This window comes from Rhinopithecus roxellana, chromosome 1, assembly GCF_007565055.1.
Source record: "Rhinopithecus roxellana isolate Shanxi Qingling chromosome 1, ASM756505v1, whole genome shotgun sequence".
Lineage (NCBI taxonomy): Eukaryota > Metazoa > Chordata > Mammalia > Primates > Cercopithecidae > Rhinopithecus > Rhinopithecus roxellana.
Window position 1 is genome coordinate 33,697,569 of NC_044549.1, and position 72,089 is coordinate 33,769,657.

The 72,089-nt window shown below is 38.7% G+C and overlaps 1 protein-coding gene and 1 long non-coding RNA gene across 3 annotated transcripts; one reads left to right on the forward strand and one right to left on the reverse strand.

Annotated features, from left to right (window-relative positions):
• Window positions 1-2,727: 2,727 nt before the first annotated feature.
• LOC115900402 lies at window positions 2,728-20,922 on the forward strand. The gene is made up of 3 exons (XR_004060084.1): window positions 2,728-2,898; window positions 15,386-15,450; window positions 20,461-20,922. It is a non-coding gene; the product is annotated as an uncharacterized LOC115900402 (long non-coding RNA).
• On the reverse strand, window positions 15,506-45,673 carry CD200R1L (CD200 receptor 1 like). 2 transcript variants are annotated; one of them, XM_030941061.1, is made up of 5 exons: window positions 45,480-45,670; window positions 26,949-27,266; window positions 26,576-26,824; window positions 20,475-20,598; window positions 15,506-16,616 (listed from the first exon to the last, which is right to left on the reverse strand). In XM_030941061.1, the coding sequence occupies exons 1-5, from the start codon at window positions 45,541-45,543 to the stop codon at window positions 16,601-16,603; spliced, it is 771 nt and encodes a 256-aa protein (XP_030796921.1). In that variant the 5' UTR covers window positions 45,544-45,670; the 3' UTR covers window positions 15,506-16,600. The 2 variants fall into 2 exon arrangements, with proteins under 2 accessions (XP_030796921.1, XP_030796927.1); XM_030941067.1 differs by lacking the exon at window positions 15,506-16,616 and having other exon boundaries at window positions 20,471-20,598; window positions 45,480-45,673.
• Window positions 45,674-72,089: the final 26,416 nt, after the last annotated feature.

The following is a 72,089-nucleotide window of genomic DNA, read 5'->3' on the forward strand; positions in this document are numbered from 1 at the left end:
ACAAATTACTCTGGGTCAGTATAAGGAGAGCCTTAACACTCATTCCAGTAGAGGAGGTTAGGAGGCCCCCTGAGAAGAAGTGAAAGAATGGACCTCTTGTTGGCTCACACATGACATTATTTAGAAATGGTTTGTTTTTCTAATATGACCAGATGGCTCCTAGCCACATACAAAAACACTCCAAACTACAGTGATTTGCTTGACAAGTGTCCTACAACATGCAGTTAACCTAGACTGAAGGGCATGTGTCTATCTGGGGGTAAACCTTATTCAAGGTTTGTATTGTCTGCTGATGAGAGCTCTTCCTTGAGAGTATTAAAATACCAATGTTAGAAGGAAAAGCACTTCGTTGAGCCAGAAGTTGTATTTTCAGTCCACTACTTCCTGGTGAGGGGGCATGAGTAAACTGTTTTCGTTTCTAGGCCTCCATTTCTTCATTTGTGAAGCAGAGATTATAATACTGTAACTCACAGAGTTCTGATAAGATTTAAGGGAATATTATGAAAGACTCTGGAATGGAGCCAGATGCCTAGTAAGCACTCAACAGATACTAGGTAAAGTATCAGCTGACAGTAGGTCAACTTGGACATGTGTCTTCAAATTTTATATCCAAATTTCAAGATGGAACATAATGGAATAGAAAAAAATTTTAGACTTGCTGCCAAGGAAAAAACTAAATTGAACTTGCTACTGGCTGGGTGGCTCTGAACAAATTTCTCACCTTTTCTGAGTCCTATTTTTTTTTTTAATCTTTGTAGGTACATAGTAACTGTATATATTTATGGGATACATGAGATGTTTTGATACAATCTTGCAATGTGACATGAGTCTTATTTTCCTAATGTACAAAATGGGGTGTCATAGTATCTTCTCTCTCTACTTTCTAGGGTTGTTGAAGGGAACAAAGTTTATCTTTGTGTGTCCCCAGCCTTCACACTCTGCATGCCTTCTGTCTCTAAAAGTAATTACCGTTGTTAAGCATGTATTTGTATTTTCTCAAATTACTAACTTCTGAATGGAATAGATAGTCTTTTAAAATTTCGATGGAAGAATTCTAGCTGGGCTTTGGAATTCCAGTCTTCTCTCAGGGAGCACTTTATATGTAAAGGCAAACAGCAACTCCACAACAGAACACTAGTAACAGTAGTGATTAGGATAATTATTTATCTCTGGAGAAATGCCACCATCTTCTGTGACCTTATGCTTGCAAGTTCAATCAAACGAAATAATTCCATAATAGTTTAAATCCCAGAACTGCCTTTACTCAGAATCTGAGAAATAGTTTCTGAATACTCTAGAAATCAAATGGTATAGCCATTTGGCTGCATTGTTGGGTAAATCAAAAGATAAGGCCTGTAATAGCCTGAGTTCTTGAAGGGTTCAGACTCAGTGAGTTGGATGGTATTCTAGCACATGGCGTATGCATGGAAATTTACATAATGTGACTTGGAGGAAAATAATTGTTAGATTTTAGTTTGGCTGAATGGGAAATATTCAACTTTATTGTCTTATCTCCCTTTAAAAAACAAACAAACAAAAACTTTCTTTAATGTTTACATTATACATGAACACAATCTTACTAAAAAAAAATTCTATGGATAAACTTTATGTCTCCTTAATCACTGCTCCCCTTCTTAAAGGTGACTACTATTACCAGTTCATTGTACATCCTTCCAGAACTCTTTTCTCTGAATTTCTTAGCACATGTATGTGCTATAGAAATACATAGTTTCATGAGTGTGTATTTGTACATAAATAATATAAATTATTCTATGACTAGCTTTTTACTCTACAGTGTGTATTGAGGGAATTCCATGTCAGATTGCAGATAGCCACCTCATTCTTTTTAACTGTTGTATAGTACTCTGTAGCATGAATGTGTTACTTTTTTTTTTTTTTTTTTTTTTAAGACAGAGTCTCCTTCTGTCACCCAGGCTGGAGTGCAGTGGCACGACCTCAGCTCACTGCAACCTCCACCTCCTGAGTTCAAGCAATTGTCCTGCCTCAGCCTCCCAAGTAGCTGGGATTACATGCACCATGCCACCACAACCTGGCTAAGTTTTGTATTTTTAGTAGAGATGTGGTTTCATCATGTTGGTCAGGCTGGAATGTGCTACTTTTTGTTTAACCACCTTCCTATTGAGTTACAAGTGAGTCATTTCAAATATTTTGCTCTTATAGATACTGTTGCAATGAATATATTTGTTCACTCCTTCTTAGGTACATGTATAGATATGAAAAAAAGTAATTACTGATCTTAGGATATACACATTAAAAGCTATAACCCTGACAAATTACCTTTCCACATGCCTGTCCCAGTTTATATCCTCATCAGCAGTGCATTATGGAACCCATTTCCCTGTACTTCCACCAAGATTTGATAGCAAATATTTCATTTTTGCTTAATGAGAAGAAAATGTTATCTTATTATGGCTTTTATTTGTATTTATTAGATTAGTAGAAATATTTATTACCTTTTCACGAGTGTATTGCTTATGTGCATTTTTCTTCAATAAACTACCTGTCAATATATACATAAGTCTTCTCTGGACTTCATTCTTTGAATCTGTTTGCATTTTCCTGCATAGATGCCACATTTGCTTAATTAATCTAGCTTTTTAATATGCTTTAATATTTTGGGGAAGGGAACCTTTTTCCATTTGTATCGACCATTTTACTTGCAAATTACTTACACAAGAAAATATCTAATCTCACATTACACTTGTCACCAAATGATAGATACTATTCTCCATTTCTTAGAAATGATGAAATAAAACCACAAAATTTACAAAGCCAGATCTAAAACCCATACCTTTGGGTCCAGACTTTTCTTCTAAAGTTCTGCAGTTACACCCAGATGCTGCAGAAACATAGGATCTTAGAGGGGAAATAACTTAGGTAAGAATTATCTAATCTAAACTCCTCCTTCTACAGATGAGTAAATTAAGGTGTGGGAAAGCTAAGTACTTAAAACCTAGTACTAGAACACAGAGCTTTGGTTTTTGGTCGGTTAGGTTTCTATAATGGCAGTATTTCACAAACAAATTCTAGTGGGTTTTTTTCCCTATCACTGTCCTGAAAGAGGAACAAATCTAGAACCATTGTCAGACCTTCAGTTTTTTTCAGTTTTTAAATTATGAAATAAAGGGAAATAAATGGCTACAGTTGAGACTGGGCACATACGAGTTCAAACTCAGGAGTCTTTTATATGTTTATACTAACTCTGGGGGAGAGACAGGGAGAATAAAAGCATTCTCAGTTGTAATAATGAATATATTCTGTTCATCTACTGCCCACCTCCTGGATATCTCAAACATTTCATGGATGGTGCTGCCTCTGTAAGCAAGGATGGGCAAATGTGTCCAGAACAAGCAATTGTAACTATTGTGAGGCCCCATCTGGAACAGAAGGTGATTCAAGCTCTTCCTTTCATTGGAATCTTTTGTACCTTGGTTTTCAGCATTCTGAGCTAGGACACATGTGAATACTGAATTTCAACAGCGATCTCATTTCACCTGACAGTACTTTTCTTTGCCTGGGCAAAGGAAAAGAACAGTTTAACCTGCATCACAAACTTGAAAAGAGTTGTAACTACTCCTGGAAAGAGAGAGATAGGAGGCTGCTCATGCTTCAACATCCTCTGGATTTTGAGCCAGAATTAAAAAAAAGAGGCAAACAACACTTTGTTAGAATAAGTTCTAACAAAGTCTGGCCCCACAGTCTCAGATCCTCTGAGTTACACAGCAGGAAGGAAAGAGTCCCCTATGGGGTCATGAACCACATCGCCTGATTGAATAATTGGTGCTTATTTCTGGGTCCTCAGGTTGGCCATCGAACAGCTTGCATGTGCTCTATTTACAGTCCTCAGACAAAGTCTTTAAGCTTTTGGGTTGCATTTTTCATTTCTCTTGGTTATAAATAATAAGTCAGGACACATGTCTTCAATAGCCTAAGATCTAAAACATATGTTTGTGCAATGAGACCACAGAGGTAGAACTATAGAACTTGAAGCCAATTTTATTTTTAGAAGAGACTTTAGTTGTCTGTTCAACATATTTATTTTAAAAGTAATTTTTGTTCATCCAATATGCCATGCTATTAAGAAACATACCAGATAAGAAGGCCAACTTCCTGCCCTCCAGGAGTACATAATCTCATTCCTCACTGCCCCTTCTTTATGCTCAAAGAGTACCAGCTTAAAGAACTGGAGGTCCCAAAAAAGGTAATAGGAGTAAGGTGAAGTTGAAGTGGAGCACACTTTCCCTTCAGTCAGTCTCAAGCCAGTGAAAAATCCCTACCAATTTTCTTCAGGCCCTTCAGCAGGAATGTAGAATAGCTGTACGGACCTCTCAGCTATACATGATAGCTTTGGTCTAATTTATAAAAATGTTCCTTTGTTCCCTCTGAGACTGCAGTTCTCCTATCTGCACACACACTTTCCTGACTCTGCAGCAGAAACTTAGTTACAAGACCCATTTCTTAGGTCACTCTGTCTTCCTCTTTGGGTGAAGAAGTTTCCTTCTCAGATATTCCTCCAGTGAACTTTATGTCTTTCTTCACTAATTTTGCAGACACTTTCCTGATCCTTCTGGAGATTTCTGGTCCTAGAACAATTCCACTACTACTACTAATTCTTCTTCTTCCTCCTCCTCCTCCTCCTCTTCCTCCTCCTCTTCCTCCTCCTCCCCTCCTCATCCTCCTCCTCCTCCTCCTCCTCCTCCTCCTCCTCCTCCTCCTCCTCCTCCTCCTCCTTCTTCTTCTTCTTCTTCTTCTTCTTCTTCTTCTTCTTCTTCTTCTTCTTCTTCTTCTCCCTTCTTCTTCTTGTTCTTCTGCTTCTCCTCCTCCTTCTCCTTCTCTTTCTTCTTTCTTCTTTCTTCTTCTTCCTTCTCTTTCTTCCTCTTTCTTCCTCTTGTTCTTTCTTCCTCTTGTTCTTTCTTCCCCTTTTCCACTTTCTAGAAAAATAAGATCTAAGAGGTAATGATGTTGTGGAACAATCCTGAGTTACGATCCTGACTCCACCACTTAATAACTGGAGCTTCAATGTTTTTGACTGTAAAATAAATGAAAACATTAACACCTACCTGCCTCAGCAGATTGATGAAATGATTAAGGTATATGAAGCAGATGCCTCTATAAGTATTGGCTCCATTCTCCTTTTTAAATCCCAAATTGCTCTTTTAGGCTATATACCATGCAATTCCAGTATGTAGTCATCTTTCCTACTTTTTAAAACAGTGTTCTTGGCTTTAATCCCTGAATTTCTCCCTGGACCAATTTTCTTTGTCCTGTGAGCATAGCCTTCAGTTGGCCGAGCCAGCTTTGTCTCCAGTGACATTCAGCTTCCCCCACCACTACTCCCACCACTAGGTTGTTGTAAACTGTAGATCATAGGACCATCTTCTAAGACATCCCCATCATATACGTCCTACAGGTCTTGTGATATGTCGATTAGTTGCCTCTTTATTGAGATGGGTGAAAAGGGAACCCTGATTTGCAGTGTGGTGTAAGTATTCTTACTATGTCCTACTTCCAGCTACCAATGGTTTAATGATCAGCTTACAAATATCCTGAATATTTAATAATAAATCTTTCAACCTATCAAGAGCTGGCTCTAGCATACAGCTGACACAGGTTCCAGCTAAATGTTCCTTTTGGTTCAAAGGGATCTCCTTATAACTCTGTAACGATCAGATTTCACAGGACCTTCTACTATGTCTTGCCTCCACCATTAGTTTGTAGCCCATTTGCAGTGCTGAAATGATTGACATACCATTGAACTCAGCAAATTCCCCAGCTTTTCCTGGACTAGAATGCCTGTCACCTCAGATGGTAAACCATTGTCTCTGCCCTGAAGAATGTAGTCATTGGGATGTATTTTCTTTCTTTTCTTCTTTTCATCTTAAATGTGATGTTATTTATTTAAACCCAAAGAGACACATGCTGTAGGCTATTTGTGTCCCCGTAAAATTCATGTGTAGAAATCCTAACCTCCATTGTGATAGGATTAAGAGGTAGGGCCTTTGGGAGATGACTAGGTTGTGACTCTTTTTTTTTTTTTTTTTTTTTTTAAGACGGAGTCTCACTCTGTCGCCCAGGCTGGAGTGCAGTGGCCGGATCTCAGCTCACTGCAAGCTCCGCCTCCCGGGTTCACGCCATTCTCCTGCCTCAGCCTCCCGAGTAGCTGGGACTACAGGCGCCCGCCACCACGCCCGACTAATTTTTTGTATTTTTTTTTAGTAGAGACGGGGTTTCACCATGTTAGCCAGGATGGTCTCGATCTCCTGACCTCGTGATCCGCCCGTCTAGGCCTCCCAAAGTGCTGGGATTACAGGCTTGAGCCACCGCACCCGGCCGGTTGTGACTCTTTTATAAGAGACACTGTAGAGCCCCATTGCCCTTTCTCCTGGAGAGGACACAGCAAGAAGATGGCTTCTCATGAACCAGGAAGCACGCCCTCAGACACTGAACCTGCTGGATTATTGCTCTTGGGCTTCCCAGCCCCCAGAACTGTGAGAAATAAGTTTCTGTTGTTTATAGCCACACAGTTTATGGTATTCTCTTATAGCAGTTATAGCAGCCCAAACAGACTAAGACAGACATATATACAAATAATTTTACTTAGAGCCAAGAAGGAGAACCCTGTCAGAATTCTCCCCATTTCTCAGTTGATCTTGTGAGAGCAGCAGCAGAATGAGAAGAAACTGAGTTAAACTCATGAGAGTTAAACAAGAAAAAGACTAAGACTTGTCCTAAAGCTTGTAAAACAATCTTTATCTTTTAAGCATCACTGTCTGAAACTGCATGATGAAATACAGTTCTAGATGAAAAGAATCTAATACTTTAAAAACTTTCCAAACAGCCAAATGATGCTCAAAAAGAGCACTTCTTCTTATTTTTCTAATTTCTCATTTTATTCTGACAATTTTTGGAAGAGGACCAGGAAGTATCTTTCAATAAAGAATTTCCAAATTGGCTTTAGTTGAAAAAAATTCTTGACTCTTTTTGTGACACATTTGAATTTCTGGGTTTTGTTTAATCATTATAATTTAATGGATTCAACAAAGCTTTTGGGATTCAAATCAAGTCAAATCAAGGATTATGATAACCTCCTTTGTGTCTGTATACCCAGAGTCACATGGGTAGTGGATCCATTTGAATCCACTACCTTTGTGAAATGAACCAGATAATTCACAAATTTCTATTTTGCTTTGGCTTAAGTCTGCCAGCTTCCAGTGATCCTCTCCTCCTGGTGTTCATGCCCCAGTGTAATTCTTTTCTACACTGATTAGGAATGACTTGTGTTACCAGTAGAATACTGCACAGAAATAGAAATGTCTTTTTTTTTTTTTTTTTTTAGATAGAGTCTCACTTTGTCACCCAGGCTGGAGTGCGGTGGCACAATGTCGGCCCTCTGCAACCTCTGCCCCCTGGGCTCCAGCGATCTTCCCACCTCAGCCTCCTGAGTAGCCAGGCCTATAGGTATGCACTATTATGGCCTGATAATTCTTTTTTTAAAAATTTTTATAGGTTGAGGTCTCACTATACTGCCCAGGCTGGTCTCAAACTCTCGGGCTCAAGCAGTCCTCCTGGCTCGGCCTCCCAAAGTGCTGGGATTATAGGCGTAAGCCACTGCGCCTGGTTGAAATGTCAGTTAAAAAAAAAACACTGCAGCTTCTACTTTCCTCTCTCTGGGATCACTGACAGCTTCCACATTATGAGAGCCCCATGAGAGCATTCAAACAGCCCTATGGAGAGGTCTATGTTGTGAGGAACAGAAGTCTCCTGCCAACCCTAGGCATCAACTGTCAGCATGTGAATAAGCCGTCTTTGAAGTGAATCCTGAAGCCCAAATCGAGCTTTCAGATGACTGCGCCCGGCTGACATTTTGACTGCCATGTCATGAGAGCTCTCGAGCCAGAACCATACAGCTAAGCTGTCACTGAATTCCTGACCCATAGAAACAGTGTGACATAATGCTTACTTTTATTTTAAGCTGCTAAATTTTTAGTTAATTTGTTATGCAGCAATAGAAAACTAATACATTTAGGTAGAAATTTAAAACCCAATATTAAGTGGGCCAGTGTTTTATAAGCCTCTCAGGGTCAGTAGGTGCAAAAAGATTCCACTTTAATCTTTGTGATAGACAATACTGAGTTTTTAAGACCCTCTTGGCCTTTGAACTCCCCTTCACTGTTTATGAATTCTCTACCTTCTGGGTCTTGGTGAGAGGCTGAGCGTTTTCTTTCATCCTGGACCCAAAAGAGGCAAGATGTGCACTTGCCAACCTAGGATCTTGAATCAAGCAAGAGCTAGTGATGCAAATAGGTAGACAATGAGAGGTGGAGCAGTGTCCAATGCCCAGTGGCCACAGTGACAGTAGACTAAGCTACAACCACGGAGATTCCATGAGCTACCTTATATTTCTTAATACATGTGTTTTGTGCTTAAATCAGCATCTTCTGTGTGCATACTACATCATGATAGGTGCAATTGAAGTCACAATAGAAGAATCAAACACATCAAATGACTGTTGTCAACAGTAACTACCTAAGAGAGAGGATGACCTCATTCTGGCCAATTGAATCTGTCTTCAAAAGCACAAGTTAATTGACAGGAAGAAGCTGAGTCACAATATGGAAAAATAAAGGTTAAAAGGCACTGTCTCTAACAGAGACCATTAAAGATAAGCATCAGTGCACCTGGAGTCTGAGATCCTCACGCATTGGTGATTTAAAAATGAAATGTTTTACAAAATCTAAGTTCTTGTCCTTCAGTAGCTTTATATTTAAATTTGTATTAACTTACTAAAAACAATTTCAAATCTTTTATAAACTTCAAGAAACAGAAGGCATCAAAATATGAAAAACAAAATTAATTTTAAGTGAATACTAGCTAGAGCAATGACACTTAGAAAATAAAATTTAACTTGCACACAATTTAACATGCTTGGAATTGAAACCAGCTATAAAAGTCTGAGATGGTCATAAATATCAGATTTTTATATTGTTTTCCCAAATAATTAAGAAGAAATAGCCACGAGAGAACTTGAATTTAATGTTTTATCTTTCTCCTCATATGCCTTTGATTAATTTTTGAGTTACAAATTCTCATAAATTTTGATATTTAGGCTCCCAAACAGATCTGTAGGCAGGCCAGAAAAATACTACAGGAAAAAGAAACAAAAGTGCAGAATCACAGCTTTTTGCAAACAGTATTTGGCCAGCTGCATCCCAGCTTCATTTGGATCTACTCTTAGTAGCCTGTCAGCTCTAACCTCAGTCCCTCTCCGTGGCCTCAGCAACCCCTACAACTCTTGCTCTACCTTTTGGCAAGAAAGTATGTTGGATTGTTTTACTTTTTATTTTTTGGAAATACTTACTCTTAATAACACAAAATACATGAATACATTCTTGGTACAAAATTCAAACATTACAGAGCAAGTCCCTCTTCACCACCAACCACTGTCAATGCTTGCAACCTTCCAGACATTTTTCCATGTACATATTAAACTATATTCATACAGGTGTAAAAGCCTAGCCTCAACTCTGATTTGTAAGAGAAACTATTAATATTTAGAGGATGTATTAAGTATTATGAAGCTAGCTTCATGAAAAAATTACTCCCAGTCCATCAATCCCTTCTATTCTTCCTTCCATCATGGTTGCATCTAAATTTGGTAACGGTTAGAAAAGTATCTGGTCCTCCAAATCATCTGTGCCATAGGCATTTCGGAGGAAAACTCTTGTTCCCATCTTTTTAGCTCTTTAGAACTGGAGACTGCCTTTGCCTCATTAAGGTCGGAAGAGCAAGAATCAGTCTTTTATCTGCAGTGCCATTATAGCAAGAGAATTCCTGCAATGCCATCCAGGTTCTTTTCTGCTAAAACTCCCTTTGGGGTCTTTCACTTTCTGCGTACTGCCTGGGACAGATAGCTTCTCTCAAAGGAATCCACAGTCCCATTGCTTGCTCCATTTGTCCTACTCCTCTCAGTTCAAGGAATTTTTGTTTTGTTTTGCTTTTTAGGCTCGGGGGTAGGAGGGGAGAGAAAACTCAGAATTCCCTCTGTTCCCCTAAAACTTGGATGCTTTTAAAAAGCAGAGGTAGGAAGAGACATATAGGTGATATTTCCACCTTTTGTCCACTTACATCTTTCTGCTGAGGTAATGCATCTAGAATAACCACGTTAGAAACAGGAGGGAACGAGGAGACAGTGAAATTATTAGAATAATATTACAAAAAGAAATCATTTTGTACTTATTCTACGTGAATTATATCATCCTATATGAATTGTTCTGTAAATTTATTTTTCTTCTTATCAATATGCCTTCGTGAGTTTTCTATGTTGTTATACATAGTTCAACATTATTCATTCAATAACAATTTATTGAGTCCCTATGGTACACCAGGCAATATCTGCTGGGGGCTCCCTATGTGACACTGGAGAAACAGGCTACATCTCTATTCTCATCAGTCTTACATTTTAGAGAGGGAGAAAGATAATAGCTAAATAAGCATGTGCATAACTAATATAATAACATGAAGTGATAGGTGCTATGAAGACAAAGAAAGTGGGTAAAAGGAGATTGGCAGGAGTGGTATTTCAGTTAGAGAAGGCCACTCTGCCGAGGCAAACTAGCTGTTGCATAGCATTACATTTCCCTAAAAAAGGATAGTGAGGTTTATTTCCCATTTTTTTGGCTATTACAAGTCATGTTGTAATATTTACCTCCTTGCGCACACAAACAGTAGTACTTTGAGTAGACACTGAAAAGTGGAATTACTAGGTCATATTTGTAAACTGCTCTCTGAAATGGATATGTTAACTTGCACTCCCATCAGAAACTGCACGTTCCCTACACCTCTCTTAATAGTTAATACTATCAACATTAGTAATTTTACCAATGTGATATATGAAAAAATGATATCGCAGGTATTTTTAATTGGCACTTCTCTTATTACTCTTTAGTTTGAATATCATTTCATATGTTTATTAAACATTTATTTTTCCTATCTTGTAAAATGACATTTTATTTCCTTTGCCCATGTTTTTATGGGATTTTCTGTCTTTTTCTTTGGATTTGTTGGCATTCATGTATTCAACTTGTCTTACACATGTTGCAAATATTTTATCTAATTCTTTGTCATATAGAACTTTATTTATTCATGTCACTGAACGTATCCATGTATCCCTTTAGTGGTCATATATTTCTCTGTCGCTGAATTTTTAAATTCAAATTCAGGGTATGTTTGTTAAGTATTCCCTATATATAAGACATTGTGCTAGGCAGTTTGAAAGACATCAAAGTAAATGAGATGTGGTGTCTGCCCTCATGAGTCTCACAACTTAGTGGTGGAGACACATGAAAACAAACCCCTGTAAAGCCAAGGGCCTCGATCATCCAGAAAATACCATAAAAAGAATTGCTACGGTAGAGCAATGCCTCAGTCAGAACCAGGCACCTAGGAAGTTTTCACAGATGCAGTAGCTTTGAAGAGAAAACAGCCTTTCGTAAGACAGGGGTGAGAGTAAAGACCTTCATCTTAGGAGAAACAGCGCCAGCCAAGGCAGAAAATCCAGCAAGGAAGGGATAGAGAGAAATGTCTAAGAAAGCTGGACAGTGGATGTGTGGTTAGGAATAAAAGGAGTGTGGTAGAGAACAGATTGAAAAGGTAGGATGCAACTATTTAAACTTATACCCATTAATAAGAAATATTGATAAATTCCACACTTCCTAGTCTTTTTGAAAAGCAGTCATTAAAGAAAAGACAACTAACTGTGAGAAGTTAAGCACAAATCTGGAGTGATTGGGTGAACACAGATAGCCTCGCTCTAGTGTTCGATGACAGCTGAAGATGGATTATCACACAGCCTATGTGTATGCATGTGCACTGCCGGCGGATCTGCTGGTTTCTACCTGGCCAGAGCCCTTGCCCAAGAACAGCTGCAATTTGCAAGTCTTCTTAAATCTGTTTTACCATCCTGCAGAGGTAAGAGTTGGATAATTTATGCACTATGACTTCATAGTCCTCTGGGGAGGCTGCCAAGGAAAGCATGTTTTGGATAGAAATCTGAAAAAAGGCAAAACAAAAAAAATGTAAAAACCTAAGCCTAGTTTGGCATAGGGCTAAAGTTTCACATCCAGCTCCTCCCTAGGATCTGCCATTTAATCATCCTCCAGGATGCAAGGGCTGCCATGGGTTACTGGGGATAGCGATTAGGCATCCTTGGGCCACATCAGCAAACACCCTTTCCTGATAGGCAGCTGGAAAGTAATGGGATTTGGGTTTTGGTTGTGAGAGAATGGTGGAAAATGTTACAAACAGCTGACCTCCTTTGCCCCTGCTGAAATAGCGGCCTTCCTCTGCACATTTTTATGTTGCTTTGGAGAGAGTGACAAAAGACAGATGCGTCTTGCTGGAATGCCAGTTGTTTAATCATTCTTTCTGGTCCCAAGACATTTACTGTAGCTTCTTGGAGTTGACATCTTGGGCCGCTCCTTGGTTTTCAATGTCTTGTAAATTGTGTTGCAATTTTCCATTACATAGAATATGGGAAAGTTTGTGGGAGAGTTTTTTTGTAGGTGTTATGTCGCAGATGGTGTCCTCAGGCAAAAAGCCTTAAAGTTGGGAGTGCAAGAATTGCAAATAAACTGTAAGCTCTGTAGTGAGACACACACAAAAAAGACCTCATCTGGCTCCTGTCTCCCACAGAGCTTCAGTCAGGTCCGCAGAAGTATTTATGTCCATGCCAAGGCTCACCAGTAACATCTGAGATTAATCTTCCCAGCAGCGTGACCTGACCATACAGTGCCCATGGCAGAGGAGACCTGCTTCTTTCTCCAGGTTCTGTGGCCCCACAGCACCCCAGGAAGCAGTGTGGTAGATAAAATGTCCTTCAGAAGTATAGTAAACGCTCATCTTAGCCACAGACTGCCCTCCTCAGCAGGTCTCTTGCTGTTTTCAGAAAGATAACATTAAGTTTTGAGAAACTGAAAAGTTTTGAGGTAGTCAGGCATTTTTATTATGTTAACAAACAGGAGTAAATGATTAGTCTCATAATCACATACAACCTGTTTCCCAGGAGGATGGCATGTTTAGGAACAGGCAAATCATGACAGTGATTTGGAAAGATATCCATATTCTTTTCCCTTAAAAGTCATAACATTTGGTTGAACTTCACGATTCCTCTTGTTTTAGTGTATCTTGTTAAATTTACTTTTTCTGAATGTGAGCCTGTGAATGTTTTTTGTCACCCTCATGTCATATTTACAAATTCTCTTGATTAGCCCCATGACCTCCTTCTCCTGTGCAGAGATGCTTATTTCTTTCCTCCTTGGTGACTACTATACTCTGAAGAGCTCTCTCCTCAATGTGTGGGAACTTCAAACTGAAGAAGTCACAACTAAATATGTTGTATCTGTGTGTTGGCCCCCCATGTCTTAGGGAAAAGAGACATTCTAGGGAAGAACACACTCACATTCTGTTGATGTACCAATGTGCGCATGAGGAGCATTTGGAAACAGGTAGGATGGATAATAAGACTTTGTGTTTCTATGACACTTTTCACATGGACATTTATAAACATATAAAGATTATGCCCCAAACCCTCTCTTCAGCTGGGTTAAGAGCAAGAATAATTTTCGTATTTTATCAAGAAAAAACAGAATAAGGAGAAATGTCTCCACTCTGCCAGCTTTACCCCGTTCAGAAACCAAGTCCCACCCTTCTGAGAGTAGAGACATCGTCTGTCAGACTCACTGCCTCTCTCCAGCCTCTCTTTGGTTCTCTACTTTGTATAAACCAATGCTCTTGGCTCCTTATTTAATCTTAAAATCAGTGTTGGGTGAATCAGTCAGAATATTTGGACATTCTGTTCAGAAAACATTATAAATTGATCAAGATTTGCTTGTCCTGCAAAACTCTCTTGGCATTCTTAATAGCAGTCTTCTGTCCTCGGATGACTTTATGAAATGTAGAGTTTGTGTGAGGAGACGATATGGACAATTTCCCCATTGCCCTGAAAGAGATACACTCTGTTACACCTCTTTGCCTTCATCCATACTGTCCTCTTTTCCCAGCATGCCTTTCTTCCCTGCCCGCATCCACCTGCAATGTTCTTCTGTGCCTTCTAAAATTGTTTGACTATTATCATCCCCCTCATCAAGGCTTCACACACATTCTTCATTTCTCCTTCTTAACAAAGCCCTAGTTTTGTTCAAGTCCCACTCACTCCTCTCCCACTAGATGTGTGTCTGGTGAAAGGTGTTGATCTTAGTCCCATCTACATGAAAGGACTAATCAACATAAACACAATCTCAGTCCCTTTGGCCAGGATTGGCTAAAGAATTGTCATGTGGTCTTGGCCAATCAGATAGGAGGGAAAGCACTTGAAGCGCTCTCAGTCCTCATTAGTAAGATGGGGACCAAGAAAGAGATAGTCAGCCCTCTTCCCCTAGTTGTACCATGTCTGGCTGTGGCCTTAGGGTAGCTGCCTTCCTCTCAGCAGCAAGCCAAGTAGGCCAGCTGGCTTCTTAGTAACACTCCATGATCACTTAACTCTGAGAGTCTCAGTTTCCTCTTTTTCAAAATGAGGAAGTTGACCTCATTTATCTGTAGCTTCCTTTTAACTTTAGAATACCATACATGCCTCTAAAAGATGATGGGGGAGGAGATATGGAGGAGGATCTAGGAAGTGAAGAAGGCCAGTTAATTTTATTTGTAGCTCTAACCATCTGCTGCCATTAACATGAGCAAGCAGTTATTTGCATTTTATGATTGAGTGATCTCAACTTTCCAGTTTAAGAAACAGGTACTAATCTTGGTTTAACCACTAAGATAAACTCACATTTCCCATTCCCTGAAGTGAATCTATTAATATCTTTTTATCTTGTATGGTAAACAAAATGTTTTTACTAACATTAAATGAAAAGGGTAGTACAATTCAAGTTTAGGAACTAAAATGATTTTTCCCCTTAATTTCAAGTTAAACCATTTTATCATCCTCCCTTTATCTTCCTTCTGTAATTGTTCCAAAACCACCCAAGAAGACCTAAAGAATTTGTAAATGGAGAAGAAGTATGGAAAAAAAATTTTTTAATGCAGGATTACATTGCTTAAGGTTAGTAGATCTTAGCTTGCTTCAAAATGTTAAGAGACTTAAGTTGAAGCACCATCTAGTGGCTCTCAGTTGTGTTCTGCTAAAAGTTGCTCCCAGTCTCCCTGTATTTAGGACCACAGTTAATTTGTTGGGCATGTATATCATTGACCCTTGAACAGCAAGTTGAAAATGCACAAATCTATTTAAATCTATTTATATGCGTATTTCTTCCACTTCTGTGGTCCCAAGACAGCAAAACTAACTTCTTTACTTCCTCCTCCTCTTCAGTCTACTCAATGTGAAGGCAACAAGGATGAAGACCTTTATGATGATTTACTTCCACTTAATGAATAGTACATATATTTTCTCTTCCTTGTGATTTTCTTAATATTTTCTTTTCTCTAGCTTTCTTTATTATATATATAACATACAAAATATGTGTTAATCACTGTTTATGTTATCAGTAAGGCTTCTGGTCAACAGTAGGCTATTAGTAGTTACGTCGTTTTGGGAAAGTCAAAAGTTATATGCAAGTTTTCCACTGCATGGAGGGTTAGCATGCATGTTAACCCCATGTTGTTCAAAGGTCAGCTCTATATGAACACGTATGAGTGTTCAGAAAAAAAATGTGGAGTTTTTTTAATCTTTATATAGGAGTGGGAGGATGGGGGTAGTAGCTGTAGCTTTTTACTCTTTCAATCTAATCATGGCAGTGACAATGGGATAAAGAAATAACATGAATTCCCATAAATCTCTTCTAGAAACAGTAAAGTCCATCCAGTGGAAAAAAGAATTAATACAAATTTAATACAAAGAAAATTTCATAGATTTCAGTTCTCCTGTTTCTCCTACTCACATTCTCTCTAAAAGCCCGTAACAGTTTCTTTATCTTCCTTCTGAATCCCATAATGTTGACATGTTCTCACACATCTAGGGATTGGCCATTAGATCATTTTTACGTATTTCCAAGTTCTCAAGCACAAGCCCAGAGCATCCCTTGCATTTATATAACCAACAATTTCTCTTGAACTGTCATAGAGATAATACTCATACCTATGATTCCTATCTTCTGAAGTTACCTCTTTTCATTACCTCTATGGGCAGAATGAAAATAGACCATAACAATTAGACATGAGTAGGAATATCTGTTTCATTGTCACTAGGGGAAGAACAGAAATTGGACATGAAAATGGATATGAGTAGAAAATAATTTGTAGCAAGATTGACACAAGCCTTCAGATTAACAAACTAGGTATTTGTATCAGTTAGGATTAAGTTTAGCTACATGTGGAGTAAAACCTAAAGTAACACTGGCATGAACAAAATTTTATTCACTCTCACACAAAAGAAGTCAATGAATAGGTGGTTGCGAGTTTATAGGGAAACTTCATGGTCATCAAGCCCAGGATCCTTCTTCCATCTTTCTTTTCTTCTATCCTACTGAGTGGCTTCTATCCTCAACATCATCCATGGCCCAAGTTGACTGCTGGACCATCACTCACGTTACCACTGTTGCAGTCTAGGAGACAAGGAGAAGAAGCAAAAGAAGACCCTTCTTTCCTCTTTAAAGAGATTTTCTGAAAATATTACACAAGATTTGTATTTACATCTCATTTTCCAGAACTTATGCAAGTGGGCATACTCAGCAAAGGAAACTGAGAAATGCCTTTTAGCTAAGTACATTCCAACAATAAATTAAATTGGAGTTATGCTATTAATCAATGTGTCAATTACCTAAGATACCAAGAATGCTGTATAACAAACAACCATAAAACTTCTGCGGCAACAATTGCTTATACACCTGGGATCAAGTGGAGGTCAGGTCTTCCCATCTTGACTGAGCTTCCTTATATATTTAGGGAATGGCTGACTATTGCATCTTCTAGGTTGTCCTCAACAGAGAGTTAGGGATGGTACTGAGGGGACACAGCTCTGCTCTACATGGTTCCCATCCTCCATCTGACCGGGCCAAGCATGTTCTCATGGAGTAACAAGTAGAACAGAAGTTCTTGAGACCTGTGCTCAAAACAGGTACACCAACACTTCCACCTCATTTCATTGGCCAAAGCAAACTGCATAGGGTGGATAAATATGTACTCTCTGTATGGAAAGAACTCTACAGTCAACTGAAAAATTATATGGATAGAGGGAGAGGTGAAGATTCAGAGTCATGGATATACTCATCTGCCACAAGGAGAAAGGGGAGGATGGGCATTGGACCAGTGATATGGCTTGGCTGTGTCCCCAGCCAAATCTCATCTTGAATTGCAGCTCCCATAATTCCCATGTGTTATGGAAATCAATTCCATATTGTAGCTCCCATAATCAATTCCATAATCAATGGAAATCAATTCTAACTGTAGCTCCCATAATTCACATGTGTTATGAGAGGGATCTGGTGAGAGGTAACTGAATCATGGGAGCAGGTCTTTCCCATGCTGTTCTCATGGTAGTGAATAAGTGTCATGAGATCTGATGGTTTTATAAATGGGAGTTCCCTTGTACACACTGTCTCTTTGCCTGTCACCATGTAAGATGTAGCTTTACTCCTCCTTGCCTTCCACCATGATTATGAGACCTCCCCAGCCATGTGAAACTGTGAGTCAATTAAACTTTTTCCTTTATAAATCACCCAGTCTTGGATATGACTTTATTAGCAGCATGAGAACAGACTAATACAACCAGGTAACAAGCAATCCCTGCCACAGTACTTTTTTAGTCTGTTATAAAATTGTATTAATGGACTGCTTCCCATTCTATGCCCTGTCTTAAACATAAGGGAATTATAATAAAAAAGAAAGGCACACAAGAGCTTACATCATATTACATATATGTATATATATAATTTCCTAATTTAGTTATTTTTTACTCATGTTCAATTACAAAAAGGGTAAGTGTTAATGTTAGTATTTGTTCTATTCTTTATTATGGGCAGAGACTGGGCTAGATGTTGCAGTGAACCTGATTCCTTTTCTTCCAAGTCAGCTAGACTACATTTTCCAGCCTCTGTGGATGTTAATAGAGCTATGCTACTAAGGACTAACCAATGGAATGTGAGCAGAAGTGATTACTACTCCAGGCCTGGCCCATAAACACCTCCCACATAACATCCTCCATTCTCTCTCCCTGTTTCCTATTCACCAGCTGAACTAGATAATATTCTGAGAAGGGCAGAGGCATAGGATAAAATGATAGCTTAAAGCAACACTTCTCTTCCCTGCCCTGCCTCAGCCCCACCAACTGCAAAGAGCGTGATGTGAGCAAGAATTAAATTTTTGTGGTGTGAATACACTGAGATGTAGGGCCTGTTTGTTTCAGCAATTAAATAACCATATGCATATAATATCATCCAATTTATGCATTCATTTTTTCCTTTAGGGCTTTGCTAAAAATAAAAGTAATAGACCACATCATCAGTTTGTTTTCATGCTGCTGATAAAGACATACCCAAAACTTGGAACAAAAAGAGGTTTAATTGGACTTAGAGTTCCACATGGCTGGGGAGGCCTCAGAATCATGGGGGTAGGTGAAAGGCACTTCTTACATAGTGGCAGCAAGATAAAATGAGGAAGAAGCAAAAGCAGAAACCCCTGATAAACCCATCAGACCTTGTGAGACTTACTCACTATCACGAGAATAGCACAGGAACCGACCCCCAGGATTCAATTACCTTCGTCTTGTTCCCTCCCACAACAAGTGAGAATTCTGGGAGATACAATTCAAGTTGAGATTTTGGTGGGGACACAGCCAAACCATATCAACCTGCTACTTTAAATAAGAAATGTCTTCTTTTAAATAAAAATCACTTTTTAGTACAGGATTACCATCTGTATCAAGTGAATATAGGATCTCAGTTTACAGTGGCCCTAGAAGATATAAGGATTTCACCAATGTCTTACTCTTACCATCATTAATCCATCCAACTACTACAACCTAGAGTGTAAACAAGAAAGCGAACTGAGACATTAGAGCTCTAAAAGGTAAGGGGACCTTCAGTGTCATCTTCAATGACACTGACATTTCCTTAGTTGAGATCAACTTACAATTTCTGCTAAAATGCAAATACTGCTAAAAATGACTCAGCCATTTGCTCAATGATCAGTCCAAACATGCAATGCTACTGCCCCACTAATTGCTAGCAAGCAAGTAATGGATGGAAGGTCAGCTACTAGCTGACTCGTAGACAGTGTTTGCAGTGGCTTCTGACATTGCAGCATTGATTAGCAACTTGGGTGTGCAGAGGAGCCAAGAAGCTGTGAGGAAAGCAGCATTCAAAGAACCCAAAGGGTATAGAAAAACTGCCCAGCATCATTATTTGCCTTTTGCTGAGCCATCTTCTTCTTTATTTTGAAAAGTAGTTGTGTCACATTTGCAAATAGAAATTTACTAAGGAAAATGCAAAAGTAGATAAAGTATCCTAGGCATTTATGACGGCAGGCACGAAGCTTTTGCATGTGTACTTACACCGTATGCTGAGTCTGAAACAGGTCTTGGTAATCGTATTAGTCCATCTTCACATTGCTATAAAGAATTCCCCAAGACCGGGTAATTTATGAAGAAAAGAGTTTTAACTGCCTGTCAGTTCCACACAGCTTAGGAGGCCTCAAGAAACTTACAATCATGGCAGAAGGCGAAGGGGAAGCAAGGCATGTCTTACATAGCAGCAGACTGGAGAGTGAGCAGGGGAAATTGCCACTTACAAAACCATCAGCTCTTGTGAGAACTCCCTCGCTATCACAAGACCCTCATGGGGGAAACCGCCCCCATGATCCAATCACCTACACTAAGTCCCTCCCTTAACACATGGGGATTACAATTTGAGATGAAATTTGGGTGGGGACACAGCACCAAACCATATTAGTGACTATCACATGGAGTCCCAAAAGAAGTTAAGCTAGACTTTGAACCCGAAGGCTTATTGCAAATGACTGCTTTTTTTTTGCGATGTCTCATCAAATATAAATTGACATTCAGCTCTTTTGATTTTCATTCTTTAGGGAAAATACCCATAAAATATTTAATTAAGCAGGAATGAACCCAAGCCCTTTACAGAGAAATTTGAAAGTAAACACTTGAGAAGCCCCAGAAACTTTCCCCCACCAAATTCTCAAGACGTGGGCTAGGCCACTTCTCTCCTAGACTAAAACCACAATGAAGCACTTTCACAATGAAGTTCTTGCCCAGTGCTGCAGGCACAGCTGCCTGGGCTCTCAGTTGTTAATGATGCCTTCACATTAAAGAAGGGGCTGGAGGGAGAATACAACATAACCAAAAAAGTGTCAAGTTTTTCCCAGTACACTGTAAACTCAAAATGTTACAATGATTTTTTTTTTTTTTTTTCTTCTGTGTCTTATGCTTTTCAGTCTTCAGTTCCTACCTGACATGATTTATCCTCTGGAAGAAAACAAATCCTGTGATGACCAGAATGACCACAAAAAGAGAGAGTTTCACATAAAGAATGATCAGTAAGTCCAATGCTGGAGATCCTGAGCTTCTGAGACCTATAAATACAGACAGGGGTAAAAAAATCATTTCAAGGATTCTTCCAATTACAAATTAGAGTCAAACATTTTAAAGAACATTTTAAAATATTCTAAAGAGTTTACAGACTGTCATAATCATGAAACCTTCTAACTTACAACTCAAATGTTACTGATACATCATTCTTCCATGACAGAGTTTAGGAACCATGTTTGTGTTTTATACCTTGTAGGTTTCTGACAAATATTTTCTGAACAAATAAATGCACACTATGCATTGCTAATACTTTCCAATTTTATAAGAAAGGCAATATGTCAAGCTTTCCTCAGTATATTCCAACTTCCCATGCAGATACTAGCCTTTGAAAGAACATTCCTCTTGATATTTGGGGTTTGATCTGATAACACTTTCCACACATTGAAGTGATTTTCTTACTAAGTTGATGTAACCTCTTTAGCAAGATGTTTTATGTCTTCCTACTTTCATTTTATTTATCTGTGAAACGGCCCTAGGAATTATTGAAAAGATAAATCAAACTAATTAGGAACATCATTCTTTTTTTTTTTTTTTTTGAGATGGAGTCTTGAATTGTCTGTCAGGCTCTAGTGCAGTGGCACGATCTTGGCTCACTGCAACCTCTGCCTCCTGGGTTCAAGTGATTCTCCTACCTCAGCCTCCAGAGTAGCTGGGATTACAGGCATGCACCACCATGCCTGGCTAAGTTTTGTATTTTTAGTAGACACGGGGTTTCATCATGTTGGCCAGGCTGGTCTCAAACTCCTGACCTCAGGTGATCAACCCACCTCAGCCTCCCAAAGTGCTGGGATTACTGGCGTGAGCCACCATGCCCAGCCAGAAGCATAATTCTGAAGTCTCTTATCCTATGAAATTGACCACCTAGGCAGGGTGCGGTGGCTCACACCTGTTGGGAGGCCAAGGTGGGTGGATCACCTGAGGTCAGGAATTCGAGACCAGCCTGACCAACATGGTGAAACCACGTCTCTACTAAAATACAAAAATTAGCCAGGTGTGGTGGCATGGGCCTATAATTTCAGCTACTCAGGAGGCTGAGGCAGGAGAATTGCTTGATCCCGGGAGGCATAGGTTACAGTGAGCTGAGATCGCACCACCGCACTCCAGCCTGGGCGACAGAGTGAGACTCTGTCTCAAAAAAAAAAAAAAAAAAAAAAAAAAAAAAAAAAAAAAAAAAAGGAAAGGAAAAAAGAAAAAAAGAAGAAATTGGCCACCTAAAGAATGTGTGAACTCTAAATACAAGTCTGACTCCTGGCTCTAAGAAGTTATTCTATCCCATTAAATAACCCGCTCAAAGACTAAACTAGAAAAATGTCAGACAATCCTAGGCATTGTGAGGAAATAAGAAAACGATATGGTTACAGTTCTCAAAATATCTCATAATCCACCTGGAGAAGTCAGACTCATACAAATGAAAAGACAACTTACATGAAATAAAAATAAAAGCTCAAGACCCCAATTCACTATGCCAAATGGGAAAAATTAAGCTGAAAGCTGAGTCATACAAGCAACTGCCTTTCCTTTTATTCCTAAGCACATAGCTACATATAAAACGTAAATTTCTCCACAGGTAGCTACTCTATGTTCACCTTATCATAACTGACTATTCCCCTACCTGCTCCTTTTCTCTTGCAACTTATGAATTACCATACCCTTCCTCTTTCCTCTTCAGTGCACTTTTGCCCTTTAAATATTGAAGCTCTCAAAGTCATCTTTGGAGAAAGGCACAGATCACTGACTGTTTCTCAGACTCTGTGGTGTTTTTTTTATTTTGTTGTGTTTTGTTTTTATCTGTGCAAATTGTCCTAAACCTTGGCAAAATGAACTTCTAAATTAATTGAGACTTGTCTCCGATACTTTTTAGTTTAAATGTACAATTGAGAAAACAGTGCTCGATGAACATTACAGATTATAAATGATCTAAGGAATAAGAATGTTTAATCAACTCTAACAGGGAGGTCAGGGAGAAGCAGGACTTGAACTGGGCCTTGCTGGTCTGCAGGATTGAATAGGTTAAAAGAAGGACTTTTCAAGATAAAGAAACAACTTGAGAAAAGTTTTAAAGATGAGTTCACCTAAGTCATATTTGGAGCGTAGAATGGAATATGTAGAGATGAATCTGCAATGATTTGAACCTAATTCTTCAGTGACTTTCATGTGTCAGCTACTGTGCCAGACTTTAGGAATACAAAAATAAAAAAAAGTGGTTCCAACTCTCAAGGACCTTATGCTGTGCTGAGAGTCACAGAAGTAAGTGGCTGTAATATCATAAGAAATATGTGTGTATTTGGTCTTTGTCCCCCAGTTCCTGGCACACTTCCAAGGATTTTTCCTAAACTTCTTGGAAGTGCCACAGTGATCCATCTTTTGTACGCTAATGAGATGAGTGGTGGCTGGGAGCCTGAAGACAGCTTCAGGATGGGGCTGATAATTAGAAAGACCAAGGCATGGCTAGAGGGTTGAAACTTTCAGCCCCATACCACCACTGTCCCCTTCCGCTGACCTTCTGAGAGGGGAGAGGGGCTAGAAATTGAGCTAAGAAGCAATGCCCAATAATTTAATCAATCATACCTATGTCATACAGCCTCCACAAAAACTCTACATGACAGAGTCTGGAGAGCTTCTGGGTTGGGAGATTTTCTGAGCTGGTGAACACACAGAGGGGCTGGGAGGTTGGCACTCCCAGAGACATCACGGAAGCTCCTTCCTCCATACCCTGCCCTACGCATCTCTTTTTTTTTTTTATCTGTGCCTGAGTTGGCCACTTTATAATAAATTAGTAATAGTAAATAAAGTGCATTCCTGAGTGTGTAATTTAAAAATCTAAGCTGTTGGAACTTTAAAACATTTTGAACCTTAACGGAATGTGATTATGGGACCTGAGTTACGTAAACAAGCAGCTACGACCTAGGCAGCCATAACTTTAATTTCCCTGATTGTACATTAGCCTTTTTCCTTGCCTACATTGTGTTGTAAACTGCTGTAAATGACTAAACGGTGCAGGGGAAGACCCCTTCCCTCTAAACTGTGGCCTTCATTATTGATTAACTTCCTTCTTTCTTCTCTCACACAATAACTATCACATTGCCTAACACGAAATGTTAACTGTACTCTTAAAATTGGAAAGGAAATGAAAACAAACTGTACAGAAAAGAAAACAAACTGTACCTTTAATTAATTAAATCATTATAACTCATAAACCAGCCTTGTATGTAAAAAAGGTATAATCCTACTGAATTTCTTTTCTGCCTCTATAAACAAGACCTTAAGTTTGAAGTTTGAAGCACTGACCCCATTCCTTTGGAGTCTGTGTTACCCGAATGGCTGTTCTCAGACTTCTGCTTAAATAAACTCTTTTAAACTGGATTCTGATCCTTTTGATTATTTCAGGTTGACATGAGTTCTGTGAGCCATTCTAGCAAATTATTAAACCTGACAAGGGAATCATGGGAACTCTGAAATTATAGCCAGTTGATTAGAAGTTCAGGTGGCAATCTGGGGCTTGTGACTGGTGTCTGAAGTGACGGAGGTCTTATGAGACTAAGCCTTTAACCTGTGGGGTCCATGCTAAGTCCAGGTAGTTAGTGTCTGAATCGAATTGTAGGATACCTAGATGGTGTCTAGAGAGTTGGAGAATTAGTTGGTGTGGGGAAAAAAACTTACACACATTTGGTGTCAGAAGCATTGTGAATGAAAACAGTGCCGAGCAGTCAATTGCAGGACCATGGAGGTGCTCTGACAGAGGCATGCATGAAGCATTCTGTGAGCACAGAGGAGGAACAGCTAACCGAACTTCAAGGCCAGAGAAAATCATCCCAGAGGATCAATGTCAAACTAAGTCTTAACACTTCAACAGGAATTGATCAAATGTAATGGAAAAAGAGAGTATAGGGAAAGAAGTGCCTTACAGAGAGGTAGAAATTGCATTCAAGGCCAGGCACAGTGGCTCACACCTGCTAATTCCAGCACTTTGGGAGGCAGAGGGGGGCGGATCACGAGATCAGGAGATCGAGGCCATCCTGGCTAACAGAGTGAAACCCCGTCTCTACCAAAAATACAAAAAAATTAGCCAGGCATGGTGGTGGGTGCCTGTAGTCTCAGCTACTAGGGAGGCTGAGGCAGGAGAATGGCATGAACCCAGAAGGCGGAGCTTGCAGTGAGCCGAGTTCACGCCACTGCACTCCAGCCCGGGCGACAGAGCGAGACTCTGTCTCAAAAATAAAAAATAAAAAATAAAAATTAAAAGAAATTGCATGTAAAAGGGAACAGAGGAATAAAAGCACTTAGCACTTTTGAAGAGCCCAAAGAGGCCCACATGCATGGGGTACAGAATCATAAAATATATTATTAAAAATCTAATAAGATATTTAAAATTAGTAAATATATAAAATTATATATTATGAGACATTTAAAAGTAATTAATAGTTATAATAAATATTACGAAGAAGCTAATTAAGTGAACAAAGAATGAAATATTTATATTTCATTTGGCACTTGAGAGATGCTTTTTGTCAGAGCATTTTCTGCGCAGGGAGACACAAATGAGTTAAGGAATAGATGTGAGGTGATAAAGAAGAGACAATGAGTGTGGGGTCCTCTTTTAAAAATATTCTTGGATATGAGTGGAAGCCAAGAGGTAAATGTTTGAGGAAGTCATAACACCAAGTTTTTGGATACAGAAGAAAAATAGGCATGTTTTATGAGCAGCTTTAGAAAAATAATTTAAGGAACAGAAAACTAAACAAAAGAGAGAGGAGAATGAAGCAAAGCTCCTAAGGAGATAAAGGGGAAAAAAGGCTTAGAATTTGGGTTGAATGTTGGTATACAGAAGGGAAGATCAAGTAATACTGAAAATAAATGCACTGATCTATAGATAAGACGTATGAAGTAAGAACCTAGACTTGATAGGAGATTGATCATGGAAACCACAGCTAACGAATACATGGTTTCCTTTTGGGAGTGATAAATACGTTCTAAAATTGATTGTAGCAGTGGTCACAAAAGCATTGAATTGCATGCTTTAAATGGGTGAAATGTATGGTATATAAATTATATGTCAATAAAGCTGATGTAAAACAGAAAATAAACATGAAAGATATTATGAGGAAGAATTAATATGATGATATTTAATATTAGTTGTAATAATTATCACAATAGCTAATTTTTATTAATACGATACATATAATAGCCAACATTTATTAATATAAGGAAATCTAGTGGCTAAAATTTGCTGAGTGTCAATTATGTAGTAGATATATTAATACAATTATATGTACAGCATATTTATATATATATACAATTTTATTTAATTAACCCAATAATCCTATTAGGTGGATCCCATTGTCTTCATTTAACAGATAAAGAAACCATGAGAGAGAGATGTTAAATACTGTTCAAGTTCATATAGCTGGTGAACAAAAACCACATGAAGTGAAAGGCTTTGCTCCTAAACACCAGATTATCCTGCCCAAAACAATATAAAGATGTGGACCTTATCTTTTCATCTTTGCATCACCAGCTCCAAACTTATAAATAGCATTCAATAAGTATTTGCTGAATTAATTAATAGATTGCTTTCAGATGATGAGACGGGAAGAATTACTTGTCTCTTACTCAGGGTAACAAAGTAATAACTATACAAGAAATAAAATCAGGAAGAAAATAACTGTCATTCTGGGCTATCTACTGAACAAGGATTGTTAAAACTATATAAAACTCGTGATATTTCATATCAAGAATTAATCTCAGAGTAAGAGCCTATAGATCACTAAGTTAACAAAATCTATTTTTATGGCTGTTCCACTAAAAGATAGATTCTAGCGTTGTAATGCCTTTCTCAGCTTTGGAGAATATTTTCAAGCTAGGAGCTCAAATTTTCCTACCTACTGTTTGGTTATTCATTATTTTCTATGGAAGAAAAAGTTGAGCATCAAGTTTACTCTTCTACAAGAAACAGGCGCTTACCTGAATTCAACTTTATGTACAGACTCTTATTGCCAGTCAAATGGGAGACATGGCAGGTCACGGTAGACACATTGTGGCCCTCCCAGTGGCACATACTCTTAACAGTCACTGTGCCATTGCCCCAGTATTCTTGCTTAGTGGCACAATCCCCCTCTGGGATCCAGGAGATCTGAGCAGCTGGCTTCCCTGCAACTGCCTTGCATACTGCAGTTCTATTCCTGCTTTCAAACAGAGTCACTTCAGGTGTAACTGCAGAGAGGAAAGGGGGAAAAAATGCTTCAGTTTTCACATAAAGTGTATGGAATTCAAAGAGATGTTTGTTTCAGTCACAGATCTGGTGATGTGAAATACCACAATACATGATGCTCCTTACCTAGCACTTGGAGGTGATATCCACGATGGAAATTCCCATCAGGAGTTACCATTATGCATCTGTAATACCCGTCATGAGTGATGGCCACTGGGTGAATCTGAAGGTCCGAATTCTGATCAGGTGTGGAGACCCAGGTTATTCTCTCATCAGTACAGTTGGCTTCCTTGGTCTCATTTGTTTCTTTCCTGTAGGCTTTTGTGCAGGAAGGCTGGCCTCTTATGATTATTTCCCATGCTATTACGATCAAATTTCTGAACGCAATAGGAGGACAACGAAGCACAGCATTTGTATCCATCAGTACAGGCTGTGAAATGTTACCTGGACACACACATAAAGGATAATGATAAAGAAAACCTTGATAAGGAACTTCATGTGTTATGTTTATCCACAGTATATTACATGAAGTCATATTAGAACATAAATTTGCTGATCTTATTCCAGAAATATTGGACTTATGTAAGAAAATAACATTCACAAAATATAAATAACATATTGAACCCAATCTAAAGATTAACAAACTTTCTCCAGTATTATGTATTATTAGAAAAACAATATACGTAACATTGTATTCTGAAATACAATAAAGTATTCTGAAATTAATTCAGGAGTTTTAATATTTAGAAACAGAGAAGAAACCAGAATTGTAAGTTAAACAACAGAGGCAATGCTCTAAATCTAATCTTTAGGTGATAGAGACTACTATATTTATCATACAAATCATGTGCCTTGGAAAAGAAAATGGAATAACTAGTGATGTGATTGTCTCCTCCTTTGTTTTGGTCAGCACAAGAAAAATTAGTAACATCAAAATTAAACACCTGTCTCTAAGGTTGTTATTTCAGACAAACATAAATGTGGAAAGTTCATGGTCCTTTCATTAAAGAAACTAATATGGCGTTCAGGTGGAGCTAGCTGGACATGTTTTATTTAGATAATTACATGTTTTATTTAGAGAATTACAGAGTCAGTGAGAGCCATAGATCTTTAAAAAAATCTTTAATTTTGCCAGTTGAGCCATCCCAGGTAAGTTAAAAAAAAACGCCTATTGATAAGATGTTTAGAAATATTTATTTCTAGTTTAAAAATTAGTGTGGCATATAATTTTTAAAAGCTTTATTATCCTTTGGACATTTATCATGAAAAAGTTTTATTGCAAATTCGTGACATTGTCAAACAGCCTTTGGATATTTTCCTTCCTTCCTGTTTAGTCACACATATAATCCCAGAGAGTTCAGTGGTAAACTTTCCTCATAGATTTTATTTCTGTATATTCAATCCAATTATCAGGTGTAAATGTGTAAGTCGACTCCTTTCTGTCCATCTTTTAAAGTAAAAATTAAGCCCTGCATCCTACAAGCATCTTCCAACATAGATTCTCATGCATCTCATAAGCCAACACAATGTTTCCACAACTGATCAGGGTTTACTGAGAGGTACTTATTCTGCCAAAGTGCCTGTCACTACTCACCTGTAACAGAGGTGAGTGTCAGAGATCTCATCACGATAGCATAAGCAGAATCAGTTACAGAGGGGCAAACCTTTATGCGAATGAAGCTTGTTTTTGCTATACCCTACATTTAATATCTCTCCTCTCCTGTTTTGGTGTCACCTGTCTCTTAGGTGGTACTTCAACCCTTATATTTCACAGTCAGATAATGATCACATAACCAGATACAGAAAGAAATAGGACTTTAACGCAGACCTGAAAGGTCATTAAATCCATGCTCCTTCCACCACTCCACCTTAGCAAATGTTCAGAGGTAAGCAAGAACATGGCTTGTTTGGAGAACTAGAGACTGGGACATTCAGGGTCCCTCGTACCACAGCACTCAGATCAACACATTCTTCAAGTAGTCACAAGGCTGGCCCCCAGCCAGGCCATCAGCTAATGATGCTACCAAAGTTCAACTTTCCATCCCTCAGTGCTGGCCACTACTAAGGAAGCATATTACCTTCTGCAGAAATTGTTGAATAATTCTGTGTCATCTGCTTTCCACCCATACATGAACTACTTGAAGCTAGAAACTATTTAGAGAAGAATAAATGAAATCAATTTTATGTACTCAGAGTGGAAGCCAGTGTTTCGCTACAAAGTCTTACTCAACATAAAGACAATTAGTTAACCATAACTAAAATTATACAAAAATAATTGTAAAACAGAAACTAGAAGTTATGCCATCATTAGAGGAAAAAACCTGTTAACATCTTAAAAATTATACTTACAAGCAATTAATAATGATTTCTCACTCATGAGACGCTTTGTTTAGTCAACTAGTTTGTATGAGGTAACCAAGCCTCCCCCTATTCCTCCTTTCCCAACCAAGGAGATGGGTCCATGTGGGAATCTCATATGAGCTGGTCCAATTATACTCCTTTCTCCAAATGCTGGAGACATCATCTTTAAATGAAATTTCTCTGTACATTTTTTTTTTTCCTTTTTAACCTAACTCCTCTAAAAGAGTGAAAGAAATGAACACAAAACTAGAATAATGGCTAACCAGGAAGTAGCTCTATAGTCACTCTTGTTGCTACTCAAATGTGCCTACCATGAGCTCATGGTAGGCACATTGTGGCCCTCCCAGTGACACGAACTCCCAATAGTCACTGTGCCATTGCCCCAATATTCTTGCTTGGTGACACAATCGCCCTGTGGGGTCCGGGAGATCTGTGCAGTTAGCTTTGCTGCAACTGTCTTGCACACCACAGTTCTATGCCTGCTTAGAAACAGGGTCATTTCAGGGGGAACTGCAGAGAGCTAAGGAAAAAGTGCTTCAATCTTAACATAAAGAATATGAAATTTAGAGAGACATTTGTTTCAGTCCAAATCTGATGATGTGCAATACCACAATATATGATGTTCCTTACCTAACACTTGGTACAGTTAGGATTAGGTACTTCAGTGATGTCCTAGGGAATGACTGTTGCAGTAATTCTTAAAGCGTGGTTTTCAGATGGCTACAGATAACCAAGACCTTTTCAGTGGACATCATCGTGGGTGATATCCATGATGGAAATTCCCATCAGGTATTACCATTATTCACCTGTAACACCCATAATGAGTGAGGACAACGCGATCAATCTGAAGGGCAAGATTCTAGTCAAGACTGGAGGCTTACGTTATACTCTTATCATTGCAGTTGTTTTTCCATTGTTTCATTTCTCTCCTGTAGGCTTTGATGCAGTAAGAATTGTCTCTGATGAGTATTTTCCATGCTGTTACCATCACACTTGTCAATAGGATGGGATGGCAACAGAGCATAGCCTTTGTATACATTAGTGAAGACAGTAAAGTGCTAACTGGACACAATAAGAAAATGAAAATGACAAAAATTTCTACATGCCAATTTCTTCCACTGGGTCTCATTTAAAGTCCCATAAAACCCTTATTTATTTATTTATTTATTTTTATTATTTTTTGAGATGGAGTCTCTCTCTGTCACCCAGGCTGGAGTGCAGTGGCGCTATCTCAGCTCACTGCAAGCACTGCAAGCTCCGCCTCCCAGGTTCACGCCATTCTCCTGCCTCAGCCTCCCAAGTAGCTAGAACTACAGGTGCCTGCCACCATGTTCAGGTAATTTTTTGTATTTTAGTAGAGACGGGGTTTCACCTTGTTAGCCAGGATGGTCTCAATCTCCTGACCTCATGATCCACCCGCCCTGGCCTCCCAAAGTGCTGGGATTACAGGTGTGAGACATCACGCCCAGCCAAAACCCTTTTTTCCTTAATGAGTATTTTGTCCACCTTGGATGTAAAAAGGTGGTTGGAAAGAGTTCAGCTTGCAACTCAAACATTTAATACAAATGCATTTCCTCAAGATAATCATCATGATTTGGTATGCAACAAAAATGCGTTAAATGTATTTCCAATTCGATCATGTAGAGTACTTAAAAGATACTGTATATAAGGCTTGAGATTTAATACATTAATACTTTTTACTGAATCATCAAAGACATTCTTAGGCAATGTGTGTGTGTGTGCGTGAGTGTGTGAAGAATACAATGACTATTGGTGCAGCTTGGTGCCTTTTATAGGTTGAATTATATATCTGAAAATTTATATGTTGAAGTCCTAACCCTCAGAGACGTGCCCTTATTTGAAAATAAAATCGTTACAAATATAGCTAGCTAAGATAAAGTCATACTGGAGTCGCGTGAGCCTCTAATGCAATACAATTGGTGTTCTCATAAAAAGAGCAAATTGGACACAGATATGGATACAGGGAAAGCACCATGTAAAAACTGGAGGTATGCTGCACAAGCCAGGAAATACCAGAAGCTAGGAAAAAGGCTTGAAACAGATTTTTTCGTAGTGCCTTCAGAGGGAGAATTGCCCTGCCAACACCTTGATCTTGGAGTTTTAGTTTCTAGAACTGTAACACGATACGTTTCTGTTGCCTCCACCTCTCACTGTATGGTTCTTTGTTACAACAGCCCTAGCAAACGAATACAGTACTCTGCACTTTATTCATGCTAAGCCACCAGTAATTTTAAACAACAGTTCAATTGCACTTTCAGTGAAAATATCAGTAGGAAGGCAAATAACATCACTGTATTATCATTATTATTATTGTTGAAACTCATTTTTACCTAGGGGACCCCCTGAAAGGGTCTTGATTATCCCCAGCCATCTGAAAACCACACTTTGAGAACTGTTGCAGTAGTTATTCCCCTAGTCCTTCACCAAAGAACCTGTGACCATGTGTTTAGGTAACCATAACTGGGGAAAAAGGAATACAAATATCTTTGGAGGGTTATTTGAATACTAATCTGAATTGATCCTGATACCCAAGAACACAAAGAACATGAAGGGCCTCCTGTTGGAGTAGAAACATATCAGAGTCAGGGGATAAAAGAAATCCTGGGCCTGGTTTATATCACAGTGCACCTTCAAAGTCCACAGACTTATCTGTGGAGGTTTTTTCAGTTGCTGAATATTTAACTAGAATGAACATGCTTAACAGCTTGCAGACCATCTTGTTGATTCCTTGATCTGTAAAGTAAGAGCTATTATAATAGGAAAGACCAAGAGAAAGCCCCCAAACCACTCACCTTGGCGAAGATAGTAAATAAATATTAATATTGAAGACCTAAGTATGAGTCTCCTTTCAGAGACTTAAAGTGTACTAAAATAGTGGTTCCCATTATGTCTCCTACTTAATTTACTAGTTCAATCCCTGCAAAACACTGGATAGTGAATTATAGTAGACCAATGCAAAATTACCAAAGTATCAGTCCCAACTGCAGCTACTCTGCCAGATAAGCTATCTTTACTAGAGATACTCCAGTTGCAATATGTGGTTATTGATCGGTAAATGCATTATTTTCAATATTCACCAGGAAGGAACATCAAAAGTAAGTTTGTATTCCACAGGACAGTAAACAGTATATAAATATGGTCTTGCCTTAATTTCTACTTTCATGTACAGTGTAATCTAAAAAGATCTAGGCTATCTGGGTATTCTGCAGAGACCATCATATTGGTCTACTATATTGATGACATCATATCAATTAGATCTTCTGAGCAAAAAGGAGAGTTATTATGAATACCTTAGTCAATCACATGTATTCCAGAGGTGAGAAGTCAATTCTACAAAGATTCAGGGCCTGACACATTAGTGAAGTTTCTAGTAGCCCAGTGGTCTGGACCCTACCATATATCTCCTCCTGAAAAAAAGGACAAATTATTTAACCTTACTTCCTACCACTGAGTAGCACAATACTTGGTTTTGGAGGCAGCCTGCTGTATATTTGCGATTACTGCTTTGACCCTCTAATAGGATGCTAGTCCAATGTGCTCCAGGCCAAGAAAGGAATCTGTAACAGGTCCATGCTACAGTACATCAGCCCTGAAAATAAGTTCATAAAATCAGGCAGATCTGTGATACAAGAAGATTCTGTGATAAAGATGCATTGTGGAGCCTCAGACAAGTCCAGTAGGACAGTCAAGTGCAGGCCTAGGGTTCTGGGGTAAATCTATGTCATCTGAAGCAGATAACTAGTTGCCTTTTTAAAAATAGATCATGGCATTCTATGGGACCCTGGTGAAGACTGAGCATCTAATCATGGGATATGAAACGATCAGGCTCCTAAAACAGCCCATTGTAAGCTGCATAATATTAGACCCACAAAATCATAAAGTAAAGTGGGTCCAGCTACATTCCATTATAAAACAGAGAGAAGACCAGTCATTTGAGTGAACAAATGGTCCAGGCCCCCACTTCATATACTACTGTTACACTGTCATCTCTCCCTCAACTCACATCTAAGCCCTCCCTGTGAGTTCCCTAGGACCAAAACCCAAAGCTTAGCTTATGGATGGGTTGCCTCAGTCTGTGACATAAGCCAAAAGTAGACGGTTGCAGCACTGTAGCCCCACTGTGTTCTGGCCCTGAAAGACAGCGATGATGAAAAATACTCAAGTAAAAAATGATTCAGTAACAAAAGAGATAAACTCATGAGCAGTGGCAAATGGTTTGGCTTGTTTGGTCAGAGACCTGGAAGAGTCAAAATTGGAAGGGAGAGGACAAGAAGGTGTGGGGTAGAGGCATGCGGATGCATTCAGAAATTGCCAGCTTGGTGGAGCACTGGCATAGCCTCTTCAAGGCACAACTGAGGTTTGGGAATTATACCTTATGAGGATGGGACACCACCCTTTAGGAGGGTGCTGTGTCCCCAGTTCCACAGTTCATAGAATAAACTGGATCTGAGAGACAAGGAGTAGAACTGGGGTAGTCTCACTCACCATCATTCTTTTTATTATTATTATTATTTTTTTTTTTTTTGAGACAGAGTCTCGCTTTGTTGTCCAGGCTGTAGTTTAGTGGCATGATCTCGGCTCACTGCAACCTCCGCCTCCCTTCACCATCATTCTTACTGACTCATTTAGAGAATTTGTGCTTCCAAATCCCAGTAATTTTAGATTTGTGAGTCTAGGATCTTGAGTTTCAGAGGGAAGATACTTCTACCAGGAGACGCACTAAGAGTTCCTCTAAGCTATAGCTTTCCCCTAGTATACCAGTAGGCACAACATGGAGTTGCCTTTTGGCAGGGGTAATTTAAGCCTGATTATCATGAGACAATAGTGTTACGGGATCTTTGGGATGTCACTTTGCCAGCTGGAAACCTTTGTGGCCAATGGCACCTTTGCCCAAATTTTGCTGTGGCCCACTGGGCTCATTCTGCCCATTTGGCCTGGCAGGCTGCACTTGGCTGGCACTATTGGTCTGGATCCCAATCTGCCAAGGACGAGCCAGGCACAGACCAATAAAGGAATATATGAGTGAGCATGGGATCCGGCCACTGCACACAGCCAGACACACTACCTGCAGAGGAGTGGGCAGCTCCAGGTGCTGGCATGGGTGCCAGCTCCCTGCAGGGCTGCAGCTTGACAGGCGTACCATAAACAGCTTCTGGGGAATGTGGTGGTGCCCAGAAGCTTGGAGACACCAGGAACTGCAGAGCCATAAAAAGGGTGTCACAGCCCTGGCTCAGGGAGCTCCTAGGTCTGGGATCCCCAAGGTGCCTCAGCTCTTCTCTCCTTCTCTCTTCTCTCCTTGTCACCCACAATGTGGCAAGCAAGGGGCGTGTTTCAGCCCGGTTTGTGTTACAGCTCTTTTTAACCCTATCATTTGGCAGGCAGTGAGTTCTTGTCCTGTGACTAGGAAGAATGAGGTACGCAGAGAAGTGGAGGGCGAGCAAGGTTAAGAGGAGTTTTACTGAGCAATAGAACAGCTCTCAGGAGACCCGAATGGGGAGCTCCTTTCTGCAGCCAGTGTGTCCTGGTGAGTGTTTGGTTCCTAGCAGAGAAGAAACCCTAGAGTGGGTAGCTCCTCTCTACAGGCAGGTCATCCCATTGAGTGTTCAGCTCCTAGCCAAGAGGAAACCCTATAGTGGGCAGGTCTTCTCTACAGGCAGGTTGTCCCATTATTTATTCAGCTCTTAGCAGGGAAGGTAGCTCCTCTCTGCAGCTGGTTGTCCCATCTTCTCTTCAAGTCTTTCTAAACCCAGGGCTTTTATGGGCCCCAGAGGGGAGAAAGTGCATGTCAGTTGGTCCATGGGTGCCCATAGATGGGCTCAGAAAAAGCACCACAAGTTCCAATTTCAGTTTGCGGGACCAGTAGCCCAGCCCCAAGGCTTCAGGCCTTCCTGGCTTGAAGGCGGGGTTTTACCAGGGACCTGCGCCTTTCTGCCCTGGAGCCTCTCCACCTCCTGCAGCTCTTCATGGCGCCCACACTGTTCATGCCGAGGGGCACCTGCAGGCCAGCAGTAAGCTGCCCTCAGCAACCCCCTTTGGCCTTCCTCCCATGCTTATTGGTGCCCAAAGTCTGGAGGGGGCCAAGGTGGCAGGGCTCCTGCCCGTTCCCAGCTCCCAAGAGCACAGGGGTGCCCAGGTTGCAGCCACAGCTTGGGCGGCTACAGTTGCACCTGGGGAACTCCTGCTCTGCTGACTTGGAAGGTGCAGGGCTCCCACTTGCTCCCAGCTCCTGTTGGCTTCGTGGAATGCACAGCCCTGGCTGCACCTCCTCTCTGTGTTTTCCCCACAGCAGCAGTGGGCAAAGAGCAGGTGGCATGGTGGCCCCAGCCAACCCTGCACAAAGGAACCCAATGCGACCAGGGCCAACAGTGTGAGTCCTGATTGTGCCTTCAGCCAGGTGCTTGTGGGCTCCCATGATGAAGCAGGGGGTGAGGTTGAGGCCATAGTAAAGGCTCAGTGCCTGGGAGTAGGTGCTGCCTGACTATGTGAGGGCGGGGGTAGTGCGGTCAGCTGCCTTAGGAACATGGAGCACAGAGGTCCCACCACCACCACTGCTGCTCTCACAGCCAGTCCTGCTGCCACCGCCCGCACCTCCCTTCTGCAGCTGGCATGATGGCCGTGGCCACTCCAGACAGCCCGCCACTGCATGAATAGGACTGTTTTTATATAATGGGAGTAGGGAGAAATATGCTTTTTGTACTCTCATAACCAGCTTTAATTGTAAATCATTAAGTATGTGTAAATCAAGAAGGTCTTATAAGGGCCTAGCAACCAGGCCTCAGACCACTCAGGGGTCTATGCTTAAGACTCAGTCTCAGTCATGCCATGGATGTATCTTTGATCCTAATTTCACTAGGATGTTTTATAAGTCATCCGCGACAAATTTATCAAACACTTTTTTGACATATACTGAACAGTTTGTGAGATTCTTTTTCTCTTTAATCTAAAATTAGGTAAAGTATATTAGTAGACTATTTAATAGCAACTATTTTACATTCCTAAAAATATTACCTTGTTGTTGGTTTAATTCTTTTAGTTCACTATCGATTTGATATGCTGATATGTGGAATCTTTGCCTCTGCATTTACAAGTGAAATTAGCTTAGAAATTTTTTTGTATACTAACTTTGTCAGGATTTAATATCTGAGTTATACTTTTAAAATTTAGAAAACACTTCTCCTTTCTCTAGTCTATGGAAAAACAGAATGACATAAAAATTATCTGTTCCTTAAAGGCTTAAAGTGATATAAACTATTTCTCTTACATAGCAATCTAAGGCCACACATTTTTTGGCAGTAATTCTCAATTTCTTCTATGGTTCTCTATCTATTCACGTTTTCCATCTCATCTTGAGCCAGTTGCTAATTTAGTTTTCCACTAAAAAATGTATTTCATGGAAGTTTTCTAATGTAATAGGAGAAATTGTACAAAATATTCTCTTACATTTCTTTGGTTTCTTGATATTTGTGGTTAATTGTTGATTTTCTCCCCATATTTTGTGTATTTTTTTCTTTATTTCCCATTTAGAACAGTCTTTATCCCATTAAAAAAATCAATTCTTGGAATTATTTATAAATGCTAGCTTTCCACGTCTTAATTCATGCAGTTCTTCTTTTGACTTTATTAGTACCTTTCTGACTTCCTTCCGCTATTTGAGTACAACTTGACTTTCCAGGCTCTGCTCTCACTGCAATCCAGCATGCACACTAAACTCCTCCCACCCCAGACTGCTTCTATTGGCTGAACATTTTATGTGCCTTTCTACCCTGTACTTTAGTCCACAATGATCCCCTCACCTCTTTTTTCCAATAATTTATGCCTTCTGAAATACTTCTATAGCCTGTGCAAAAGCTACTATCTGTAATACACTGATTTTGTATTACAGTGCTCATCTCATTTTACCTTGTAATATAATTCTGTGTCCTTGTCTAATTCCAAGACCAGAATATGTAGACTACTTGAAGGTGCAATAAGTTTTCTTCTTTTTAGCTTCTATTTTACCAAGCACATTTTTGTGTGCTACTAAGAAATCTACTTGTTTGTTTTTTGTTGTTGTGGAATTAAATTGAATAAGTAGGTCCTTGCTTGGTCTTCAAGCAATAGTGTGCAGAGAGGTATCTGTTACAATTGCACACAAGACAAATGACCATATAAATGTTTCTGCTGATGATCCAACCCTCCCATCAAACTGGTTATTAAGTAAGTGAGCATTTTACTTTCATTAAGAAGTATTCTCTGGCTCTGTATTTCCAGTTGTGTCATCAGATAGGAATTATTATCTGAAGCTAGAAAATATTTAGAGAAGAAATATGGAGAAAATTAATAAATTTTATTTACTGAAATGGACTAGAATCCCCTGATTTCATATATTATGATCACAGAAAACAACATTTCAATTCCTTAAATGAATTAATAATCACACCAAAAATCACAAAAACCTCTACATAAAAGAAATCACAGTGAGACCATAACTAAATAAATGCATGTATGTCAGGATTTTGACATTTCTTTTGCAGTTATGAATAAATGATTCATCCAATATTATTATAACAGATCAGTCTCTACCAGTCTTTTGCCAGCCACACCCACTTCTAATCAGTGGAAGAGTTCAATGCAGGGCCCGGGAGTAAAGTTTCATTTCCAGAACTATTATAGAAATGATAGACAACCTCCCCCACTTCAAAAAATGCTTAGAAGTATAGGATGAATACAATTCCTGTTCCAAATGCATGGCTGAATTTGCAAAAAAGGTAAGGGAAACCTCTCAAGGTAAAAAATGACAAGGAGACAGGAAACCACGAGATCATTTGCTGGTCGCAATAACAGAAAGCCTTTTTAAAATAATTACTTAGAGAAATTTAAATTTATTGTGATTTGTTTTATGGCTCATTTAATGGTCTGCCTTGGTAAATATTCTGTGTTCCCCTGAAAAAAATGTGTATCCTCCTGTGAAAGCTAGTTTTATGTGTCAAGTTGGCTAGAGTATAGTAGTCAATCATTCAATCAAACACTAATTTAAGCACTGTTGTGAAGGTATTTTGTATGTGATTAATAACTACAATCAGTTGATTTTAAGTAAAGGAGATAATTCTCAATAAAGAAGATGGGCCTCACTCAATTGGTTGAAAGGCCTTAAGAGAAAAAGTGATGTTTTCCAGAGTAAGAAAAAAAATTCTTCCTTAACACGGCAGCATTAGTTGCATTAGTTTCTGCTCAAAAGTTTCCAGACTACCAGTCCACCCTATAAATTTCAAACTTACAAGCTTCCACAATTTCAATAATCAATTCCTTGAAATAACACCCACACACATACACACACACACACACGTACATATACATACTTTCTACTTATTACGTTTCTCTGGTGGAACCCTGACTGATACAGATTTGTTACCATAAGTGGTCCTCAAGAAACAGAATATTAAGGATGAATTTTCAGAATTGGTTCAGGGTTTTCTGGAATTGGTCATCTAATCTAATTAGATTTAAAAGCAGTAATGACTGCATTTCTAGTGCTAGAGGGCACACTGATAGTCCATGGAATGAAGTAACAGTAGAGATATGCAAAAATGTCACCATTGGATAATCCTAGTCAATATTTATAAAAGGCAAGGTCTGAGTGATCATGTGTTTGGTACTTTAGGACATTAATATATAATGAGATTGACTGGTTTCTCCTAATTTGCTGGGCAAATGGATAAAGAAAAAGATGAGTTCAGGGCTTCAAATTCTCAACTTAAACTACATGAATGAACTGGAAGTTTCTATGTCTGCCATGAAAGAACCCCCTATCTTCTCAGCAAGGCTGAAGTTTCCAGATACCAAAACTTATCCCGTAAGTGGTTAAATGACAACACAAACTGAATTCCTAACTTGTCAGGGTATCCTCTGCTAGAGTGAGGTTATTGATTGGAAAGGAATGGGATCCTGAAAATTGGAATGTGAACATATAGGCAAAAGCTGAGGAAACTGAGCGTGTAAAATCTCTAAAGTCTCCTAAGTCTTTGCCCATAGAAGCAGCCCTCCTACCCCTGTTTGAAGTGGTTAACCCCCTGCTTTGCCTGAAGAAACTATAATGATTTTTCTTCCACTAGTCACCTTAAAAGACACTTTCTATTCTCCTCAGGATCTTCCCCCTCACTCCGCTTTGCTTCCAGACTTATAACCAGACTTGAGTCCCCGCAGGGCCCAAAAAGTGAGGTACAGTGTGATCCACAAGGAGTTACACCACGCACCAAAAGAGCTATATGACTTTTCCAATGGATACAGTTATAAATCTAGACAATATGTATGGGAATGAATATTAAGGATGTGGAATAATGAAAAAGACAAAGCTGAATGAGGCCAAATTATTGATATGAATCCAGTTAGGCAGAGATTCTAGATTCAATGCTATAGCTCCAGGCATTAGAAAGGGCTCTGTGTGTGTGTTGGTCAGTTCTTGCACTGCTATCAAGAAATACCTGAGACTGGGTAATTTATAAAGAAAAGAGGTTTAGTTGGCTCATGGTTCTACAGGCTGTACAGGATGCATGGTGGCATCTGCTTCTGGGAAGACCTCAGGGAGCTTTTACTCATGGCAGAAGGCAAAGCCAGAACAGGCATGTTCACATACCCAGAGCAGGAAGAAGGAGGTGTGGGTGGGAGATGCTACACACTTTTAAACAACCAGATCTCATAACTCACTCACTATCATGCAAACAGCACTGAGGCAATAGGGCTAACACGTTCATAAGAATCTCACCTCCATGATCCAATGACCTCCCACCAGACCCCACCTCCCACACTGGGGATTACAATTAGACATGAGATTTAGTGAGGACACAGACCCAAACCATATCACTATTCATTTGTTTAGTGAGCTGAAACATTGACCAAATTGTGGTCTACACTAAATAAAAATAAAATATCAGAACTACTTCAGTATACAGAAAAATGAGAGTGCCAGAGGAAAAAAGTTCCAAAATCTGCACATAAACTGTCCCCCTTCTTGCTAGAATTCTAGCTAGAAAAACTTTGAAATTGTTTGCTGAGTGTTAATACATGAACAATGTCCTTTCTTCCTGAAAAAAAATATGCTGATTGTGACTGTGATTATTATATAAATTATATACATATTTTATATTAATTATTATTATCATTATTATTATTTAAAAGTAATGGTTGTTGTTTTGATTCTTAGGAGCTATTAGCATCACACAGTCCAAAGTTATTTCATAACCACAGATCTGCCCCTTAATCCCAGTCAGGGATACAGAATGTGTGTTAGTGATAGCAAGAGAAAAGAGGAAAAATATATTGATAGTTTGATATAGTTTGGTTTCCCACCCAAATCTCATTGTAAATTGTAATCCTGAGGGGGGCCTGATCGGGGGTGACTGGATCATGGGGTGGTTTCTAATGGTTTAGCACCCTCCACCTGGTGCTGTGCTGTCTCATGATAGAATTCTCACAAGATCTGCTTGTTTAAAAGTGTGGAGTACCTCCTCACCTTCTGCTGGCCATTTGAAGACACGCTTGCTTTCCTTTCACCTTTCCGCCATGATTATAAGTTTTTTAAGGCCTCCCCAGTCATGCTGCCTGTGGAACAGTGAGCCAATTAAACCTCTTTTCTTTATAAATTACCCATTCTTGGGTAGTTCTTTATAGCAACGTGAGAATGAACTAATACATGGTTACTTAATACCCAAAGAATAGGCAGAGGCACAGCTCAAACCTATGTGGCGCCTAGAAGATTTCTCATGTGGGGCAGGTGCAGCAAAACACAACCATATACAGCCATTGCCAAGGTTTGTCATCTTTTTCTGAGTGATTCTAGCCCTTGCTGACTGCCAGGCTGGCAGAAGGAAGGGTTGCCTTTCCCACAGGACTAGGGTGTATCTAATCTACCCTTGTTCACCAGCCCCACCCAAGGCCCATGCCTGGCCACTCCTGAAATAGCGTGCACACAGCACAGCCTCCATTTCCCCACCTGAGTGTTTTGCAGTGGCCTGGGAGCAGTTTGACCTCCCCAGCACAACTGGTGCTCAATCTTGAGGTATCAGAGGATAAAACCATGCACTCGATCCCAAAGTCCAGGGTTCAAGCACACCACCCAGAGGTATCAAGATGAGATCTGTGGCCTAAGTTCAAGCCAGGGAGGAGCCCCCACTCACAGAACACCGAGAAGAGTGAGGAGTAGGTTTGTGTTTTGGCATAGTAGTTGGGCGTCCCTTTATCTGTGAGACTGATCGAATAAGGGTTTAGCCTATTGGCCATCTGCAGCTTCTGCCCAAGGAAACTCCACAGCCCACAACATCTGGAACACCTCAGTGATCTGTACACAAAAGGCTTGGGACAAAACTAGCTGGTTGCGCCTGCTCCTGGGACTGACACCACAGGGAAAACTGGTCAGGAGAGCACAGGCTGCGTGGTCTTCACAACCATGTTCTGGGCAAAGAATCCAGGGTACGGGCACCACACCAGTGTTGCGGGAAGTCAGGAACTCCAAATGGAGGGACCCGCTGGAGTCATGGAAGAGGAACATAAATTGTGAAGATTTCATGGACATTTATCAGTTCCCAAATAATACTTTTATAATTTCTTATGCCTGTCTTTACTTTAATCTCTTAATCCTGTTATCTTCATAAGCTGAGGATGTACGTCACCTCAGGACCACTGTGATAATTGTGTTAACTGTACAAATTGATTGTAAAACGTATATATTTGAACAATATGAAATCAGTGCACCTTGAAAAACAACAGAATAACAGCAATTTTTAGGGAACAAAGAAAGACAACCACAAGGTCTGACTACCTGCAGGGTCGGGCAAAAAGAGCCATATTTTCCTTCTTGCAGAGAGCCTATAAATGGATGTGCAAGTAGGAGAGATATCACTAAATTCTTTTCCTAGCAAGGAATATTAATATTAATACCCTGGGAAAGGAATGCATTCCTGAGGGCAGGTCTATAAATGGCCGCTCTGGGAATGTCTGTCTTATGTGGTTGAGATAAGGACTGAGCTATGCCCTGGTCTCCTGCAGTACCCTCAGTCTTACTAGGGTGGGGAAAAACTCTGCCCTGCTAAATTTGTGGTCAGACCGGTTCTCTGCTCTCAAACCCTGTTTTCTGTTGTTTAAGATGTTTATCAAGACAATACATGCACCGCAGAAGATAGACCCTTATCAGTAGTTCTGCTTTTGCCTTTTGTCCTGTTTCCTCAGAAGCATGAGATCTTTGTTAGACCCTTATTAGTAGTTCTGCTTTTTGCCCTTTGAAGCATGTGATCTTTGTACCTACTCCCTGTTCTTACCCCCCTCCCCTTTTGAAATCCTTAATAAAAACTTGCTGGTTTTGAGGCCCAGGTGGGCATCACAGTCCTACTAATATGTGATGTCACCCCTGGTGGCCCAGCTGTAAAATTCCTCTCTTTGTACTGTCTCTCTTTATTTCTCAGCTGGCCAACACTTGTGGAAAATAGAAATAACCTACGTTGAAATGCTGGGGGCGGGTTCCCCCAATACACCAGTGCACACCTGCAGCAAGAGTCTTGCCCAGGGATACTCATCTCTTTACCCACTGCATTGCCAGAACACCCACAGACATACCCCACAAGCTGCTCTGACTCTACCAAGCTCAGAGGACCAGCAGGTCCCCAAGGAGTTGTGGGCCTCCTGGTAACCTAAACTTTGCCCTAGACAGGAAGAGAAAGTCAGCAACTTAGAAAACAAATTTGAGGATATAGTCAACAAAAATTTACCCAATCTGCCTAAAGAGGCCAACATGCAAATTTGAGAAATTCAGCCAACTGCAAGATACTACACAAGATGACTATCCCCAAGACACATAGTCATTAGACTTTCCAAGGTCGATGTGAAATAAAAAATCTTAAAAGCAGCTGGAGAAAGGGGCCAGCTCACTTACAAAGGAACCCCATCAGATTAAAAGCAGACATCTCAGCAGAAAATTTATAAGCCAGAAGAGATTGGGGTCTATTTTCAGTATCCTTAGAGAAAAGAAATTCCAACTAAGAATTTCATACTCTCCAAACTAAGCTTCATAAGCAAAGAAAAATACAATCTTTCCTAAGCAAGCAAACACTAAGAGAATTCACTGCCACAAGGCCAACCTTACCAGAGATCCTTAAGGGAGTTCTAAACATGGAAATTTAAGAACAATACCTGTTACTACAAAGACACACTTAAATACATAGCCCTATAAAGAAACTACACAATCAAGACTACAAAGCAACTTGCTAACAGCATCACAACAGGGTCAAAACTTCATATACCAATATTAATCTGAATTAAACAACCTAAATGTGCCACTTGAAAGGCACAGAGTGGCAAGTTGGATAAAAGAATGAGACGTAACCATCTGCTGTCTTCCAGAGAACCATCTCACATGTAACAAAACACACAGGCTAAAAGTAAAGGGTTGGGAAAAGATCTATCACACAAATGGAAAACAAAAAAGAGTAGCGGTCACTATTCTTATATCAGACAAAATAGAATTTAAGCCAACAACAGCAAAAAAAAAAAAAAAAAAAAAAAAAAAAAAGGGGGGGGCAAAGAGGAGCATTACACAATGATAAAGGGTTCAAATCAAAAAAAGAGTTAACTATCCTAAATATATACATGCCCCACATTGGAGCACTCAGAATTTAAAAAAAAAAAGTATTTCTAATCCTATGGAAAGACTTAGCCACTTAATAATGGTTGGAGACTTCAATATCCCACCAACAGTGTTAGATCATCAAGGCAGAAAACTAAGAAAAGAATTCTGGTCTTAAATGTAATATTTGATCAATTGGGCCTAACAGACATCTACAGACTACTCCACCCAAAGATCACAGAATATCCATTTTTCTCATCTACATATGGAACATACTCTGAGGTCAGACACATGCTCAACCATAAAACAAGTGTCAATACATTTAAAAATGTCAAAATCATGCCAACCATACTCTCAGACCACAGTGGAATAAAAATAGAAATCAATGTCAAGCATGTCTCTGAAAACTCTACAAATACATGCAAATTAGACAACTTGATCCTCAATAAGTTTTGGGTAGACAATAAAATTAAGGAAGAAATCAAAAAATGTTTAAAATTAATTAAAACAGAGACATGACATTAAAAAAAACCCTGAGATGCAGCACAGTGTTAAAAGTTTATAGTGCTAAACACCTACATCAAGAAGTTCGAAAGATCTCATATTAACAATCTAACATCACACTTAGAAGAACTAGAAAAGGCCAGGCACCGTGGCTCACGCCTGTAATCCCAGCACTTTGAGAGGCTGAGGTAGGTGGATCACAAGGTCAGGAGTTCGAGACCAGCCTGGCCAGCATGGTAAAACCCTGGCTCTACTAATAATACAAAAAGTAGCCAGACGTGGTGGTGGGTGCCTGTAATCCCAGCTACTCAGGAGGCTGAGGCAGGAGAATCTCTTGAACCCAGGAGGCAGAGGTTGCAGTGAGCCAAGAAGGCACCACTGCACTCCAGCCTGGGCAATAAGAGCTAAACTCCATCTCAAAAAAAAAAAAAAAAAAAAAAAAAAAAAGAAAAAAAAAAGCAGAAGAAGAAGATAGAAAAGAATTAGAAAAATGCAAATAAACTAACCCCAAAGCCAGCAGAAGAAAATACATGACTAAAATCAGAGCAGAACTGAATGAAATTGAGATCCAAAAATCTATACAAAGGATCAACAAAACCAAAAGGTGACTCCTTGTAAAGACAAACAAGATCAATAGAGTACTAGCTGGATTAACAAAGAAAAAAAGAGAGGAGGCCCAAATAAATACAATCAGATATTACACAGGTGACATTACAATTGATCTCATAGAAATATAAAAGATCCTCGGAGACTATTATAAACACCTCTATGTACACAAACTAGAAAAATCTAGAAGAGATTGATGAATTCCTGAAAATATGCAACCTCCCAAGATTGAATCAGGAGAAATTGAAATCTTAAGCAAACTAATAAGTTATCAAATTGAATCAGTAACTTAAAAAATCTACCAACAAAAGAAGCCCATGACCACTTTTAGGTCACAAAATTTTAGTTTCACTTCAGTCCCAGCCCTCAATTACTCTGAATTCAGCTAGTCACCTAGTCAGTACATCACTGAGATAAGGTAACTCAGAAGGAGTTTTGCTGGATAATGTACACATTGATCACCGCTGCTAGGACAAGTCAAGAAACACCTTATAAGTAAGCAGATCAAGAGTATCCTCATAATCATTGAAAGAAAGCTTTATTTTCAGCTGAAAATGTTACAGTATCAGACTTACCAGACACCATGATAATGATGGAGATCAGTAATCTTAAAGCTGACATCTTTCCTAAAGTATGCATTTGGAGTGGTTTTCTACTTAAACATAAATCTACTTTAAATCAATCAACAGACTCAGTGAGTCTGTTTCTCTTGGTCACTTTTGCTTATTCTCTCTTCAACAGGATTGCAAAACATATTTCTTCATTATCTTGCTTATCTTTAACTTTTGCTTTCGTTTTATATGTTTTTGACTAATTAGCCACGGATGGGAAATGTCAGTGAGTTTTGCTGAGTAATAAAGCAAAAAAGCCAATGCTTACAACCCATTGCTTCTCCCACAGCATTGAAGGAGGAAGATAAATTATATAACAATTCATTTAAAAAGTAGTATTTTGAGAGTAAAAATTAAATGTGGTAAAATGAACAAACCTTGAGTGTACAGCTTGATGAATTTCTACATATATATGCACTTATCTAATTACTTCCAACACCAAGGTGTTGATAATTTTTATTATTCAAAGTGTCCTTTGTTCCTTCTCTGCTAATACCCTCTCCTCCAAAGATAAACACAACTCAGACTTCTAATAGCATTAATTCATTCTGACAGTTTTTGAACTCACATACATGAAATTCTTTGCAGAGTTCAATTTTTAATGCTGTATAGTAAATTTTTAATAACTATGTCACAATTTATTCATCCATTTCTCTATAGATTTAGATTGTCCCAGTCTGGGGCTAACATAAAGCTTCTAAGAACATTCTTGTTTTGTACATAATTTTTGGTCTATGTGTACATTCATTTTCTTGCATATACACCTAGGAATTAAATTGTTGGGTTATAAGATAGTCACATATGTGTCTTTAATAAGTACTTTCAGTCATGGGTTGAATAGTGCAACCCCAGCCCAACATTTATTTGTTGAAATTCTAATCCCCAGTGCCTCAGAAGATGACCTTATTTGGAAATAGGGGCATTGGAGATATAATTAGTTAAGATGTGGCCTTGCTGAAATAGATTGGTCCCTAATCCAATATGACTGGTGTCTTTGGTTTTTTCTTTTTTTCTTCCTTTGTACTTCTTAGCTCCTTATGGTGTCCTTATAAAACGAGGAAAACTGGGCGCATACACAGGAACACCACGTGAAGATAAAGGCAGAGATCTGAGTGATGTTTCTTCTACAAGCCAAGGAAAACCAAAGGTTGCCAGGAAACCATTGGAAACGAGGACAGAAGCAAAGATTCTACCCTTCTGTTTTATAAGATTAAAGATTCTTTTAATGACAGGACATAACACGAAAACTCTTGGATAGATGAAAGGCAAACCTCTTTGTTACTTATAGCTCCAAACAAGAGAAGAGTTCCATGTAGGGCCACAGAGTGGTTGCACACCAGGACAGGGTAACAACACACTGGAGCTGTAGAGAGCACCTTATATACGGCAACTGGAGCAGAATTAGTTTCCCTGAGAACCCTGTGCATTAGCTAATTTGAATAACTTCAGAAGCTCTGGGACATAGCTGTCCATGGGGCTGTTTGTAGTTGTCTGGTACTTGGCCCTGGGCAAGTAGGGCAGGTATACAGTGACAAACAGTGTGAGATCCAGATAAGGGAAGTGGTTGGAGGGACTTAAATCAGATATTCAAGAAGGGGAGCCGACTAACTATCAGGGGCTCAAAACTGGGACTAGAAGGTATTTTTTTTTACATGAAAACTCTATTAAAATTGACTTCTTGATCTCCACATTAGTGTTAAGCTTGATTACTTGAAGTATTTGAGTGGCCTAAATTGTAGAGAAGACTTTTAGTAAGTAATGCATACATTGCCCTAAATTGCATGCAAAAAAAACCCATTTTATTATTTTCTCCTTAAAAAGGAGGAAAACAAGTAGGAGTATAAAGAGTCCTTGTAGGCTGGTTCATAATCAAGTTTCACATTGTGTGGCCTTAGCCAAGAAAACAGATCCGGGATTTCCAGGATCTCTAACAATATACTGATTAAGTTAAAGTATGTTAAAACATGAGCTATATTTTTGTGTGTGTGATAGTAATCTCTTGGTACATTCCAGGGCTCAAGGTGGCAGGTCCAACAATTACATTTTTGGAGAATATGAAGTTAGTTAAGTAAGGTATATGTAAAGATTAATGATGTTTGTAACCTGGGGGAAGAGGTAGCAGCTGTGGGTCATGGATGCAGGACAGGATATTGTGGTGGCAAACTGGAGTGGAAAGTGTCAGAGGAGGTAATGGGCAATGGGAGGTACTCTCTCCAGGGGGTTAAGGGGTGAACCCATATGAGGCAGTTGCTTCCTTGGGAAAGCAATAATCTCATTAATTATTAGAACGGCTCAAAGAGTAGTATACTGTACCAGATTTTCCTTTAGACATGGAAGTATAAAGAGGTACATTTTGGCAGAGAACAAGAGTATAAGCTAAGCAAATGGTGAACTCAGGAAACGAAACAGAATTTCTTATATCAAAGGAAGTAAAATGATAAATGTCCTATGTCCAATTTTTTAGATCCGTAGGAAAGCCAGCCTGTGGATGTTGCTGGGGTGGTGGTCTCAGTGTCCTGGGTGAAGTCATTTTTGGGGAAAAGGACAAAGTCATCTTCAAGGTCAAAGTCTTGGGCCAAAGCAATATCATTTATAATGTGAGACCAAAACTGGAACTGTGATGTGGGACACCCTTTTCAAATGATCACAAACTTGACTTGATATGGGTCTTATTTTTGTGGCTCTGTGGTACTACAACAAGGCTGAACCACATGTGGAATATGAAGGCAATGTTAAGCTTAGGGGCTTGATATGCAAATATCATTTAAGTCAAGGAGCTTTGAGGTGCACGGTTAGCAAAGGTGAGGTCAGTATCCATGATACTGCTGTAATGTATCAAAGCACCAGAACTGAATGGCATAATTAAAGCCTCAATTAAGCGTGGCTGAATTTAAAATTCCCAACAGCCCAAGGTTTTGAGTTATGAAATAGGTTTTGCTGCAAACAAGTCTTCAATCAGGGGATTTCTCCTCCAAGATGGTCAACTAGAAACAGCCAGGAGGAATATCTTCCACTGAGAGACCTGGACATTGGAAGGGCTGGCACACTTCTGCCCTTCTTCAGAGGCAAGGCATCGAGAGTAGATGGAGAGAAGAAGCAGAAGCTGGGCTGAAGGGGTAGGAAGATGGGAACTCTGCATGGAGCTATGGAACACTAGAGCTCATTCCTGGCCTCCAGTGACTCCTACAAAGTGATGGGTTAAATAGGCAAGGAGCAGCCCAGTTTCACCATGGGCCTCTGGAATCGCAGCAGGATAAGACCCCTGGACCACCACGGGCACTTGAACTGATAGAAAGACCTGCTTAGAGAAGTGATAGAAGCAGAGCTCCTGCTGGTGTGAAGCCCAGAGAGTTTGGTTCTAGAGCATCTGTAGTGAAGCATAGCCAGGGTTACCCATGCCGCTAGGCTCAACTTGCTGCCACAGGAGACTTTAGCTGTAGGGGAACTGTTGGACCTTAACTCTGTAGGGTGGTCTTGCCCATGAGATGTGGCTGGTTTGACCTGAGCACCCCTTGGTCTACTGGCCTCTCCTAGGGCTCCAAGTGTCAGGTACCTCTTGGGGGCTCAGATCATAGCTTCTGCAATGGTGGACCATGCCTGAGTGGCAGAGTGCTCCAGCAGAGCAGCCCCTGCAGAAACACACCAGCTCGCCTGCACCCTCCCCCATCAATAGACTCACTTGTGTCACTTTGCTGCATACACTCGCCCACAGCCAGCCCTCCCCCGCCAATATTACTTTGCTGGTGCACGTGTGCACCAGGAGACCTTCCCTTCCCTTACACACTACCATGTGTGTGCACATGAACCCTTCCCTGTCACTGCTGCAAATGTGAGTGCACCACGCCCCTACCCCTTGCTGAGCAGCTATTGTCACTGGAGCATTGGCAGGCACAGAGCACACTAGCCCTGCCCCTACCTGCAACTACCCTGTTCTAACACTGCCACCAGAGAGAAACTGTAGAGGCAGAAAAGCAGAACCACCCCTCTCCTAAGCAGCCAAAGCTGCCAGTGTGAACTCTCGCAGAGGGCACACACAGTCCTGCATCTGCCAGTAACCTGCCCCCATGCTAATACCATGAATGGCACAAACAAGTGCACAGACACTGGCAGAGGCCCTGCACCCCTGAGCTATGATCTCACCATACTGCTGCAAACAACCACATGAAGGCTGGCAGCTTGGCACCAGCCAGGGCTAGTGTGCTCTGTGCCTGCCAATGCTCCAGTGACAATGGCTGCTCAGCAAGGGGTAGGGGTGTGGTGCACTCACATTTGCAACAGTGACAGGGAAGGGTGTATGTGCACACACATGATAGTTATATGGCACCCTGGTAAAGCCCATGAGTGTGCACCCTGACATGCTGCCACTGTCACTGTTGCTGGCACATGTGAACCAGGATGGATCCCGCTGCTACTGCCCTATGAAGTGCTTTGGCTGGCACCACCCATTAGAGTGTTGTGACCATTAGATTGTTGTGACCAGCTTGGAGCACCATGGCCCCTCCAGTGCAGCAGCTTCCTTCCTAACCTCAAGAAGCCAAAGGACAAAACCAGGGCCCAATACCAGAACCCTAGAGTTAGAACATGAAGTTCAGGGGTCCTGAGCTGAGCCTTGGACCTCTAAAACATTCCAGAAATGAAGCCAGTTGATTGAACCCACCTTACACCACAAACAAACCCCTAATATCATCAAATAGGATAAAAGAAAAAGAAAGCCCATGCAAAGGACAGCAGCTTCAAAGACTGAAGGAACATTAGTGCACGAAGATGAGAAAAAAACAGCACAAGAACTCTAACAACTACAAAAGCCAGGGTGTCTTCTTTCCTCCATATGATCATACTAGTTCTTCAAGAAGAGTTCTTAACTCAGCTGAGATGGCTCAAATGACAGAAAGAGAATTCAGAATATGGATAACAACAAAGATTGTTGAGATTAAGGAGAATCTTGAAACTCAAACTAAGGAAACTAAGAATCACAATAAAATAGTACAGGTGCTGACAGACAAAATAGCCAGTATAGAAAAGAATGTAACCAACCTAATAGATCTGAAACCACACTAAAATAATTTAATAATGCATTTATAAGTATGAAAAGCAGAATACAAAAAGCTGAGGAAAGAAACTCAGAGCTTGAAGACTGGCTTTTTAAAGTAAGACAGACAAGAATAAAAAGAGAGAGAGAATGAAAAGGAACAAACAAGCCTCCAAGAAACGTGGGATTATGTAGAGAGGCCAAATCTACAATGCATTGGCATCCCTGAAAGAGATGGGGATAATGGAAGCAACTTGGAAAACATTTTTCAGTATATCATCTATGAAAATTTACCCAATCTAGCTAGAGAGGCCAACATTCAAAATCAGGAATGCAGAGAACCCCACAAAACACTTCACAAGAAGATCATCCTCGAGACACATAATCATCAGAGTCTCCAAGGTCAAAATAAAAGAGAAAAATGTTAAAGACAGCTAGAGAGAAAGGACTGGTCACCTACAAAGGGAAGCCCATCAGAATAAGAGCAGACCTCTCAGCACAAAACCTACAAGCCAGAAAATATTGGGGGCCTATATTCAACATTCTTAGAAATTCCAACCAATAGTTGCATATCCAGCCAAACTAACCTTCATAAGCAAAGGAGAAATAAGATCCTTTTTAGACAAGCAAATACTGAGAGAATCTGGTACCACAAGACCTGGCTTACAAGAGCCCCTAAAAGAAGCACTAAATATGGAAAGAAAAGACTGGTTATCAGTCACTACAAAAACACACTTAAGTACACAGACCAGTGACACTATAAAGCAATCACACAAAAACCAGCATAATAACAACCTAATAACACAATGACAGCATTAAAGCCACACATGTCAACACTAACCTTGAATGTAAATGCGTTAAATGTCCTAATGAAAAGGTATGGAGTGGCAACCTGGACAAAGAGGTAAGACCCAATGGTGTGCTGTCTTCAAGAGATCCATCTCACATGCAATGACATCCATAGGTCCAAAATAAAGGAGTGGAGAAAAATCTACCAAGCAAACAGAAAACAAAATAAAAAGCAGGGGTTGTGATCTTAATTTCAGACAAAACAGACTTTAAACCACCAAAGATTTTAAAAGGCAAAGAAGGGCATTATATAATGGTAAAGGGTTCAATTCAACAAGAAGACTTAACTAACCTAATTATATTAAACATACATGCATTCAACACAGGAGAACTCAGATTCATAAAGCAAGTTCTTAAAGACCTTCAAAGAGACTTAGACTCCCAAACAATAATAGTGGGAGATTTCAACACCCACTGACAGTAATAGACAGATGTTCCAGGCAGAAAATTAACAAAGATATTCAGGACCTGAACTCAATATTGAACCAAATGATCCTGACAGACATCTACAGAACGCTTCCCCAAAAAACAACAGAATATATATTCTGCCCATCACCAGTTGGCACATACTCTAAAATCGACCACACAATTGGACGTAAGACATTCCTCAGCAAATGCAAAAGAACCAAAATCATACCAACCACTCTCAGACCACAGCACAATAAAAATATAATTCAAGACTAAGAAAATCAATTACTACCATACAATTACATGGAAATTAAACAACTTGCACCTGAATGACATTAGGGTAAACAATGAAATTACAGTGGAAATCAAGATGTTCTTTGAAACTAGTGAGAACAAAACTACAACATACTAGAATCTCTGGGACACAGCTAACACAGTGTTAAGAGGGAAATTTATAGCACTAAATGCCCACATCACAAAGTTAGAAAGATCTCAATTTAAAAACTGAACATTACAACTAAAAGAACTAGAGAAGCAGGAGCAAACCAACCCCAAAGCTAGCATAAGACAAGAAGTAACCAAAACCAGAACTGAACTGAAGATGGCCTTGGAGACACAAAAAATTACAACCAAAAAGGACAAAAGGAATATTACCACTGACCCTGTGGAAATACAAATAACCATCAGAGACTACTATGAACACCTCTATGCACACAAACTAGAGAATCTAGAAGAAATGGATAAATTCCTGGACACAAACACCCACCCGAGACTGAACCAGGAAGAAAAGACAGATCAATGACAGATCAAAGACAGATCCCAAACAGATCAATGACAAGCTTTGAAAATAAACCAGTAATAAATTGCCTACAAAACAGGAAACACCCTGGACCAGATGAATTCATAGCCAAATTCTACTCCATGTACAAAATAGCTGGTACTATTCCTACTGAAACTATTCTAAAACATTGAGGAGGAGGGACTCCTCTCCAGCTCATTCTATGAGGCCAGCATCTCCTGATACCAAAACCTGACAGAGAGAATGGAAAAGCAAAAAAAGAAAACTTCAGGCCAATATCCTTGATGAACATAAATGCAAAAATATCCAACAAAATACTAGCATACCAAATGCAGCAGCACAATAAAAAGCTAATCCACCAAGATCAAGTAGGCTTTATCCCTGGGATGCAAGGTGGGTTCAACATACACTAAACAATAAACACGATTCATTACATAAACAGAACTAATTACAAAAGCCACATGATCATCTCAATAGATACAGAAAAGGCTTTTGATAAAATTCAACATTGCTTTATGTTAAAAACTCTGAAGAAATTAGGTATTGAAGGAACATACTCAAAATAATAAGAGCCATCTATGACAAACCCACAGCCAACATCATACTGAATGGGCAAAAGCTGGTAGCATTTCCCTTGAAAACCAGCACAAAATAAGGATGTCCTCTCTTACCACTCCTATTCAACTTAATACTGGAAGTCCTGGCCAAAGCAATCAGGCAAGAGAAAGAAATAAAGGACATCCAAACAGGAAGACAGGAAGTTAATTTATCCCTATTTGTAGATGACATTATTCTATATTTAGAAAACCCCACAGTCTCAGCCCAAAGGACCTTTAAGCTGATAAACAACCTCAGCAAAGTTTCAGGATATGAAAATTACTAGGATTTCTATATAGCAACAACAACTAATCCAAGAGCCAAATCAGGAATGTGATCCCATTCACAATTGCCACAAAAGAATAAAATACCTAGGAATGCAGCTACCCAGGGAGGTGAAAGATCTCTGCAATGAGAGTTCCAAAACACCACTCAAAGAAACTGGAGATGACACAGACAAATGGAAGAGCATTACATGTTCATGGATAAGAATGAGTATCATTATAAAGGCTGCCCAAAGCAATTTATAGATTCAATGATCTTTCTATCAAACTACCAATGACGTTCTTCACTGAATTAGAAAAAACTGTTTTGAAATTCATATGGAACCAAAACATAACCCAAATACACAAGGCAATCCTAAGAAAAAAGAACAATATGGTAGACATCATGCTACCTGACTTCAAACTATACCACAAGACTACAGTAATGAAAGCAGCATGGTACTGGTATAAAAACAGACACATAGACCAATGGAACAAAATAGAGAACCAAGAAATAGGACCACTCATATACAACCATCTGATCTTTGACAAAGCTGCCAAAAACAAGCAATGGGGAAAGGACTCCACCCAATAAATGGTGCTGAGATAACTGACTAGCCATAAGCAAAAGATTGAAAGTGGACCTCTTCCTTACACCATATACAAAAATCAACTCAAGATGTAATAAAGACTTAAATGTAAAAACCGAAACTATAGAAAACCTTGGAAGACAATGTAGGTAATACCATTCTGGACGTAGGAACTGGCAATGATTTCATTACAAACACACCAACAGCAATTGCAACAAAACCAAAAATTGACAGATGGGATCTAATTAAACTTAAGAGCTTCTGCACAGCAAAAGAAACTATCAACAGAGTAAACAGATGACCCACATAATGGAAGAAAATATTTTCAAACTATGCATTCGACAAAGGTCTAATATCCAGCATCTATAAGGAACTTCAATCAACAAGCAAAAAACAACCTCATTAAAAAGTGGGCAGAGGACGTGAACAGACAGAAGACATAAAAGCGGCCAACAAGCATTTGAAAAAAAGCTCAATACCACTGATCATTAGAGAAATGCAAATCAAAACCACAATGAGATACCATCTCACATCGTCAGAATGGCTGTTAAAAACTCAAAAAGTAACAGATTCTGGTGAGGTTGCAGAGACAGGGAATGTTTATACACTATTGGTGGGACTATAAATTAGTTCAACCATTATGGAAAGCAGTGTGGTGATTCACTACAAAGCTAAAAGCATCATTACCATTCAACCCAGCAATCCCATTACTGGGTATACACCAAAAAGAAGATAAAGTAAATGTAACATGTTCATCATAAAGACCCATGTACACGTATTTTCACTGTAGCTCTATTTACTATAGCAAAGACATGATTATTTACTAACCAGCCTAAATGCCCATCAATGATAGACTGGATAAAGAAAATGTGGTACATATACACCATGGAATATTATGCAGCCATCAAGAATGAGATTATGTCCTTTGCAGGAACATGAATGGAGCTAGAGGCCATTATCCTTAGCAAACTAACACAGAAATGGAAAACCAAATACTGCATGTTCTTGCCTATAAGTGGGAGCTAAATGATGAGAGCACATGGACACAAAGAGGGGAACAACAGACACTGAGGCCGACCTGAGGGTGAAGGGTGGGAGGAGGAAGAAGAGCAGAAAAAATAACTATTAAATATTAAGCTTAGTATCTGGATAATGAAATAATCTCTACAACACATCCCCATGGCATGAGTTTTGATATATAAAAAACCTGCACACATATTCCTTAGCCTAAAATAAAAGTTAAAAAAAGATTTTCAATCATATGGTCTAATTGTGTGCATGTTTTTAATAGAGGACAGGTTGTTTGCTAGTTAAAGTATCTGTGCCTGAGATTAGAGCTTCAGACTGTAGGGACACCCTTCCATTTAGCCAATTACTCTGGGCCCTTTGACTCAGTTTTCAGTTTGGTTGGTGATGGGCAAGCCAGTGAGGTTTTGGGGCTACAGGGTTTGCATTAGCCAAACTCAGTGGTATATAGACCTCAGTATTTGTCATGTTTGGTTGAAACAATAGCTTATTTGGAGGGTTTGGGTCTTTTGATTACCGAAAGCACTGAAACCAGTATTAACAAGACCAAGAGTCAACAAAATGATGTGCAGCTGCCCTTGAAAGTCTTTTGTTGTCTGATTTTAATTTTTTCAGCACGTTTTATCACCAAGAAGGTTGTCTGGTTTTATAATTATAGGATATGGTTAATTTTATTACTATCTCCAGATGTGATTTTTATTTACTAACTAGAGTTTTCTATATCCCTTCTTGGCAATGCACACTGTGAAAATGACCTTGAAAACACTGTGAGAATTCCCCTGAAGGGAAACAGACAAAGAGCCCAGATTAATTACCTCTTATGACCCAAATATTAAGGAAGGTTTTTTGGGTGGTGGAAGTTCAGGCATAAATGGGTCCCCTATCAGATGGGTAGGTACCTGGCCCTTGGGACAATCTATGATGAAAAGGCCCCAGGAAAGTATATGTCTTCCATCTGACTTCCAGCCTTTATGGGATGCGGACAGGATCAAAAATCCCTAAAGACAGAGGTGGGGAAGACATTATTAAAGGGTCTCAGGTATAATGAGTCATTATATACTAGGATATGAGACATAGCCCCATTAAATATAGGAAAGGGTAATTTAAAACTTTTTTAAAAATTGGTATGAGGTATAAATTGGCTAAGGAGACTTGAATTAAGGAAGATTATGAGGCAAGATAGACCCATTTAAGAGTTTATTTGCCAGAGAGGAGTTTTAAAAAGTTGTTTAAGGAAACCATTGTGTCTCTCAATTAAACAGACTATCTGGGGAGATAATGGCCATGGATATGACAGCCCAGATAAAGGAAGTGGTTGAGATTTGGCCTCATTCAGGTGCTCAAGAAGAGAACTTTCTGGCCTATAGCCAACCAGGACCTCTAAACTGAGTCAAGACAGCATTAAAAACAGCAATAACAACTATATTAACAGTTCTCAGAGTGAACTAGCCCTGCTGACACCTTGATCTCAGACTTCTAGCCTCCAGAGCAGTGAAACAATACATTTCTGTTGCTTAAGCCATTTAGTTTGGTAGTTCTCTTTATAACAGTAGCCCTAGCAAACTAATACACTTCCAAACTAGCAATGCCATTTTTCATGCCCATTAGTTGCAAAGGGCAGCTTTTACCACACTGTCACCACATCTCCCACCCCAGTTCTCCAAATTTCTGATTACAGCTATGACTATCCTCATTTTAAGTGGTGAACAGCCCTTGTGGTTAGTGCTAACATGTTAGTCACCACCATTTCATTAGAGCATAGTTCATTTGTATGGTCATTATGATGCTCTGAAATTTTCTGATAATATATATTTTTCCAAAGATAAAGTGTTTAATCCTTTCTCAGACCTTGAGAATATTACCAAAGGTTATTCCAAATTATTTTTCATCATATAATTTTAAATGATATACAACTTACAATGCAGCCATCAAAATATACACAAGTTTCTCATTCTTCTGTATTATTCACTCAACTTTTCCAGTAAAATTTAAATAAGCTGCTACACCATAACGTTGATAACAACATGGAAAACAAAAGATGAAAATTTTATTATGTCATTTGTCAGTTCCCTAATGATTATTCTTTTTTCTCTCGTTCTCTTAAATGTTACAAGTCACTAAAATGCATTCATTAACCGCATAGAAAAATCCTTTGACAAAATTCAACACCAATTTTCTTATTCTGCCCAGGCTGCTATAAAATACCAGAAACTGTGTGGTTTAAACAACAGAAAGTGATTTCTCACAGTTTTACAGGCCAGAATATCAACATCAAGGTGTCACCAGGGTTATTTTCTGGTGAGGTTTCTCTTCCTGGCTTATGCAGAGAGAGGGTGATCTCTAATGCCTCTTCCTTGTCTTATAAGAAAACCAGTCCTACAGAATTAGTTTCACCTTTATAACCTCATTTAATCTTAATTACTTCCTTAAAAGCTTTATCTCCCAAAATGGTTATGTTTGGGATTCAAGCTTTAACGTATGGATTTTAAGAGGACACAATTCAGTCCATAACACCAATTCATAATGAAAACTCCCAGAAAAATAGAAATAGAAAGGGAACATCTCCAACTTGATAAAGAGCACCTGTAAAAACCTATAGATGACATTGTACTTAATGATGAAAAACTGAATACTTTTCCCTTAAATGGTGAACAGGGCAAGAATGTCAGGTCTTACAACTCTTATTCAATGAAGTATTGAAGGTTCTAGCTAGTGCAATAAAGTAATAAAGGAAATAAAAGACATACCAGTGAGAAAAAAAGAAATAAAACTGTTCCTACTTGGAGATTACCTGATGGAAATGTGACCAGGAAGTGTGGGGGTGCTCGGTTCTTGTTTTACTTCAGAGAAAGAATTCAGCCAAGAGACAATTCAGCAAAGAAAGCAGAGAGTTTACTGAAGGTAAATAAAGTACACTCCAAGGAAAAAGTGGGCTGGTCTGGCTGGAAAACAGCAGCAGTAGCAGCAAAGTTTAAGTAGTAACAGAGTTTATTTAAAGAGGCAGTAGACCCCGAAAGATGAGGCAGAGCAGGCTGCTGAAAAGAGAATTGAGTCATCAGCCCCTAGACTTCTGCATTGTGGTTTTTATTATGTTATACTAACACCACTGCACACTAGCCTAAACAACAGAGTGAGACTCTGTCTCTTAAAGAATAAAAAGATTATTTTTCCACCCTAGATGTTACAAACAACTAAGGTATATTTTTATTGCAGAAAATACATATAGCAGAAACTACTATTTTACTCATTTTAAGTTGTACAATTCACTGACATTTCATACATTCACAATGCTGTGCAACCATCACCACTACCAAGTTCTAGAAGATTTTCATCACCCTGAAAAGAAAACTTGTACCCATTAGACAGTCACTCCCCATTCCTCCTAACCCATGCCTTCATAAACAGGAATCTGCTTTCAATCACTATGGATTTTCCTATTCTGGGTATTTCACACAAGTGGAATCATATACCACTTAGCCTTTCTGTCTGGTTTCTTTCACATGGCATAATGTTTTAAAGGTTCATCCATGTCATAGTGAGTATCAGTATTTCATCCCTCTTCATGTTTGAATAATACTCAGTCATATGAATATGTCACATTTTGTTTATACACGTATCACCTGATGGATTTTGGGGTTGTTTCTGACTTCGGCTGTTGTAAATAGTGCTGCTATGAACATTAGTGTGCAAGTTGTTGTTTGAACATCTATTTTCAATTATTTTGACTATATAGTGAAATTGCTATACCATGTTGTAATTCCATATTTAATTTATTGAAACTGTGGTTCACAGTGGCTTCATCATTGTACATTCCCACCAGCAATATATGAGGTTTCCAATTTCTTCACATCCTTGCCAATACTTTTTATTTTTCAATTTAAAAATTATTATTATTGGACGGGCACGGTGGCTCATGCCTGTAATCCTAGCACTTTGGTAGGCTGAGGCGGGTGGATCACCAAAGGCTGGGAGTTTGAGAACAGCCTGACCAACATGGAGAAACCCTGTCTCTACCAAAAATACAAAATTAGCTCAGTGTGGTGGCACATGCCTGTAACCACAGCTACTTGGGAGGCTGAGGCAGGAGAATCACTTGAACCCAGAAGGCGGAAGTTGCAGTGAGGCAAGATGGTGCCATTGCACTCCAGCCTAGGCAACAAGAGTGAAATTTTGTCTCAAAAAAAAAAAAATAATATATATATATATATATATACACACACACACACACATATATATACACACACACACATAATTATTGTGGCAACCCTGGTTGGTGTGAAGTTGTATTTCATTGTGGTTTTGACTTGCATTTCCCTAATGACTAATGACAATGACCATCTTATGCTTGTTGGCCATTTCTATGTCTTCTTTGGAGAAATGTCTATTCGAATTTTTTACCTATTTTACTGGATTGTTTGGTTTTGAATAGTATGAGTTCTTCACATATTCTGGACACTAGAACATTATTAGGTATATAATTTGCAAATATATTTTCACATTATATGTGTTGTCTTACACTCTCTTGATGGGCACACTTTGATGTACAAATGCTTTAATTTTGATAAAGTCTATTTCTTTATGTTTTCTTTGGATGTGATATAGTTTGGATGTGATATAGTTTGGATATTTGTACCTGTTCACATTTCATGTTGAAATGTAACCCCCAGTGTTGGAAGTGGGGCCTGGAGGGAGGTGTTTGAATCGTAGGAGCAGATCCCTTATGAATGCCTTGGGCCTCTGCTTGATGATAAGTGATCTCTCACTCTGAGAACACATGAGATCTGGTCATTTAAAAGTGTGTGGCACCTCCCCGCTCCACTCTCTCTTGCTTGCTCCTGCTTTTGCCATGTGAAGTGTCTGCTCCTGCTTCACCTTCTGCCATAATAAAAGCTTCCTGGGGCCTCCCCAGAAGCTGAGCAGATGCCAGCACCACACCTCCTTTACAGCCTGCAGAGCCATGAGTCAATTAAACCTCTTTATTTATAAATTACCCAGTCTCTGGTATTTCTGCATAGCAAAGCAAGAATGGCCTCATACGTTGATGCACAAACGGTTTAATTTTGATAAGCCCATTTCGTTATGTTTTCTTTGGATGCTTGTGCTTTCGGTGTTATCTAAAAATCACTGCCAAATCCAGAAAAGAATAGATGTTTCCTTCTAAGAGTTTTACAGTTTTAATTCTCATACTTAAGTCTTTAGTTCATTTTACATTAATTTTTGTAAATGGTGTGAGGTAAGAATCTAACTTCCTTCCTTCACATACAGTGATCCATTTGTGCCAGCACCACTTGTTGAAGAGATTATTCTTCAGATAGTCCTATTTTTAGTTTTTTGAGAAACCTCTGTACTGCTGTCCATAATAGCTGTATTAATTTACATTCCCACCAGCAGTGTATAAGAGTTTCACTTCTGGCTGGGCATGGTGGCTCACTCCTGTACTCCCAGCACTTTGGGAGTCCGAGGCAGATGGATCACTTAAGGTCAGGAGTTTAAGACTAGCCTGGCCAACATGGTGTCTCTACTAAAAATACAAAAATTAGCCAGGTGTAGTGGTGGGTGCTTCTAATCCCAGCTATTTGGGAGGCTGAGGCAGGAGAATTGCTTGAACCTGGGAGGCGGAGGTTGCCGTGAGCCAAGATCGCACCAGCCTGGGCAACAGAGCGAGACTCCGTCTCAAAAAAGAAAAAAAAAAAAAGAGTTTCACTTTCTCCTCATCTTCACCAACATCTGTTATTTTTTGTCTTTTTGATAACAGCCATTCTAACTGGGGTAAGATAATATGTCACTGTGATTTTGATTGGCATTTCCCCAATGATTAGTGATGTTAGACATTTTTTATATGCCTATTGGCCATTTGTAAGTCTTGTTTTCAGATACAAGCATTCAGATTCTTTAGCCACTATTTAATGGGATTCTTTGTTTTTTTGCTCTTGTCTGAGTTCCTTGTATATTCTGAATATTAGTCCCTTGTCAAATGGATATTTTGCAAATATTTTTTCCCATTCCATAGGTTGTCTTCATTCTGTTGATTGTTTCCTTTGCTATGCAGAAGCTTTTTAGATTAAGATAGTCCCATTTTTCTACTTTTGTTTTTGTTACTTGTGCTTTTGAGGTCTTAGCCATAAAATCTTTGCCTAGACCAGTGTCCTGGAGTGTTGCCTCTATGTTTTCTTCTAGTAATTTTATAGTTTCAGGTCTTCAATTTCAATCTATTTTGAGTCGATGTTTTTAAATGCTGAGAGATAGGAACGTAGCTTCACTCCTCTGTACATGAATATCCAGTTTTCCTAGCACCACTGATTAAAGAGAATGTCTTTTCCCCAGTGTATGTTCTTGACACCTTTGTCAGTTGGCTGTAAATATGTGTATTTACATCTGGGTTCCTTAATCTGTTCCAATTGGTATATGTGTCTGTTTTCACACCAATAACGTGCTGCTTTGGTTACTATAGGCTCGTAATAGATTTTCAAGTCAGGTGGAGTGATGCCTTCAGCTGTGTTCTTTGTACTCAGGATTGCCTTGACTCTTCAGGCTCTTTTTTGGTCCACACAATTTTAGGATTGTTTCTATTTCTGTGAAAAATGTCATTGGTATTTTGAGCGATATTGCATTGAATCTGTAGATTTTGGGGGGTAATATGGTCATTTTAACAACATTAAATATTTCAGTCTATGAGCATACGATGTCTTTTTATTTGTTCCCTCTTCAATTGTTTTTCATCAGTGTTTTGTACTTTTTCTTGTAAAGGTCTTTTACCTCCTTGGCTAAATTTATTCTTTGGGGTTTTTTGGTACAGATTTTAAATGAGATTGCTTTATTGGTTTCCTTTTTAGCTAGTTTGTTATTAATATATAGAAATGCTACTGATTTTTGTATGTTGATTTTGTATCTTGCAACTCTACTGAATTTATCAGATCTAAGAGGTTTTTGGTGGAGTCTTCAGGTTTTTCTAGATATAACTTCATGTCCTCTGCAAAGAGGAACAATTTAAATTCCTCTTTATCAATTTGGGTACTTTTCATTTATTTCTGTTGCCTGGCTGCTCTGGCTAGGAATTCTAATACTAGACTGAATAAGAGTGGTGAAAATGGGCATTCTTATTTCAACTCTTTGAGAAAAAGCTTTCAGCTTTTTCCCATTCAGTGTGATATTAGCTGGAGGTCTGTCATCTATGGCATTTATTATATTGAGTATGTTCTTTCTTTGCCTAGTTTGTTGAGTTTTTATCATGAAGAGATGCTGAATTTTATCAAATGATTTTTCTGCATCTACTGAAATGATCATGAAGTTTTAGTCCTTCATTCTGTTGATATGATGTATTACACTTATTGATTTGCATACATTGAACCATTCACGCATTCCTGGGATAAATCCCACTAGATAAATCCCATGTGATCATAGTGTATGATCATCTTTGTATTGTTGGATTTAGTTTGCTAGTATTTTGCTGAGAATTTTTGGGTCTATGTTGATCAGTGATATTGGCCTGTAGTTTTCTCTTTTTGGTTTGTCCTTGTATATAGTTTTGGTATTAGGGCAGTTCTGGCATCATAAAATGACTTAGGAAGAATTCCCTCACCTTCAATTTTTTGAAATAGTTTGGTAAGAATCAGTGTTAATTATTCCTTATAAGTTTGGTAACATTCAGCAGTAAAGCCATATAGTCCTCAGTTGTTTTTTTTTTTTTTTTTTTCTCTATGAAACTTTTTATTACTGATTCAATCTCATTACTCATTATTGAGAACTTCAGGTTTTATATTTCTTTCTGATCCAATCTTGGTAGGATGTATGTGTTCAGGAATTCATTTATTTCCTCTAGGTAACCCAGTTTGTTAGCATATAATTGTTCATAATACTCTCTGATGATGTTTTGTATTTCTGTGGTATCAGTTATAACATCTCGTTTTCTGTTCTTAATTTTGTTTATTTGAGTCTTCTCTCTTTTTTTCATGGTTAGTATAACAAGCAGTTTATCAGCTTTCTTTCTCTATTTAAGAAACAACTTTTCATTTCATTCATCATTTATATTTTTTGAGTTTCCATTTCATTCAGTTCTGCTTTGATCTTTATTATTTCCTTTCTTCTACTAATTTTGGCTTTGGCTTAGTATTGCTTTTCTAGTTCCTTGATGTGTATCATTAAGTTGCTTATTTGAAATCTTTCTACTGTTTTTTACATTTGAGGTTCTTTATTGAGGTAAAATATACATATAAATTTTATCATCTTTACCATGTTTTTGATTTTCAATTTTTGTGAGCACATAGGAGGTGTATATATTATGGGGTACAAGGGATATTTTGATATAGGCATACAATGTGTAACCATCACATCGGGGTAAGTGGGGTATCCATCAGCTCAAGAATTATTCTGTGTGTTACAAACAATCTAATTATACTCTTGTAGTTACTTTTAATTAAGTTACATCTTATTCATTCTTTCTGATTGTATTTTTGTACCCATTAACTATCCCCACTTCCCTTCCACCTCCCCCTACACTACCCTTGCCAGCCTGTAGTAACCACTATTCTACTCTCTATCATCTTGAGTTCAGTTATTCTAATTTTTAGCTCCAACAAATAAGTGAGAACTTGAAAAGTTTGTCTTTTTGTGCATGTCTTATTTCACTTAACATAATGGCCTCCAGTTCCATCCATGTTGTTGCAAATGACAGGATATCATTTTTGGTGGTTGAATAGTATTCCATTGTTTATACATTCCGCAATTTCTTTATTCATTTATCTGTTGACAGATGCTTAGGTTGCTTTCCAAGTCTTGACTATTGTGAATAGTGCTTCAATAAACATGGGAGTGCAGATATCTCTTTGATATACTTTTTTAGGGTATATACCTAGCGGTGGGATGGCCGATCATATGGTAGCTCTATTTTTAGTTTTTTTGAAGATCCTCCAAACCATTCTCCATATATACAAATTGACATTCCCACCAACAGTGTATGAGGATTCTATTTTCTCCACATCCTTGCCAGCATTTGCCTTTCTTTTGGATAAAAGCCATTTTGACTGGGGTTAGATGATACCTCATTGTAGTTTTTATTTGCATTTGTCTGATGATCAATGATGTTAAGTACCTTTTCATATACCTATTTGCCATATGTATGCCTTCTTTTGCAAAATGTCTATTCAGATCTTTTGCCTATTTTTGAATTGAAATAATAGGTTTTTCCTATAGAATTGTTTGAGCTCCTTATGTATTCCAGTTACTAATCCTTTGTTAGATGAATAGTTTGTTAATATTTTCTCCCACTCCGTTAGATGTCTTTTCACTTTTTTCATTGTTTCTTTTGCTGTGCAGAAACTTTTTAACTAGATGAGATACTATTTGTCCATTTTTGCTTTGGTTGCCTATGCTTATGAGGTATTACTCAAGAAATCATTGCCCATTCCAATCTCCTGGAGAGTTTCTCCAGTGTTTTCTTTTAGTAGTTTTATATTTTAAGGTCTTTAGGTATTAGATCCATTTTGATTTGGTTTTTGTATATGGTAAGAGATAGAGATCTAGTTTCATTCTTCTATATATGGATATCCAGGTTTCCAGCACCATTTAGTGAACAGGCTGTCTTTTCTTCACTGTATGTTCTTGGCAACTTTGTGGAAAATGAGTTCACTGTAGATGTATAGATTTGTTTCCACATTCTCTGTTCTGTTCCATTGGTCTATGTGTCTGCTTTTATGCCAGTACCATGCTGTTTTGGTTACTATAGCTCTGTAGTAAAATTTTGAAGTCAGATAGTGTGATGTCTCCATCTTGTTCCTTTTGTTCAGTATTGCTTTGGTTATTCAGGGTCTTTTGGGGTTTTATATACATTTTAGAATTTTTTTCTATTTATGTGAAGAGTGTCATTGGATTTTGATAGGGACTATATTGAATCTATTAACTGCTTTTGGTGGTATGGACATTTAGATTCTTCCAATCCGTGAACATAAAATCTTTTTGTATTTTTGTGTGTGTCCTCTCAATTTCTTTTATCAGAGTTTTCTAATTTTCCTTATATAGTATTTTCACTTCTCTGATTACATTGATTGCAGCATATTTCAGATTTTTTGTAGCTCTTAAAAACAGAATTGCTTTCATCATTTCTTTTCAGATTGTTCACTGTTAGCATATGTAGATGCTACTGATTTTTCTATGTTGATTTCGCATCCTGCAGCTTTACTCAATTTGTTTATCAGTTCCAACAGTTTCTTGGTGGAGTGTTTAGTTTTTTCTAGTTATAAGATCATGTTGTCTGCAAACAAAGCTAATTTGACTACTTCCTTTCCTATCTGTACGTTATTTCTTTTTCTTTCCTAATTGCTCTCTATAGGACTACCAGTGTTATGGAAAATAAAACTGTTGAAAGTGGGCATCCTTGTCTTATTCCAGTTCCAAGAGAAAAAGCCTTCATTTTTCCCCATTCAGTACAATGTTAGCTGTGGTTTTGTCATATATAGCTTTTATTATTTTGAGGTGTGCTTCTTCTGTACCTATTTTGATGAGGGTATTTATCATAAAAGGATGTTGAATTTTATCCAGTGCCTTCTCAACATCTATTGAAATAGTCATATGTTTTTTTCCTTGGTTCTGTTAAGGTGATGTATCACATTTATCAATTTGTGTACATTGAACCATCCCTGCTTCCCTAGGATGAATCTCACTTGATCATGGTGACTGATCTTTTTAATGTCGTGCTGAATCCAGTTTGGTAGTACTTTGTTGAAGATTTTTGCATGTATGCTCGTCAGTGATATTGACCAATAGTTTCCTTTTTTGTGTTACATCTTTGTGTGGTTTTGGTATCAGAGTAATGCTGGCCTCATAAAATGACTTAGGAAGGACTACCTCGCCTTCAAGTGTTTGGAATAGTTTGATAAGAATTTGGAGTCCATTCTTCTTCATAAGTTTGATAGAATTCAGCATCGAAGCCATCAAGGCCTGGGCTTTCCTTTGATAAATGAGTTTTTGTTACAGTTTTGATCTCATTACTCATTATTGGCTTGTTGAAGTTTTCTATTTGCTCTCTCTTATTTAGCCTAGCTAAAGACTTGTTAATTTTGTTTATCTTTCAAAACACCAACTTTTCATTTCATTAATCTTTTGCATTTTTTAGTCACTATTTTATTTAGTTATGCTCTGATCTTTACCTTTATTACTTCTTTTCTTCTACAAATTTCGGATTCGGTTTGTTACTGTCTTTTTTTGTTGTTGTTGTTCCTTGAGATTCATTGTTAGGCTGTTTGTTTGAAGTCTTTTTACTTCGTTAATGTAGACTTTATTGCTATAAACTTCTCTCTTACTACAGCTTTTGGTGTTTCTCAGAAGTTTTGGTAGGTCATGTTTTCATTTTCATTTGTTTAAAGAAAGTTTGTATTTCCTTCTTAATGCCTCCATTGATGTAATGGCCACGCAGGAATGCGTTGTTTCATTTTCATGTATTCGAACCTTTGCAAATTTCCTCTTGTTATTGATTTCTAGTTTTACACCACTGTGGTTTCAGAAGTTAGTTAATATGATTTTGGTTTTTAAAATTTGTTCAGACTTGTTTTGTGACCTAAGGCATGATCTATTCTGGAGCAGACTCCATGTACTGATGAGAAAAATGTGTATTCTGTAGTTGTTGGATAAAATGTTCTGTAAATATCTTTTAAGTCCATTTGGTCTGTGATATAGTTTAGATTCAATGTTTATTTGTTGATTTTTTGTATAAATAATCTGTCCAAGTCTGAGAGTGGGGTTTGAAGTCCCAACTCTTATTGTATTATAGTTTATCTCTCTCTTCAGGTCTAATACTATTTGACCTGGTGCTCTGGTGTTGGTTGCATATATATTTAGAATTGTTATATGCTTTTGCTGAATTGATTCCTTTATCTATAATTATATAATGATATCTTTGTCTCTTTTTATTATTTTTGGCTTGAAGTCTGCTTTATCTGATATAAGAATAGTTATTCCCACTCACTTTTGGTTTCCGTTTGCCTGGAATATCATGTTCTATTCATTCATTCTGCATCTTTACAGGTGAAGTGATTTTTTTATAAGCAGCATAGGTTTGTTTTTTTTTTTAAATTCAGTCAGTTTATATCTTTTAAGTATTTAATCCATTTACATTCAAGATTACTATTCATTCATGAGGACTTATTCCTGTCATTTTCTTAATTGTTTTCTGGTTATTTTGTATATCCTTTGTTCCTATCTTTCTCTTATGTTGTTTATTATTGTGGTTTGGTGGTATTCTATAGTGGTAACATTGGAGTTCTCTTTCTTGTTTTTGTATATGCTCTACCAGTGAGTTTTATACTTTCATGTGCTTTCATGATGGTAAAAATCATTCTTTTGCTTCCAGGTGTAAAACTGCCTTAAACATTTATTGTAGAGCTGATCTAGTGATAATAAATTTTCTGTGTTTTGTGTGTCTGGGAAAAACTTTGTTTTTTCTTCATTTATAGAAGATAACTTCTGGGTACAATATTCTTAACTGGCAGGTTTTTTTCTTTAAGTCCTTTGAATATATCATTCCAGTCTCACTTGGTCTGTAAGGTTCTACTGAGAAATTCACTGTTAGTCTAATGGGGATTACATTATATGTGACTTGACACTTTTCTCTTGCTGTTTTTACAATTCTCTCTTTCTCTTTGATTTTTGATAGTTTGATATAAGGTGCCTTGGAAGAAAACTTTTTGGGTTGTATGTATTTGGGAATCTAAGAGCCTATTGTATCTGCATGTCTAAATCTTGCAAGACTTGGGACGTTTTCTCCTATTATTTTTTTAAATAGGTTTTCTATAACTTTGCCTTTCTCTTATTCTGGAACACCCACAATTCAAATTGTTTTTATGGTGTCCCATATACCACAAAGGCTTCCTTCACCTTTTTTTCTTCTTCTTTTTTTTTTTTTTTTTTGTCTGACTGAGCTATTCCAAAAGACCTGTTTTCAAGTTCTGAAAATTATTTCTTCTGCTTGATATAATCTATTGTTGAAGCTCTTGATTGTATATTTCATTCATTGAATTCTTCAGTTCCCAGATTTCAGTTTTTATATCTATCAGTTTGCTGAATTTCTCATTCATATCATGAATTGTTTTTCTGATTTCTTTGTATTGCTTATTTTTGCTTTCTTGTATCTCACTGTTCAGTTGTTCATGTGTTGCTATAAAGAAATGCCTAAGGCTGGAAAATTTATATAGAAAAGAAACTTAATTGGCTTCTGGTTCTGCAGGCTGTACAGAAAGCATGGTGCTGGCATCTGCTCAGCTTCTGGAGAAGCCTCAGGGAGCTTTTACTCATGGTGGAAGGTGAAAGGAGAGCAGTTACAAAGTGCCACGCACTTGCCCCTGTCACACATGTTGTCACAAGGACAGAACCTTATTGTCACAAGGACAGAACCAAGGCGATGATGCTAAATCATCCATGAGAAATCTGTCCCTGTGATTTAATCACTACCCACGTGGCCCTATCTCCAACACTGGGGATTTAAATTAAACATGAGATTTAGAGAGGATACATATCCAATTGTACCACTCACTGAGCTTCTTTACTATTATTTTTAATTTTTTTTCAGGCATTTTATAATTTTGTCTTCACTGGAATCTACTGCTAGAGAATTATTTTTTCCTTCAAAGGTGTCGTTTTCTTCCTTTTTTATGTTTCTTGTGTCCTTACATTGATATCTATGCTTCTGATATAATAGTTCCTTCTTCCAATATTTTGGATTGGCTTTTGTAGGGGAAGACTTTTTCCTGTAATTTTATCTGTGGTGACAGTTGGCATGTAAGCTTTTATTCTGAGCGCGTGCAGTAATGTAGTCTTCATATGATTTCTCTGGTTGTAAATGGTCTCAATGGTGTCTGTGATTTCCTTAGTGGCTGAGGCTATGTTTGTTATTGAGGCTGTGTTTGGCATAAAGATGCCAGGTGGGCCAGTTCTCAGGCCTCACTGGTGGCAGCAGCAGGCTAAGTGTGCTTGTCCTTGGGCCCCAGGCAGCCAGTATTACATGGACACCAATGTTAGTGGGTCCAGGCAGGCCAATTCACAGGACTCCAAGTGGCTTGCTCCAGCATCTAGCAGTGGCAACATGGGATGGGTAGGTAGGCAGGCCCTTGGGCAACATGTGTGACAGGGGCAATGACAGTATTCATCGTAGGAAAACCCTCTGGCTCCCAGGAAGCTCCTGGTGGTGTTAGTTGTGGTAACAAAGGGCTGGGGAGGTCCATCCCCAGATATCCAGGTGGAACATGCAGGTGAATGCCAATGGTGGTGATGGTGACAGGCGGGGAAGGCTCATCCTCAGGCCCCCAGAACTGCACAGATGCCAGAAGTGGTGGATGATGTGCAGCAGATGACACAGCGCAATCCCCAGGTCCCCAGGCAATGTGCTCAAGCACTAGGAGGGACAGCACCAGGTAGAACCTTCCTGTCCTTAGGCCTGCACAGATACAGGCTATAGTGGGTGAATCAGAGGAATCTCCACAACCCCTTTGGCATGCTCAAGTGGCAGCAGCAGTGGCAGCATTGTTGGGGAGAGCCTATTCTCAGGAGCATGTGAGTGTGCTGAGGCCCTGCTGTTAAGGAGAGTTTCTGTTAGTGGCAGCTACCCTAGGCAGGCAGCTTTCAGGTTCTGGGGAGTATGCCCTTCTGTTCCCTTTGTCCTGGAGGCAGCCTGTCTGGTGAGACCCAAGAAGCTGGGGATCCCACTGGGGATCTCTCACTTAACTTTTTCTGCACAAGGAGTCTTTCTGGGATCCCAGCATATCCCAGCCAGGCTGGCTACCTTATTTCTCTCTTTTTTCATGCCTTATTTCTATTATTTCCCTGCTAAGTTTCAGTGATCTCTCTTTGATTCTCTATTTGAAGTGTGATTATCTACTTACTGCTTTGGTTCTTCTTAGCGGGGGACAAATGTCAGGTGTCTCTACCTAGCCATTGAAGACCATCTCCTGTCCTTCTTTTTCAATATTGTTTTAACTATTTGAAGTCTCTCGCAATTCCACATGCAATTGAGGATTTCCCGTTTCTGCAGAAAAGGCCACTGGGATTTTGATAAGGATTGCATTGAATATGTAGGTCTCTTTGGGGAGTATTACCATCTTGAGAATATTAAGTCTCTATTCCATGCACAGAGAATGCCTTTCCATTTATTTATACTTTCTCCAATTCCTTTTAGTACCATTTTGTAGTTTTCAGTGTGGAGGTCTTGCTCCTTACTTGAATTTATTCCTAAGTATTTTATTATTTTTGATGCTATTATAAATGTAATTGCTTCCTCAATTTCCTTTTAAAATTGTTCATTGCTGGTGTGTAGAAATATAACTCATTTTTGCATGTTTTTGTATCCTGTAACTTTGCTGAATTTGTTTATTAGCCCCAAGGAATTTGGGGTCTTGTTGTGGTATGTTTAGGATGTACATCGTATGTGAATAGAGATCATTTTACTTCTTTCTCTCCAGTTCGGATATTTTTGATTTATTTTTATTTTCCTTGCCTAATTATCCTGGGTAGAACTTCCAGTATAATGGTGAATAAAAGTGGTGAAAGTGGGCATTCTTGGCTTGTTGTGCCAATAGAGGGAAGCTTCCAGTCTTCCAAAAATTAGTATGCTCTCCTTAGCTTTGAGTTTTTTAATACATCCCCTTTCTTGTGTTGAGGAAGTTCCTTTCCATTCCTAGTCTTTTAAGAGTTTTTTTCATGACAGAATGTAAGATTGTTGTCAAATGCTTTTACCCATCAATTGAGATCATGCGACTTTTTTCTTCATTCTATTAATGTGGTTTATTACATTGATTGATTTTCATACGTGGAACCAATTTTGCATTCTCAGGATAAATCCCACTTTTATGTGATGTTTAATCCTTTTAATACTCTACTGGATTTAGTTTGCTGGTATTTTGTTGAGGAATTTTGCATCTATATTCAAAAGGAATATTGGTCTGTAGTTTTCTTTTCTTGTGATTTCTTTGTCTGGCTTTGGTATCAGGATAATGCTGGCCTCATAGAATGAGTTAGAAAGTGTTCCTTTTTCTTCCATTTATTGAAAAAACTTGAGAAGAATCAGTGTTAACCCTTGTTTAAATGTTTAATATACTGTATTCACCAATAAAGTCATCTGGTCCTGGGCCCTTTTTTGTTAAGAGATTTTTTATTACAGATTCAAGTTCTTCACTAGTTACACACCTCTTCAAATTTTCTGTTTCTTCTTGGGTCAGTTTTGGTACTTTGTGTGTTTTAGGAACTTTTCCATTTTATCTAGGTTATCTAGTTTATTAGTGGACAAATGCTCATAGTATTCTTTTATAATGCTTTTTATTTCTATAAGGTCACTAATGTCCCCAATTTCATTTCTGATTTTAGTTTAGTAATTCAAGCTCTCTCTCTTGGTTTCTGTCTGTCTCTCCTCCCCTTTAAGTCACTTGGTCCATTTTATTGATCTTTTCAAAGAAACATTTTTGTTTGTTTGTTCACTGCCTCAATTGTTTTTCTATTCCTTATTTTGTTTATCTCCACTATAATGTTTATTATTTTCTTCTTCTAACGTTGGGTTTTGTTTCCTATTCTATTTTAGTTCCTTAACTTAGGTTATTAATTTGAGACTTTTTTCTTTTTAAATGTAGGCACTAGCTGCTATAAATGTCCTTCTGAGTATTGCTTTTACTATATTCCATAAGTTTTGGTATGTTGTTTTCATTTTCATTTATTTCAATATATTTTCTAATTTCCTTGTGATTTCTTCTTTGACCCATTTGTTATTTAATGTCCATGTATTTGTGAACTTCTCAACTTTCCTTCTGTTGCTGATTTTTAGCTTTATTCCATTATGATTACAGAAGATATTTCTTACAATTTTAATCTTTTTAAATGTATAGAGGCTTGTTTAGTCTATTCTGGAGAATGTACCATGTGCACTTAAGAATAATGTGTATTCTGTTGTTTTGGGGTGAAGGGTTCTGCATGCATCTGTTAGGTCTAGTTGGTTTATAGTGTTATTTGAGTCTTTTATATATAGATAGATAATCTGTCTAGTTG

Coding starts and splice junctions, on each gene's coding strand:
- CD200R1L (XM_030941061.1), bottom strand. CDS start 45,543: ATGCATACTTTAGGAAAGATGTCAGCTTTAAGATTACTGATCTCCATC. Junction 27,267..45,479: donor CATCATTATCATGGTGTCTG/GTAAGTCTGATA, acceptor GTGTGTGTCCAG/GTAACATTTCACAGCCTGTA. Junction 20,599..26,575: donor GTACATAAAGTTGAATTCAG/GTAAGCGCCTGT, acceptor CTGTATTTATAG/GTCTCAGAAGCTCAGGATCT.